This window comes from Monodelphis domestica, chromosome 1 (assembly GCF_027887165.1).
Source record: "Monodelphis domestica isolate mMonDom1 chromosome 1, mMonDom1.pri, whole genome shotgun sequence".
Lineage (NCBI taxonomy): Eukaryota > Metazoa > Chordata > Mammalia > Didelphimorphia > Didelphidae > Monodelphis > Monodelphis domestica.
The window spans coordinates 308,282,452-308,349,754 of NC_077227.1; the positions used below are offsets into that span (position 1 = coordinate 308,282,452).

The 67,303-nt window shown below is 37.6% G+C and overlaps 1 protein-coding gene across 3 annotated transcripts; it reads right to left on the reverse strand.

The window, feature by feature from the left end:
* Nucleotides 1-478: 478 nt before the first annotated feature.
* C1H5orf24 (chromosome 1 C5orf24 homolog) lies at nucleotides 479-32,267 on the reverse strand. Of its 3 annotated transcripts, XM_056811102.1 has the most exons (4): nucleotides 31,879-32,192; nucleotides 24,961-25,390; nucleotides 3,266-3,390; nucleotides 479-1,851 (listed from the first exon to the last, which is right to left on the reverse strand). In XM_056811102.1, the coding sequence occupies exons 2-4, from the start codon at nucleotides 25,385-25,387 to the stop codon at nucleotides 1,747-1,749; spliced, it is 657 nt and encodes a 218-aa protein (XP_056667080.1). In that variant the 5' UTR covers nucleotides 25,388-25,390; nucleotides 31,879-32,192; the 3' UTR covers nucleotides 479-1,746. The 3 variants fall into 3 exon arrangements, with proteins under 3 accessions (XP_056667080.1, XP_001365522.2, XP_007473435.1); XM_001365485.4 differs by lacking the exons at nucleotides 479-1,851; nucleotides 3,266-3,390 and adding an exon at nucleotides 20,707-23,042 and having other exon boundaries at nucleotides 31,879-32,267; XM_007473373.3 differs by lacking the exons at nucleotides 479-1,851; nucleotides 3,266-3,390 and having other exon boundaries at nucleotides 20,707-25,390; nucleotides 31,879-32,185.
* Between the last annotated feature and the right edge of the window lie 35,036 nt (nucleotides 32,268-67,303).

Consider the following 67,303-nt stretch of genomic DNA (forward strand, 5'->3'; position numbering starts at 1 on the left):
CAAAAAGGGCCGAGCCCTTCAAAAGCCTTTGCTTAAATATCTTCTCGATCTCGGCCCAGGTGAGATTACAAGGCATTCTGGGGAAGTGGAGCAAAGGCTCATGGGGATTGTAGTCCTGTATTCGAGTCTATTTTTTACACTTATGTGCTAAGAGCAAAGGATACAAAGACTAATGTGAAAGTTCCTGTACTCAAGGAGTTTCTTTAGATGGAAACTAGGAATGAGATAAAATATATATATTCCAAGATCAGGAAAGAAGCAATACAAAGGCCAAGAATCCCTAGATCAGTTCAGAAACAGACCCCCTATCTCTGGATCAAGATGAGAGAATCTTAGGGAAACTACCTTTAGAAAGTCCTTCATGGTGCTTAGAAGTCAGAAGAAAAACTAAAATAATCAAAATAATGGAGAGATTTAAGAAGTTTAGGATTCTTCACTCTGGAAAGAAATAAAGATAATGAAGGCAAAGTTTAAAAAACAATGAATAGAATACAGACTGATTTGCTTTAACAGAAGACCAAGATTTAGAATATACATCATAATCTTGACCAGAAAAAGTAACTTCATAAAACCTGACCGCCAAGAGGAGGTGCAGGATAAAAATACAAATGGATTAAAAAAGCATTTAAATAAATTCTATATAAGGGCTACAGAATCAGATATTATGTTCTACATCTAGACTTTGTATGTAGATATCATGTAAGGGCAACCATAATATCCTATAACATGTGAAGATAGGATTAACTCTCCCCTTGCCTATTTTTAAATCAACAAAAACTGAAAACACCCCTAGTTAACACTAAGTAGGGGAGGTCTGCAAGCCACTTACTAAAGTGGATGACAACTCCAGGAGCAACTGATCACCCCCTAAGCAGTGCTAAGCAAATTTAAAGACTTTAATTGACTTATAAAGTGGAGGAAGGGATAGGAAGGAACATGGAAAAAGGACTATAAAAGTCCTTAACTTCCTGTCCAAGGGGGTCTTGGGCCTGAATTTTTGGCTTAGAGGATCTTGGACTGGGACAGGTGCTTGGAGCTACGACTTGGTGACTTCTACCTGGGGCTCTGGCTCTTGAACTACTTCTGGTAAGACTGCTCCTGGATCTTCTCCTTTGGAGCTTCAGCTTAGGTAAGTGAGAAGTTGACTCTCCTTTCCTGGCTTCTGAAGAAGCCTTCCCTTCTTGGAGGAGGCCACGTGGGCCTTGTTTGATTCACCACTGAGTCCTCCAGCTGAGGAGTTAACAAGCTCTACCTGGGTTGAGTCCAGGACCGGAGCAACATATAGGGTGATAGGCTAAACTTCTCTACCCTCTTTTACATTTCTCTACTTTCACTCTTTTTACCTTTTTATAAATAAAACTATTAAAAGTCAATTTTACTTGAGCTAAAATATATGTATAATGAGAGCTTTTGAGCCAGAAGTATCAAGAATTTTATTCAAAACTCCAAAATTTAAATGTATTTTTCAGGATTTTGTTAATGCTACATATCCTCATGAATTACAGCATATTTTCATCTTTCCTCTTTTACATACTTTCCCTATACATGACTCAGTTCAAGAATCATTTTTTCCATACCTGAAAATCTTACCTCCTGTAGTGTCAAAGTGATTTAAGATTAATTAAAAATGGAGGACAGCCAGATGGCTCAGTGGACAGGGCACTGTCAGGAAGTCAGGAAGATCTGATTTCAGTTCCAAGCTTAGAAACTTAGTAGGTGTGTGACAGGGGGCAAGTCACTTAACCTCTACCATAATCCACTGGAGAAGGAAATGGCAAACCACTTCAGTATCTTTGCCAAGAAAACCCCATGGGCAGTATGATTCACCAGGTCACAAAGGGTCAGAAATGACTGAAGAACAGAAGAGAATAGAGATTGATTTATATTCTTCTGGAAAGATATTAAGAGCTCTCTCTGAGACTTGTGGTTACTCATACTTCCTTTTGTATTTTCCATTTCCCCTCTATATTCCCCTCTATATGTGTCCATTGTTAATTAGACAAATAGAGACTGCAATTAAAGAGCCTAGGATTGTTAGCATTTAATAAATGCTTTAAAAAAATACTGAAGCTGTCTTCGATATTTATAAACTTGGCCACCAGGAGGCAGAAGCACTTGCCAGGAAAGGTATTAGGCCATTAGGTAGATTTGAGCACAGATTTTTTCATTATTATCTGCAGCAATTTCTGAAAAATAGGTAGGAGATATGCTTTAATGTTGGCTAAAATGAAATCTATTATCTATTAAAATGTTATGTGCACCGAAGATTGTTATATACAATTTTAATATGATGTACATGGTGAATATAGAGAATGTGCAAGTACAAATACATTTTCTTTCATTTGTCCCCTTTGAAATGAGCTCTCTTTTTGAGCTTTAAAGGAAAAAAAAAATCCAATTTGAAAGTTAAGTCAGACTAAAGAAAAATTTATATTCATCTAATTCAGCAGATCACAATAATTTTGGTCTAAGAACTTGTTTCAAGTGTGTGAACCTTCTGTAATTTAATATGCTTTAATTTTAGATGTATTTATTAAATGATGACAATAAAATTGATCTTTTACCCAAAAGAGCTCCACATTAAAGCTTATATAATTATAATATAAAATGTTATTCTATCTATAGTTATGAAAAATCTACTAAATAATAAAACTAATTACAACATAATTACAAATATTTTATGTGGGACATGCCATGAGGATTTAAAGAAGTAATTCATCATATGCTTATTACTGTTATCTGCAATACTTAATAATAAAATTATTTTATGAATTTTGTTGACTTAAGTAAACTTAATGAAATAACTTCCAATTTCAAATGTTTAACATAATGTGAAAATCACATATACTTCATTTTAACTTTAGACTTTTTTATTTGAATAAAGGTTTGCAATATTTGATTTATCGTCAAACAGTCTTAAATCTTTCTTCAAATTTATTTTTGTATTTTGACATAAAACAAGAATAAAATGCAAATGCTCATCCATATGAATGTGAAATAGAAAAATGGAGAATTGACAATTTCTCTTACTGGAATTGAATATTTGTTTATTTTTAGCTACCTAATTAATCAATGAAAATAGCTACTCAACAATATAAAACATTTACTATATTACAATATAAAATTTATATGACAATATAAAATATTTACTATTTTATTAGCCAGTATAAAGGCTAATGACAAATACTATATTAAATGATCAATGAAATTAAGGTTAAGTTGTATACATTGCCTCATTTTAATAAATATTTATATATAAACTAACCTTTGGAAGGAAAGAAAAATCTTCTGAAGTGACTTTCTTCTCTTTTATCTCTGGCACACCAGCTATACTCTCAGAGAAACTAATGATCAACATCACCAGTGTTGCCAACCAATTCACGTGAAAATCTGCCAAATTTAAGCATAGTAGCATAAGTGAAGAATGAATTTTAAATAGATAAATAGCCTTAATAATGCAATGAGAGGCAATATAAGGTTTGTTTCTACAGAATATATTACTGATGGTCTGTGATGGCTTCAAGATGGCTTATAAAGCTCATGTCCAGTGACCACCATTTTCAAACAGACTAACATTTGTACTTCAAAAATTTAAACATTCATAACATCTTGAATACATGATTACACTGCTGATGAGAAACATGCTAACAGAGAGAAATGAGGGACTGGTTCAGTGTACAGAATGCAAATGAGGTTGTGTATACACATCTGATCAAATGATCAGTTAGAAATTGGTTAGTGCTCAAATGGTAAAACTTGTGGCAGTTTGGAAACAATTTGATGGCATAAAGAAACTATAAGAATATATTGTCAGAAGCACTCAGAATTTGATGTAATTGCTTCACAAGCACTAAGATCATTGTGGACATGATCTTAACAGCTTCTAATTGCTACAGAAACAAGCCTATAATGATTCAAACATGCACATGCTTGTTGTCAAGGAGGAAAAATATAATTGTAACATAATTGGTCAATTATTCATTGCTTAAGGTACCAATAAGTAATTTTTAGCACAGAGACCTTGGACTATCATCATAAACCCCCAAGGAATTCATGAACAAGTAAATGACAACTACTTGACCTAAATAAAAAGTTTCCCCTAATTTTGTCAATACTTCTGTTATAATGATGAAAGCTTCCTTTCCCTAGGTCAGGTATTTCATCCATATGAATATACCCTCCATTTATGCAGATTACAAGCCTTATTATCCACACCACAGTGAATGGTTTTCTTAGTAGTTATTGCCCGAAAAAATTAAAATCTACCATCCAAACTGGTGATACATTTATTAAAACTTAACTAAGCTAGTTGTACAATAAAACAAAGTCCATTGGTGGATTGTACTTGAAGCCTTTACCACTTGTTAGGACTTGCCAGAGCCTTTCATTCCTATGACATATCCTTTGAAGACCCAGAATGGTCTCCATAACATATCATCTTAAGGCATTGAAATAGTATGTTAGAAAAGAAGTTATGAAACATAAGTTAACTTTATTGCTATCCCCTTATCACATCTCTTTTGGGGGGTGGGGGAATTTTGATTTCATTAGTATAAGGAACAATGACAAAGCTCCCCCCCTCCCATCAGTGTAGGCTAACATATCCTATTCAATTTACTAGTCTTAAAGAGATGCCTAGAGTACTGACCAGGATCACAGCCAGTATATGTCAGTCAGGCCTTAAATACATATCATCTTGGCTTCAATACCAGACTTCTACGTACTATGCCGTGATGCCTTTTTCCTGCCACATATTAATGGTTTGTTGCGATAGATCATGATAAACCATGATTTCATAAGTATGAAATACTCCTTTACAGCATCATAAAATTAGGGAACTCAACTGAAACAAAAAGGAAACAGTTACAAAATTACAATAATTCATAATCATCCAAATATATTTGCTTTAGAAAAGAAGCATTCTGGAACAAATAGTAAAACAAAAAAAGATTTACAGGGGGGCAGCTGGGTAGCATCTGGGTGGCTCAGTCGATTGAGAGTCAGGCCTAGAGACGGGAGGTCCTGGGTTCAAATCTTCCCAGCTGTGTGACCCTGGGCAAGTCACTTGACCCCCATTGCCTAGCCCTTACTACTCTTCTGCTTTGTAGCCAATACAGAGTATTGATTCCAAGATGGAAGGTAAGGGTTAAAAAAAAAAAGATTTACAATAATGAGAAAAATTCATATTAGGAATTAGTGGGGCAGCATACATGCATGTGTGTTGTAACAAGGGAATCACTTTAAAAGACTGATATATATTAATTTAAGGTCGCCAAGGAATCAGCTATGTAATTCCTAAATGAAAAACTCAAGTCAGCCGTCAGCCTTTTTTGGAGTTTAATTACAATAGGAGTAAGAAAGGAATTAGAGATAGAGAGAGAGAGAAAGGGAGAGAAGGGAATAGGGCTTAAATACCCCTTCTGTTTAGGCTGGGCCAAAAGGCCCAAGCCCTTAGATAGCTGGGGCAAAGAAAAGAGATCAGTCCCTGTTACTCACATGTCCAAAATGGAGAAACAGTCTCAGGGGCCCCCACCTTCAGCTTCCTTCAGAGCAAGCCTTCTCCGAGCCCAGGAACCACACCGACCAAAACCTCAACCACCCCCAGTCTCCAGACCCTCCTATCTTTAAGGACACCATCCAAGTTGCCTCCCCTCAGTCCTCACATCTACCAATCACTCTTCATCAATTTCCCTGTCAATGGAGGCTCTCGCTTAACCCAGGACCGCCCAGAGGTTTCTGGCTTTTGCACATGTCTGTTGAAGGTCATATTTTTCAAATGATTAAATCTTTACTCCTTTGCTACAGCCCTTTCTAAATCCTGTTAACTTGAGTATGGTAGAGATTGGAATAATTAAATTTTGATCTAGGCTGCAGCCCTTACTCAATCCTATTAGGACTGAATAGGGTGGAGTATCTCCATTGTATCAATTCTAAAATCAATCAAGACTCAAAGAAATTCCTGTTCTATGCTTAAGCATAGGTCAAAGTCCTTTCCATTGTTCAGCAAAGGGTTTCTGTCCTAAAGTAATCTTAAGAAGGGAAGAGGAGGAACCTCCCATGCCAATGGGGTTCCCATTCCAATAGACTATCAGTAAGAAATTTTCCAAGTATGAAATATCCCAATGGTGAAATTTCCAACATTTATAAGTCTAAGGAATTTTGAGGTTTACAATCCCCCCTGATGATCATTGGGAGACTAGTCTCCCCATTGATCATTTAACATAATCATTTTGTAGTTCTAAATTCACTTCTAACTAAAGATATACACAATATTCAATTTTCTAGGAGAAATTAGAATAGTGAGAGAGGAAATAGAAAAGAAAAGAAAGCAAAACCAATGTTTGCTAGGCGCATTGACAGAAAGCCAAATTAGGGGCAGTCCCTTTTGGCATAAATGTTACAATAAATGTTCAGTCAAAAGTTCAGTCCAATCAATCACATCCAAAGTTCATTTTTGATCTTCTTGATGAAGTGTAGGTTTTTGGCATCTTTCTGCAACAGTTCATTCTCTGGATATAAAAGTTTCAAGGTTCTTTCTTGAAGATCTTTTCTCGAACAAAATCAAAATCTTTGAAATTTTTTATAACAGTAAAATCTTAAACAAAAGTCTTGGATTTTTATAAAAATACAATCTCAAACAAAAAAATTCAAAAATTCTTAGATTTTAAATTAAAATACAGTGTATAAAGATATATGTGTAAACATATATGTTCAGTGCAAATGGATGGTAATTTCTGAAGGAAGGCAATCTATAAACATATCTAGGGGAGGGGAGACTGGGAAAGGCTATCTACAGAAGGCAAGATTTGAAATTAATCTTGAAGCAAGCTGGGGAGGCTCAGAAAGGAAGGGGCATTCTGAGCATAAGGGACAATCAATAAAAAGGCATTCAAGAGAGGGAGTGGAGAATTTAAGGAACAGCACATAGGCCAATATGGCTAGAAGATAGAGTAACAGAGAAGAGAACAAAATGTAATAGACTGGAAAGACCAGAAGAAGCTATAAGGGCCAATGAAGAAGGAGATAGTGAGGGAGGCCTAATCAGGAAACTGCTCAGCCATGGAAGTTCAGAATATCCGTAAGCAGACATAAACATGTCAAGGTCCCAATAGCAGTATGTACCAGATAAGAACTTGGGGGCCAAGCAGACCCCCAGTGGAAAACATAAACATGTCAAGGTTCCAACAATAGTATGTACCAGATAAGGACTTAAGGGCCATACATGCTGGTGGGTAGTAGGTATATAAACCTCTGGATTCACGGGCTACAAGGGGAACTCTATACTGAGTCCCCTGGTATGTACCAGACTAATAAACGACCCTTTGCCTGATTGCATTGTCTATTGGTCTTCCGTGGTGGTGGGCGACAACCCGGACCCTAACAATAGTAGGAAGAAGGGGGAATTATGGGAGATGAGCAAAAAAGGAGAACTTGGGAAGCTTGCTCTACCAACAAGAGACTGAGATATGGAAGAAGAGTATAGCCAGGCCAAGGGTGATAATTTGAAAAAAAAAATGAGAAGTAGAAATCATAGTGAAGAAAAGTATTGAGTTGTAAGGCATAGAGATGAAATGATAAAAGATTATGATCAGATAAAGAAATTAAGAGTTCATGAACATGAGTGACATTTATGGCACAATCAATGATATGGCCATTTCTGTGGATAGCTAAGATGAAGTGATATATAAAAATAAAAGTTATAAATATGTAAAATGTAAAAACAGAACATGGGAATCAGCTGATAACTTTGAATAGAGTGAACTCAAAAGATAGGCTGCCGAATGGTCATAATAAGAGAATCTCCAAGTGGCAATGAGAAGAAAGGAGTATATTAACTCATGACTGGTGAATTAAGTCAAATAAACAAGCATTCACTAAGCACTTATTGACAAGACACTGTACTAAGCAATGAGAATAAAAATAAAGGTAAAAATAGTGATGACCCTCTAGTAGCTCAAAATCTAATGGAGAGAGAAACCTGAGGACAATGATATACAAATAAGATACAGAGGATAAACTGAAGATAATCTCAGAGAGAAGGAATTTAGAAAGGTTTAAGGAGGGCTAGGATTGGCTTCTTCCAAAAGTGGTATTTTAGTTGAGACCTGAAGCCAGAAGGAAGAGACAAGGAGTTCCAGACAATGAAAACTCACAGTGAGGAGATAGGGTGTCTTGTGTGAAAGAAACAAGGGAAGCCAGTGTTACCAGATCATAGTGTATTAGTAAGGGAGTGACATAAAAGAAGACTGTAAAGGTAGGAAGGGGGAAAATTATGAAACATTCTAAAAAGGCAAACAGTAAATTTTTATAATTGATCCTGGAGACAACAGATTCACTGGCGTGTACTGACTAGACACATGGTTAGACCTGCACTTTAGGAAGAGGACTTTGATAGCTGAGTGGAGAATGGGCTGAATCAGGAAGAGACTTGAGCAGGAAGTTATTGTAATGAATCAAGAATGAGTTAATAGTCTAAATACGCTAAGGGGTTAGTAATATCAGATGAGAAGAGAAATATGTGAGGGATGTTAGAAAAGTAGAAACTAAAGGACCTGGCAACTGATTCAATATGGAGGTGTGAAAATAAAGACGAGAAAGATGTTGAAGATGATACCTAGGTGACAAACTAGATGGCCTCAATGGTGATACCCTCAATAGTCATAGAAAAGTAAGGAAAGGGGAAAATTCAGGGGGAAAAAATAATAAGTTTAGTTTAAGACATTGAGTTTCAGATGTCTATGGGGCATCTAGCTCAAGATGTCACAAGACAGGGATCCAGGCTGACTAAACAGATCTAAAACTTATCTTCACAGCTGATAATCGAATCTTCAGAAGCTGATAAGATCACCAAATAAAATATAGATGAGAAAAGGGCTCATGACAGATCCTTGTGGGTCATCCATGATACCCAGGCACAGCCTGAATGAAGATCCAGCAAAGATACAGAGAGAAAAATCAGCCAGGAAAGAGAATGAGAGAACAGTGTCATGGAAACCTAAAGAAAAAGGCTGATAAAAGCTACAGAGGACAAGAAGGTTGAGATTGAAAAAAAAAGTAATTAATATTTGGTAATAAAGAGATCATTGGTTACTTTGAAGAAAACAGTTTCAATCAAATGGTGAAGTCAGAGCCTCACTGCAGAGAATTAAGAGAAAGGAAAGTTCAGGCACCAACTCTAGCTTTCTCAAGGAGCATATCCACCAAAAGGAAGGATCACACACTAGCTAGTAAGGATATACCCAATGAGGGTTTTTAAAGAAGGGAGAGATGCTGCAGGAAAGCAGCCTGTAGACAGGGAGGAATTGAAGATTAGTGAGAGTGGGAACAAAAATGGTAGGGGGGGAGGGGAGGGACCTGCTGGATTTAGGGGAAAAAAAGTGCAACCAGTACTTAAGTGACTAGGGATGTAGTGATATCAAAAGGAAGTCATATGTTCCAGAAGGAGGAAGGAGAATGTAAAAGGGTTTAAGATGAAAACAAGTTTGTTAATTATAAAGTAGGCAGTTCAGAGAGCATAGCATATAGGGAAGGCAGTTTTGGAGTGTGAAATTTAAAGGAAAAAACTAAAGAGTCTGCAAAAAGGCAGGCGGTAAAGAGGAACAGGACGTGTAGAGATCAACAATCATTCAGAATTACTGGGATAAGAAGAGTATGACAGAGTAGGAGTATGCTAACCATTGGAGAATGAGACCAGGTAGAATATCTTTAGTTTTATTGAGGGAGACAGACTGGGCAAGTTTCTTCCTGAGGTCCAAGTAGTGATGATGAATCCTGAGAGGTCACCTCACCACAGGAATGGGTGAAGGCATAGCCAAGGAGTCCACTCAAGAAATGTCAGTGCCTTGCACATAATTGGTTTTAAAATATTTGTTAAATGAAATGTTGACAAGTTGTTCACCTCTCATTATATCCTTTGGTAAATTTTAGGATATCTTTTATACCACAGATGAGTTAACTGATCTGGTAGAAATTCATTAAGATTCTGAAATACTTTGTATCTGTAATAACTATCAATGAAATATGTAGATTCTTTTATCAGTCTAAAATTTTTGTTGTATAAAATCACTGTTGTATTTCAGATGAGGAATCTAAGGCTGAACAATTTTCTTTAACATTTCTCCCCTCCCTGCACTCTACAATCCAGTCAAGTGGCATTCTTGCTGTTCCTCACACAGTGCATTTGATTTGCCATGCCTTTGCATTGGCTATCCAGCCCCAATCCCACCCTCCACTCCCCATGCCTAGACCTTACCTCCTCATCTTCACCTTTTGAAATCCATGACTTCCTCAAGCCTCAAATTAAATCATCACCTTCTGCATGAGGGCTCCCCTTCAGAAGTTATGTTTTGCATGTATTTTGTATATGCCTGTATGTGTATGTCTCTAACATTAGTAAGCTCCTTGAGGACAGTATCTATTTCTTTTGTCTTACATCCCCAGTACATAGCACAGAGCCTAGCACATGACTGGAAATAAATGATAAATAAATAAACATTAGCTAATTCATTCTAAGTTTTTGTAAGTTCTTGGTAGAACTGACTTTAGAATACAGGTATTTTGTAGTTTACAGTATATGTTATGTTGTGTAACCTATCAAACTTATTCCGTACTTAAGATAACAAGTTCAACAAATTCTATTATGATTTGAACATATCATTACCAATGCTTTAAACCCAATGCAATTTCCAATAATGAGGCACTCAAATACTGAGCAAATATATGGGTTTTTATACTATTTTTCTTTTTCTTCCTGATTATATTTTTGTTGAAAATGCTCCTATTAAAAGTGATAATTAAGGAACTATCTACTTGGGTGATCTTTACATGCTTTTATTAAAACTAAATCTACATTCTTAATGGCATTTGTATATCCAAACCAAAGAAACCATTTTAGTTACCAATCAAGGAAGGAAGGAAGGAAGGAAGGAAGGAAGGAAGGAAGGAAGGAAGGAAGGAAGGAAGTCATTACTTAGTAGCAGAGAAAAGAATGCAACCTTATGCTAAGAAAAAAGTTGGGTGCTATACCTAGTACATACTCAGTAAAAGTTTCATGTATGAAAAATTCTAGCTCTAAGAATGAATCTTAAAAATAATAAAGATAAACCAAATTATACTCAATAAAACACTGAAAGAATATACTCCTAAATTCAGGTCTCAAAAATGACATTAGTAAAATTTCTTACTGACTAGAAAATTATATTAAAATCAAATGTTTCTGACATCTCTATGAAAAATATAAGAACAAGCACTTTTGTAAATATTTTTTCAATAGCAAACATTCAATTGATACCAAAAAGTTAAGAGATATATTTATTATCTGTTGATTATTAAAAAGATTTCACAGCAAAATATGGCCTTAATTTGATGTCTCTATTCTAATAAGATAATGACTGTAGCTCCTAATGAGAAACTTCCTCTATAAATGCAGACTGGCACTTTCTGGGCAACTTAAGAGCCTTAAAGAGTTATCCAAAGCACTGAGAGCAAAAGTGATTTGCCCAGGATCATAAAGCCAGTGTGTTTTAGAGAGAAAATTGAAGCCAAATTTCCTGACCCCATGCCAGCTTTCTAAATACTATATCAAATTGTGGTATCTTATGCATAAAGTCAAAAGCATAGATGATACTTTGATAGAAGCAAAAGGAAAGAACTTTGTTCACCGATTCTGACCAAGCAATGTATAAAAACAAATGAATGTTTTCCAAATGTAATTCAGCAAAGTCATAGAAAATATCATGCAGAATCCTAGAGGGAGGATTCCCCATATGACAAATTCCTCCAGATGCTCCAGTCTGCAAATGATAATACTAAATGCATCAGACCCACATATGTTACAAGGACTCCTCTATGAAATATATAATCATTCAAGATAGGTCTGCCCTAATAATCTGTACAAGAAAAACTAAATGGATGATAGTGTTTGTCTATTGCCTAGACTAAGCTCTACTGCCTGATGGTCACTTCACTCACTAAATTAGTCCATCAGTGTCATTTACCTTGGACAAGGTTTATAGATAAACCTGGGCCCAAAATAAAAAAATAAAGTACAAGAATGCATTTAGGAGGGGGCAGCCAGGTAGCTCAGTGGATTGAAAGCCAGGCCTAGAGACGGGAGGTCCTAGGTTCAAATCTGGCCTCAGATACTTCCCAGCTGTGTGACCCTGGGCAAGTCACTTGACCCCCATTACTTAGCCCTTTATCAGTCTTCTACCTTGGAACCAATACACAGTATTGATTCCAAGATGGAAGGTATGGGTTAAAAAAAAAAAAAGAATGCATTTAGGAAACCACACTGCAATTAAAACCATTTCAAACATTTTTTTTTTAAATCTGGGGGTGGGGGGGAGAAGGGGGCAGCTGGGTGGCTCCGTGGATTGAGTCAGGCCTAGAGATGGGAGGTCCTGGGTTCAAATGTGGCCTCAGACATTTCTTAGCTTTGTGACCCTGGTCAAGTCACTTAACCCCCATTGTCTAGCCCTTACCACTCTTCTGCCTTAGAACTAATACCCAGCATTGATTCTAAGATGGAAGGTAAGGACTTTAAATAAATAAATAAAATAAAAAATAAAAATAAAAGATCTGTATTTTCCCAGGGATGCTATATGGCTGCTAATCACAGAACAAAATCTCCAAAGGGCAATGGAGAGGCTATATTCCCAGTGATTTCTTGTGCACAAGAAGAGGTATAAAAAAAGGTCTTCAGACTGAGTATAATGCATTTTCCACAACATACCACATTATGTTTTATAGAAAGGAGATATAATTGTCCTAGATGAGAGGGACCAAAAAAAGCTAAAAAGAGCACTATGCGAACAGTGAAATGAAGCCAGCTAGGTCTAGGTAAAGTCTATTTAAATGATATTACAGAGTTTAATTAGAAGACCGTAACAGAATCATATTTGTGTACCTGCAACACCTGCCTATAATTTCTGCCTCAACTTCTTCATGTCTTCAATGACATTAGGTTACCTATACCTATATACCTATACCTATACCAAGGATTATTGGGACTACATTTTCTGTACCAGACTTATGTCTCTTAATATTTCTTGATTATTTTATTAGTTTTACAAATCTATTTGGTGCTACTAAAAGAAATATCAAAGGTCTAGATATTTTCTTCCCTAAAAGTAATCATCTATTATGTTTTGAATGATAATACAAGTATAACCCAGATTAAATTGCTGGCCAACTCCAGCAAAGGAAGGAGAAAGACAATTTGGATCATATAACTTTGGAAAACTTATGTGGAAATGTGTTATTATATGTAATTGGTAAAAAAAAAATTAAAATTTTTAAAAAAGTAATCACCTGGAAAAGTATGGATTTTTTACTTGTTAAACACCTCAAATTCAAATAAAGGCACAGTATAGCATGCTCTTCCAAGTTGCCCCATTTGCTCTGAACCTTTGTGACGTATAGCAAAGAAGCTGTAGTCATCTATGAATAAATCATAATGAGCTATCTATCATCAGGCACTTTGCATCTGGCACAATACACCACCTGCATACTGAGGGCTAACAATGCCTTTAAATTATTATTATTCATTTTGTTATATGACAAAGAGGACACAAAAGCCATTAAGTAGTGGATAGCTCCCAGCTGGACTAAAAAGTCAACACCATAATTTATGAATGACTTCTTATTGGGTACTTCAGGACTCATAGAAAACACACATACTAACCAGTATTCCCTATAAGCTCCTGCTAAGAACCACTTAAGGACTCAGAAAGAGGTAGCTGGGCTTTTAACTTGATCTAGACTAAAACACTCAGATGACTTCAAAGAGAAAAAATACCAGAACAATTCTAAGACAATGATCCCTGGTATTTGCTAAGGCCTATGTATATTAATGCTTTTATTTTGATCAGCTCAGTTAGGTTCATAACTTGTATAAGCATGGAACAAAAATTGCCTAACTTTTAAAAATCTAAAGTCTAAATTTTTAAGAAGGCAACATAATCCTAACTGGGGAAAATGTCCTATATGAAGAATACAACTTAATTTTCAACTACGAGGCCTAAAGTCTGCTCTATGATAGTTTTAAAAAATTTTTAATTGTTAATCCAATCCCAAATTAATTTTTTTAATGACCTTCAAAAATTTTAAGTGGTCTATGATCTGATATTTAGTTGGGCATCTACAAAGAAATATCCCTCCTAAAAGTATAGAAAATAATTAATGTGCATCAAGGTCCTCTTCCTTCTTTGCTCTCTTGTGATCTCAGCTGTTGCAATGGGTTCAATTGTCTTGCCTATACAAATTTTTCTCAAATCCAGTCATGGGGCAGCTTGGTGGTTCAGGGGAGGCCTGGAGATGGGAGATCCTGGATTCAATGTGGCTTCAGACCCTTCCTGAGTAAGTCACTTAATCCCCACTGCCTAGCCCTTATCATTCTTCTGCCTTAGAACTGATACTTAGTATCCATTCTAAGATAGATGGCAAAGGTTAAAAAAAAAGTCCTCTCTGTCTTGAATTATACTATCTACTAGACATCTACAACTTTAAGGCCCTTTTAGCATCTAAAGCTCAGTTTCTTCCCAAAAGAATTTGCTATCTTTCACCCTGATACTCACTTCTCCTCCAAACCTATTTCAGTTAAGGACACCACCATCTTTTCCAGTCACCTATGTTCATAACTTCAATTTTCTTTGATTCTTCCTTTTTCTTCACACCATAGTCAATATTTATGTCTTATCAATTGTATCACATTTCACAGTACCCCATTCTCTTCTCTCAAACAGCTATCACCCTGGTTCAGGGGCTTCTCCTCCACTAACCTTTAAATTTAACACCCATAATCTGGCTCCAAGCTACCTATTGAGATTTTTTCTTTAGTCACCTTGTAAATGACAATTTATAATCAAATTGACTTACAATGTTCCTTCCAAATTCCCTGTCTGTACCATGCTGTCAGTCCTGAGGCTAGCTAGCATCTCCACTCGGACTCTGGCCCAGGAACACCCTGGGCTGAGAAGAGCTCCACTTCTCTTGCAGGGAACCAGAGCCTTCCTGCAGGGCCACCAATGCCAAACTTATTTGCAATTATACCCCACCTTTCCATCCCTGCGTGGAAAAGCGCAGAAGCATTTGTAGGCTTTTGATATTTCCATTTGTGTGTGTTTTCAACTCTTCGAGGATAATTGATTAGCATTCTGGAGTAGCCAATGAATAGAAAGTGTTAACATGGTCTTTGAATTTAACTCCAGTGTATGACTAAGGATGTGAGGATCTTCCAACATTAGAATGTAAACTCCCCAAGGAGATTCGATCTTGCTTGCTTGTTATTTGCATACCCCATATCTTAGTATAATATCTGACATGTAAGTATTTTCTAAACATTTTACCTATCTTCGCACAGGTGCCCCCTTATCTGAAATGCACTTTCTCCTTAACTCCCAACTTCATTTCTTAGGACTACCAAGATTCCTTCAAGATTAGGCTCCAGGGCCATCTCCAATTAAATTACTACAGGAGTTCTGATTCTGTCCTTGTATCCCCTACTGACTAGCATAGTGCTTTGCCCACGATTGTTGCTAACACTTTTTATTGAATTAACTTCAATTCAAAGGTTCAAAAATGAGCTACTGACCTGAGTTTGTTTGTTTTTGTAAAGACCATGTAGACAAAGCATTCATGAATGTAATGTTTTAGGACATAAAAAGTTTTAATTTATTACTGAAAATATTTCTATTTAGGAAGAATTGATCAATGGAAAAGAATAAAAGTATAAGCATTTATAAAGCCTCTATGTGCCAGACATTAAAAATACTAATTTGATCTTTACAACACTGTAAGGTGATGCTATTTGATGCTCCATTTGACTGATGAGGAAACTGAGACAGGCAGATTAGATGACATGTCCAAGGTCGAACAGATAGTATGAGATCATATTTGAACTGTGGTCTTCCCAGGCTCAGCACTCTATTTGGCCCACCAAGCTACTTCAGAAATATAATCAATTATACCCAAAGAAATGAAAACAACACAAAACAATGAAAATATTAACACAAAAATGCTCCCACACTTACTCTTATACCAAATTAAGAACTATGTAATAAATTGGGGTAACTAATCCAATACAGGTGATTTTATCCAAGAGGATTTACTAGTATTAACTGTCAGTTACTAGTATTAACTGACAAAATATTCTGGACCCATAAACGGTATCATTTTAAATCTAAATTGTTTTCATACCAGGTAAGATTTTATTATTGTATTTCATAGAACATACTAGAATCTTCATAGATTTTTCACCTGATGTTTATTTTAAAGCAAGGGGGCAGCTCAGTGATTTGAGTCAGGCCTCAAGATGGGAGGTCCTAAGTTCAAATCTGGTCTCAGATACTTCTTAGCTATATTGGGCAAGTCACTTAACCCCCATTGTCTAGCCCTTATCACTCTTCTGCCTTAGAACCAATACCCAGTATTTATTCTAAGATGGAAGATAAGGGTCTAAAAAAAAAAAAGCAGGGGCAAAATGCTTTTGAATCTTCACTTTACTAAAATGGTCTATGAATTAAAAGCCCTGCTATTAATTACAAAGAAAGCACCAGATCAGCACCTGACTTGGTTAAGTCCTAACTTGAAAATAGGCCTTAAAATTACAGTTGACTATACAAGATTATTATAATGCGTCATTTCCTCCAGTAGAACATGGCCTCCTTGAAGGAAGGGGTCATTTTTTTCCTTTGTATCCCTATCTTGTATCTATCTTGGTAGAGTATCTGGAGTATTAAGGGAATTTGATATATGCTTATTGATATATTCTGTAAAAGTTATAATTTTATAATAGCCAAAAACTCATGGATATTCTTAAAAAAACAAATTAACTTGCAACCATTTAGATTAGTATGTTTAGATCTAGAAAAGAGTTTAAAGATGGTCTAATCCAATTCACTCACTTTGCTTATGGCCAAAATCAAGAATGATTTGGGGAACTTGGAAAGTTTACCAATCTTGGGAGAATCTAAATTAGAGAAAAACCGCACCAGTAGCTCCATCTCTAGCAGTTATCTTTCTTGAAAGCATTTAAAATTTTCTCTCATAAATAGCATCATGTATACTGTTTACCACATTTGTGAATCATACTGGGAACCACAAGAGAATGTCTGTCACTAGTGGTAACATATTCTTTACCTATTATACGTGAATTTTAGTTTTACTCCACCCTGCTTAGTCTTTAGAATTCTAGCAACCAGGAATGTATACACCCCCACTTAAGGATTAAATGTGGAGGAAGGCCTATGACCCATGTGTGGTCATAGGTGTGCCAAGTGACAAATAAGAAACAACTGACTGGCCCCCTGGGCTGTCCTAAGCCAAATTTAAGACAATAAGTACATGTGAGACACAGGAAGTGATGTAAAGAACTGCCTTTATATTTTGTGTCACTTCCTATGAGAGGGACCTTTTGCAGACTTGGCTGTAGAACTCAAGTCTGGAAGAGCTCAGCATGAGACCTCAGACTGTTTTTCTTTTAGACAGTCATGTGGTAAGTGATAAGGCTGACTCCCCTTTTTCTTGGCTTTCTGGGTAGACCCCTTGGCCAAGGCCTCTGAACTCCTGCCTGGCTCAGACAGGCCGGAGCAGATTTTTTCCCCTTTTTTCTCTCTCTCATTCTTAATTTCTTCCTTCTATTGTAAATAAACCACCACAAAATTCCATTCTGACTTGAATATTTCACTGGGATTTAGAATTTAAATCCCTGGCGACCAAATAAAAATATATTCAGTCTCAACCCTAAATTTACCCTTTACATATACAAACTAATACTAAGGCCCTCAGTTCCCATCTTATGAAAACATTACACAAAGAAATGTATCCAACCTTGAGTTGGAATTCATCAGTTATTTAATACCATCATTACATTTCATTTGAGCATATCGTTCTTGCTGCTTTTCTGTGATTATAGACCACCATGGATCTAAATGTAAATACTTGTGCCAATTAAAAACCTAGAGTAAACCACTTGCCCAAAGATTTAAAATGTCATTTGAGTCCTAGTAGCTCACAGATATTCTTAATTTTTTAACATCATGGCATCTGAGGCTATGAAAGCCCCCCCCCCCCAAAAAAAGGTAGGTCTTACCAATGAAATACTAGCACCAACTTTCAAGTTCTCCAACCTAGAAAGCCATAATTTGTTAGGATTTGGGACAGAGTTTAGATCTTATCAGTTCAGAGTATTATCTCATATACTTGGTTTCTGGTATTGAAATTAACAAGCAAATACTGATTCTTACATGAAAAACAGAAATATTTGTCTTTAAAATACATATGAAGAGTATGCAACAGGAATGAGTCTATTGGCAACAAGAGTTCCATAAAATACTGAAATGCATAAATCTGTAGTATAAACAATTAAGTGCCCCCTCACAAACAGCATGTCCAATCAATCAAGCCCATAAACATACATAACTGAATTTGAATAGGATTTTCAAAGATATTTGTTTTTAAATAAATCTCTATAATTGAAGAGATTAATATGTAGTTCTGAAATTTACCTAACAGTGATTCATACATAATGATGCCTCAAATTTGCTGAAGAAATCTTTAAAATAATTGTTAAAATAAATGCAATTATGTGCAGATTTTTTTGATTCAACTTCAAACAGTATTTCCTATGTGAGATTTCTACTTATTGTAGCCTTCTCTCTTTCTAAAGGTAAGTATTCAATTATAAGGGAAGTTTTTTTTTTAATATTTTAAATATTTTGACAATTACAAGCCTTCAGTATGAATCTATCATACCCACTCATCACTTTTCTTCATTTTCTCTATGGACTACTTCCCTCCTGCCTTCCCACCCGTTTCCTCTATCCTCAAAAAAACCCTTACTTGATCTTTCCATACCCACTAACTATAACTATATAACTACCCACTAAAACTCCTTGAAAGGCTCAAGAGATGGCTTTCTCTCATTTCACTTTCTCCTTAATCCTTTATTTGACCTTATTATTCCAATAAAACTTGGGATCTCTCCCAAGTTACAATTTCTTTTAACTGCCAAATCCAATGGTCTTTTCTTATTACTATTCTCCAAGGTCTTTTGATATCCTTTGACACTGTTGATCACCGCCTAGTGGGTATTCTCTTTTTTATAGGTTATCAGAATACCACTCTCTCCTGGTTCTCCACCTATTTATCTCTCTCCTTTTTATTCTCCTTAGCTGGATCTTCACTCAGACCCTGCCCTCTAACTATGGAATCTGTCCCTCAAGGTTCTGTCCTAGGCCCTCTTCTATTTTCCTTCTATAATACTTCACTTGGTAATCTTATCAGTTCTCATGGATTTAATTATCATCTCTATGTTGGCAATTCTCAAAAGTCTCACATTTGCAACAGCCTTTCAAACATTTCAAAAAGCGATGTCCAGGAGACATCATAATGTCAGTAAATCTAACACCAAACTCACTATTTTCTCCCCCTAAAATCTCATAATGTCCTGCTAATAAGCAGGTTGGCCTGCCTCAAGTCTCTACCTTTTCCGATCCATCTTCCATTCAGCTGCCAATTATTTTTTAATAGTAAAAGTCTATCCATGTTAGCCCTCTACTCAATAAACTGCACCAGCTCCCTAACACCTCCAGAAGCAAACTGAAAATCCTGTTTGGCATTCCAAGTCTTTCATAACCTTATCCTCCCCACTCACCCAACCCCCTTTTCCAGTTGTGTCCCTGGCTATCCCCCATGCCTGGAATGCTTTCTCCCTCTTCATCAGTTGATATATCTAAAGGTTTTGTTTTCTTCAAGTTCCAGTTAAAATTCAGTCTTCCTCTGGAAGTTTTTCCCAATCCTTCTTAATTCTAGTGCCTTCCCTCTTTCTTTTTCCTTACTTTTTTACTTTTTCCTTAGTTTGTTAATACATATTTGTCTCTCCTATTAGTTTGTGAGTTCCTTAAAGGCAAGAACTGACTTCTGCCTCTTTGTATTCCTAACACTTAGCACAGTACCTGGTATATAGGGAACACTTAATAAATGTTTACTGATTGACAGTATAACATGAGGCCATTTATAAGAGACTGAGAGTCAGGCCTAGAGATGGGAGGTCCTAGGTTCAAATCTGACCTCAGACACTTCCCAGCTGTGTGACCCTGGGCAAATCACTTGACCCCCATTGCCTAGCCCTTACCACTCTTCTGCCTTGGAACCAATACACAGTATTGATTCCAAGACAGAAGGTAAGGGTTTAAAAAAATAAAATAAGCTTTTTGAAAAATGAAATCAGTTTGCTTTTAGTGAGAAGACATGGCATATACTTACAAGTTGGGTTTTTTTTAGTTACCAATACATAGAAGATATATCTGTTTTTACAGGAAACAGTAAGCAAAGTTTTAGGAGGTTTAAGAGGATCATTGATGTAAAAGCCCAAAAAGACCTACAGGCTAACTAGCCTAACCCCATCATTTTACAGATGAGAAAATTGAGGCAGGAAATTAAATGACTTGCTTAATATCAAATGGGTAGCATAAGCATCAGAGATAAAAACTGAAAAAGTCTCCTGAGCAAAATCTAAATCAAGGACAATTATCCAAAGGGTTAATACTTTTGTCTTCACTCTTGTATCATATACTTTGATCACTAATTCTTCTTTCAAAATATCCGTCTTATCCGCCTAGGATAAAATATTTTAATCACTGCAAATTACTTAAATAATTTGACATATTAAAATATCATTTAATGGAATAAAAGTATAAATATATCTTGTTTTAAGGTAATGACTTTATTAATAAATATACATCCATATGATGATGTAGATACAAATCATGAACACTACTCCATTCCTATACACATAATTGCACACGAGTAGCTCAAGTTCATGGACATAAAAACATACACAGTATCTATCAGACTTTTTACAGCAGAGGACAGTGTGCTGATATTAGTTAATTGGTAATTATTTCATCCGTAATTATCTGTGGGAAAAGCAAACTGTAAAAAATTAAAGAATCAAAGTGATCTGATTACAAAACAAATTTCAGTAATTCTACTATATCATTTAATTTTCAAAAGTGAAATTAATACTTGTAATCATAAGCTTATATAATCTACTTGCAAAAAAAGAAAAGAAAAAGATTCTGATACATCCTAGAGTTTATAAACATAGTTAAGCTATATTTAAAAATATATGTACTATGATAATATAAGAATATAGAGGGAACAAAACATGTCCAGAAATGAAAAATCTTTTGAATAAATGTTCTGAATTATTCAATTTTGCTGAAAAAGCGTGATAAAATTTTACTATACATCTATTAATAATGACGTACAGAGTTGCAGTTACTACTGTAAGCACCTGAATTATTTGTCTTTAAAGCTTTTTAATACGTAAAAGTAAAGTTCTCTTTTTAGATCATATTTTGAAGTTATCCTTAAAATGGGCTAATAACTCATCAACTGGATCCAAGCTTTGTTTTTGTTTTAAAGAAACTTAAAGATCATCAGATCCCATTTTAGAATGATTGTGGATATAATCAGCATTTGTTCATACAAAATACTCATCAAATTGAATAAAGTCTTTACCTTTAAAAAGAATAATGTAAAGAAGTGTTTTTTAATAGTCAATCTGAAAACTAATTTAAAAACTGAACCCAAAATACTAAATATCAGCCTTCTGTCAATGTCTTATTAGTTTTTTCTGCCAATATGCGGTACTAATATTTTTTAAATATCCAGTGCAAGACTTGAGAAAGTAATATCATCAGATCCTAAAGATTAATTAAGCAAAATTCATTTTGTTGGCAAATCATGGGCAATTAACATATTATTAGCTCCTTATTTAAGATACTAAAGCATTCATTTATTCATAAATAAGGCATAAAAATATATTGAAAAAGAGAAAAAACATAACAATTTACTTGTACTTTAGATCATATTCTGACCAACAGTGTTAATACAGAACAGTGAATCCTATTTTATGAAAAGCAGAGTTACATAGAATAAAATGAGCAATTCATGTTTTAAAAAACAATCATATTATGGGGGGAGGCCATTTTTTTCATCACTGACCATTCCAAGTATAGGCAGTTTTTAACATGCTATTTCAGTGTTTATCATGACAAAAGACAGTGTTACCAAAAAAGAAAGAAAAAATCCATGATGTACATGGTAGATTATATAGAAGCAAATAATATTTTAAACTTCATTTTCTTATACTTCTTTCTCTTCAGCATGGCACCAATAAACTGTTCAAAAGAAACTGGAATCAGGAGATGTTCAGCAGTGCACAAATCCAATTCTCTAGGCAGCCTTTCACATGAACTGCAAAAGTAGGGTTCTAATTTGTGTTGTCTATAACTGTTGTCATTGCCCCCTTTTTTCTTGATATCATTAATAAACACCATAATAAACATATCTTCTTTAGCTGATTTCATTGTTTCAATGTTTTGGAATACAAAGTCCATTATGCTAGTGTAACAATAATACATCTGTATTGCCTTCTGACACACAGTACAGCACCACTGTGTAGATGCACAAAGGGAAAAACAAAATCAAGCATGAAAAGAAATTGACAGGAAAGGAAGAAGTGGTAGAAAGGCAACATGCAACCAAATCCTTGCCAGTGGAATGTGTCATACCCACAATTAGATCATTCAATTAAATTGATGTTTTTCCAAAGTAATTAAAAATTTTCAAAACACTGCTAGGCATTATCAAGTGAAACAACTAAATGACAATTACATTGTGAGTGCTAATGATAATAAAAGCATATGTGTGTCAGAAGTTATATTGTTCTGAGTAAATAATTAAGAGTTTTACACTTTAAGTTTGTTAAGAAATAGAACATATGTCCAGATTCAAAACCTGGTTTAGTAGCAATTTAGCTGCCATTAGGTTACACAAATCAATCTATGTAGCCATCCAAAATTGTTCTATATGGTCTGTGCAATGCTAAGATTGTTGAGGTTCAATGTCTTAGCTGCCAGTGCACACATAGTCCCCACATATAATTCAACACCTCTTACTGTAAAGCACAGCATAAAGTCCAGCTCATAATGTGTTAGGCATCACTGGAACACCTGAAGGCTTGCTGCTTTTTCCTAATAAGAAAGGTATGAAATATAATATCCATTTCTTATGACATCATAACTGCAATCAGATTTTGTATTAAATAATAGCAAGCCCGAAAATCACAATTTATTCACTTTTAAAGTTCTAAAGCATTTCAAAAGCTTTCTGGTCCTGCAAAACCTACAACCATCATAAAGTCTCACAGACATTTGAAATTACATGTTCATTCTAAATGTAAACTAAATTTTTGTGGAAATTTTCTTTCAAACCCAAAGTTTGATATGTTTAACTCATCCTAGAGCTATTCAGAATAAAGTAAATATATATATAGGTAACAGATGTTGTTTTCAAAATTGGGGAATAAAGGTTATTTTTCCCCTTCTCCATATATACATTTATATATACACTGTGCATGTATATATATATACACACATATATATACACACATACATACACACACACACACACATACAGATAGATAAAACTTTTCCATATGTAGTTTCGTTTTTAAAACAAACAGCTGAAAATGAAACATTTCTTTTGGATGACAAAGTGGTCTCAATGGAGCCAGAAAGGTATTTCGCATTTAAACAGCCAACATACTTTTCCATCTTTCATGCATAGATGCAATCCCTATATTTTTTTAATATCTGAATTTGAACAGTACAGTGAATTGCACTATTTATTCTAGCTTGCTATTATGAATTATTAAAACACATGTCCTTTGGTAGATATAACTTAATAACAGTATAAATGCTACTGTACTGGGATAAACTATTCTCAGAAAATCTAGAAAAAATCATTCTGAAAAATTTTGCAACACTAATAGAAAACAAATTTAATGTGTAAACATATGAATTCTTTAAAATCTGTTAGCAATTGCCATCTATGCACACAAAAGGCAAAATACAGAGGCTGTAGTTATATGCAGACTTTTAAGAATACTTCTTTTTATATTACATTAAATATTCTATTCTTAGAATGAATTGTATCATGTTAAAAACTTACTATGAAGTTACTTATAAAATAGTTTTTTTTAATATTATTTGTAGTGTTTGGTATACATGCTCATAGGCAATTTAACAATGTACAGCAGATTCCAGTAAGAGTTCTGCTGAATGACCTGCCATCACTGAAAGGCAAATACTAAAGAAAACTTTTGGAACATCAGTTAAATTAGTTAATGCTATAGTTCAATAAATAAGAAACTGCCTGAAATAAGTATTCTTTAAAAATTTTTTTCCCCAAATTTCCAAATATCGACAAACATATAAGGCCTATGCAATTGCAAGAGTAGACAGCTGTATGCTTCCAACTTTCATAGAAACAAATGTTACAAAACAAAATTTTTATCTTAAATAGTATGAAATCATTAATTTATTTTGCTTTATCAGTTATAATTCCTCTAGATGGGACCTTTATTATGTTGCAGGCTTATTTCATGAGCCAACAGGCATAACAGTTTCCTGCTTATTTCAACTCCTTAGTGCATAACTATCCATTTTAAATGGTTCAACAGTAGGAGTGAAACATGAGACATAGGCATCACTCTCTATGGGAAAAAACACAAACAGTTCAGTTAAGAGTACTCTTAATCCTATGTACAAACACTGAAACATACTCATGCCCTTTCAGTATTTACTTGGTTACATCTGTCAACATGTGGCAGTCTTCTAACCCAAAACAAAAACCAACAAATTTGGAAAGCCCAAGTCATAAATCAAGTATGTCATAACCAAACCAACATTAAGACTTTGGTACCCTTTCAGTCCTCATTTAAAACCATGATCTCACTTTTCTGCCTCTTTTACTCATTGGGCTGTTTGGCCTTGCTGCTTGTTTCCCCAATTCCATGAATTCCTCGGCTATGTACCATTGGATATGGAAAAGCAGCACTGCCACAACTATAACCTAGATTTGCAAGTCGTGATAGAGCTTTAATGCTACCTGGAGGTCTCCCTGGGCTGACTTTGTATCCTGCAGCTTTAGTGGTACCCAGAGGTCTGCCTGGACTTGTCTTAAATCCAGCTGCTTTGGTGGTTCCAAGGGGTCGCCCTGTGCTGGTTCGGTATCCTGCTGATTTGGTGGTCCCCGAGGGCCTGCCACGTTTACCAGATCGACTGAGGTTTTTCTTTTTCTTTAGTTCATCTTTCGTCTCTATGCTTCTGCCACTTGTAGCCTGCAAATGTGTTTCATTTAGTGGGTCTTGCCTCTGGCAAGCAATTGGTTTGTGGCTGACTGTGTGGCTGTATTTGCTTTGTTGAGAGGAATATAAGTCAAATTGATCTGCAGCTCTCATATTGTCTTCATTGAGGCAGGAAGCCTTGCCAGGCCCACAGAAAGCAGTATTACCGCTGGCAACAGGATGCATCATTTTCTACCCAAAATAAAAGGATATGAATAGGTATAAATATACATAAATATATATTCATGTGACAGCATTCAATTAAAAAAACTGTTTCTGTTATAATTATTATTTAGGCCATCTAAAACTAGGCCATCAGGCAGAATACAGAACACTTTAGTAAATAAATATCTTTGTCAACAGATTTACAAAAACAAAGGAAGTAATAACAACATGGTGAGTTAGGTAATACTCCACACAAGATAATTATAATATAGGATCTATCATGGCAGTAATTCTAGTTAAATATACGGCCTAACTAAAAAAAAGAAATCTAGATAAGAAAAAGATCTAGTAATCTTGTATATTGGTCCTCTTCTTTTTTAATTATTAAAAACAGAAAAGGATTTTAATAACAAAAACTGTTAGAAAAATTGAAAGCAGAATCATGATAATAATCCTGGACTATCTCCTTTTGCTCTTTTATTGTATTTCTCCCAAGTACTTTTTGTATTTCTACCAGACTACAGATCCTGCATAATAAAAGCTTCTTCATCATTATGATTTATTATTTATACAGAGTCATAAATGTGCCTGGCACTTTACAATAGATGAGATGTACCAAACAAAGAACACACTCCCATGACCCAAGAAACTCTGTCTCATCTAAAAGTAAACATCTATTCAAATAGGATGCAATTTCAAAGAAAGAATTAAGGTTTCTATTCCATAAAACAGGTTCATTCATTCACACAAACAACTGAGATGTGAAGCACACACTGCTGGTATAATGTTAATAATATGTCTTCTTTGATGGTATAGCTGTATTCCTGGTGGTAAACTTGACAAAATGGTTGAATTCACAACAGTACTTGCTCCCATCCATAAATACAACTCTTTCCTCATAGTGGCATTCTGTCTTATTAACAGATAAAAATCTGCATTTTGTATTTATGGCACCATCCTTATTATCCAACCCAATCTTCTGAAGAACTAAGTTGTGTTTAAAAAAAAAAAGTCCTAACTATTAAGATAAACAGGAAATAAGGGTTTTAGGAACTAAAGCAACTTGTTGCAATGTATAAAAATCAAGACATGGGCTCTGGTTCAGATTTAAATTAAAAAGTCAAAATGTAGGCAAGGATAAATCTCCAAATTCCTATAGAATGCTTGCCTGCAAAGATAAATATCATTTCTATGCAGTTTTCCATAAGTGTCCATGGGAGTTACTGCTACAGAATAGCAATAATAATAAATGTATGCCAAAATCAAAATAAACTCATTTCAAATAGATTACAAAAGGAAAGGGCAAAAAGCAACTGAGATGTCAAAAGTGTTATATTATTTAACAAAATTAATTGGATTATTAAGTGAAATCGCTGATCTTTAAAGTATTAAAGTATTTATTTAAAGTATTTATTAAGAATTGAAAGGTTAAATCTTTCAGAGGCAAAATTACTGCTGTCTATATAATCTTACTTATAAGAGTAAATGTCTGTTGGCAAAAAGAATTGTTTATGGCTGTTTCCTAAAACGAGACAGAAGTCCTACAGATAAGAATTGTGAACAGTACTAGACTCCAATAAATTAAAAATAAATAATCCTATTAATTTCCAAAGGGAATAAAGAAAACTAGGTTGTCTTCTATCCCATATCAAATTTCCACTATACAGATGGTAAAAAAGGGGCCCTATAAAGGTGAGTTACAAATACAGACCAAAAAATTCAATTTGAAACGGGCTTTCCTGTTAAATTCTGTTCTGTCATTCCCATTCTCTACCATAAAATAAAAAATAAAAAAATTTGTTTCAACCCTTAATGGTTCTTCTACTCCCTGTTTCCCTTACCAATAGTGTGTTAAAAACTAACCTCTGCAGACCTGATCTCCACCACCTAATTTTCTCTTAATTCAAAGTGAGGGAAGAGCTTAGAGCAAGACATAGGCAAGAGTAGCATATGTAATGTGTTGCAATCTATATTGTTGAAAGAGACATCCAAACCAATGATACTAGGGTTCCATATTCAAGTGTGAACTGAAAAAATCTTGTATTTGGAGGTTCCGTTCTACATATAAGAAGTGTCATAAAATATACCAAGTACTATATAAGATAGGTGAACTGCTCATTTGGTAAAAGAAAAAGATTGCATGTAATTAGCCATAAAATGTAGAAAAACTAAAATCCATGTCTTCTTCCATGTTAACTATATTCTTTATGGAATATCCATGAAAGAACATGGAAAAGAATCACACATCATCACATAATTAGACAGTCTGGATGGAAAGAATGTTGAGATACTAGATCTACCATAGTCTACACATGATTTTTATGGCCTATTACAGCACTCAGAAAATACAAGAGTCCCAACTTACTTTTTTATTCAAGGTCACCAGGAGCCTAGAATTCTGCATCCTTCTACCTCCCAAATAATAGTAGCCACTTTATCATTAAATAATTTTTAGTTGTTTTTAATTAAACAATTAGTCCGTTAAAATAAAAACTACACCCAATTCAAATGAATATATCAATTTTCTCTAAGTGTTTTGTTTTGTTTTATGTATGTGTGTTTTTTTAAACCATTTTTTAAACCGTGGCCTTCTGTCTTAGAACTAGAATACTACTTGTATTTGCTCCTAGGCAGAAGAGTGGTAAAGGCTAGACAACTGGGGTTAAGTAACTCATCCAATATCACACAGCTAGGAAATGTCTGAGGCCAGATTTGAAGCCAGGTCCTTCCAACTTCAGGTATGGCTATCCACTGAGCCACCTATGTGCCCCTTCAAATATTTGTTTTTAGTGAAGTGAGGGACTAACAGAACTAGTGACTTCATTATCATTGCAAGAAATTTCTAGTGTAGAAGCTTCCATCATCAAAACAGACAAGTCACCTAACACAATGGGGTTGTGCCTGGGGTAATTGGGAGTTAAAGAAACTTGCCTAATCACACATATAGTATGTATCTGAGGCATGCCTTGAACCATTTCCTAATTCCAAGGCCTGCCCTCTGACCAGAAGTAAACAGTATTTATTTTATTTTGTATAAGAAGGAAAAATATGTCCTCTACCTGGAATAAAATTAAACAGTAGGAGAGACAACTACTTTTCTATGCATTGTGAGGTTTCTGGAATGAACTTTGAAATCTAGCTGGCTCATTTTGCAGAGAAAACTGACTCAAAAATAGCTCACTAGCTAACTGTGCATAACCTGGGCAATTATTACAATACTTTGTTTTTAAATACTCAATAAATATTGACAAAATGAACCTGGAACTGTCCGGTTTGCTCTGACAATTACTATTTTAAAAGTAGTATGTATTATGAAGACATCAAACTTCATTATGAAGTTCTTTGTTCTTTTTATTTTTTAAAACCTATAACTTCTGTTTTAGAATCTATACTAATTATGAGTTCCAAAGCAGAAGGTAAGGGCTAAGCAACTGAGGTTAAGTGACTTTCCCAGGATCAGTGCTAGGAAGTATCTGAAGCCAGATTTGAGCCCTTGATCTGGCTCTCTATCCAATGAGCCACCTAAGCTGCTTCCAGAATCTCTTCTTTCTGAAATTCACTTCAGATGGAGGACTTTACATACTGGAAGTTTCCTCCACCACCCTGGACCCCCAGCCTTTCCCCTGAAACTTCAATTTAGGGAGGGCATCCAGGCCAACCATGTCTCATTCCTCTCCAGTCATACAACAGACTACAGCACAACTGACTCAAACATTCCTCTATTATACCCCCAAGTCAAGCGACTGTTAAGTGTCATTGTCCCCTCTCCCTTTCAGATTTTTTTAATGTGTTGTCTTCTCCCACTAGAATATAAGCTCTGGAGCTAAACAAATTGTGTTACTTAAATATTACTGTGTTATAAAAAATGAAGTGATGAATAGAGAAGCATGAGAAGATCTATAACGAACTGATGCAGAGTGAAATAAGCAGTCAAAAAATGCTCCCACAACATTCTAAACACAGTAATTACAACAGTATAAAGAGATTGAATGGAGAAAACATTCCCTTTGTGGAAGTGGGAGGTCCCTAGGTGTTACACATGCACATGTTTTCAGACTTCTTCAATGTATCAATCAGCTGTACTCATTTATATATTTCCTCTACAAAAATTTAATCACATTGGCTGGCTCTTGAGGAGCAGGAAGAGGGACACTTGGGATAAAATGATGATTATAAGAAATATAAAATAACAAGAATGTAAGCTCTAGGAAGGCAAGGGCTTTTGTATTTGTGTTCACAAAGCTTAGCATATAACCTATTATACAGTAAGTGCTTATAAATGCTAAATGACCGACTTCAGGTTAGAAACAATCATGATCAGATTCTTTTCTGCAAAGCTAGCAAATATTAAATATTGAGACCTCTAAAGAGAGAGGAGGGAAGGGAAAGGAACAAGTATTTACTAAGCTCTTACTATATATGCTGGCACTGTGCTAAGCACTTTACAATTATTATTACTTCATTTGATCCTGACAACAACCTTGGCAGGTAGGTGCTATTATAACCCCCAATTTAGAGTTATGAAAATGAAAAATATAAGAGGTTAAGTGACTTGCCCAGGATTACACAGCTAGTAAGTCTCAAGATAATGAATCTGATTCCAGGCCCAGTGTCCCCCAATTACATCCAGGAGTTTGGGCCTATAATTATCATCTGTGTAGAAAATTCTACCAGAAGTGATGAAAATATTACTGTGGAAATGAGGAACAACAACTATTCTTTATAGTTTTAGCATTTTGCCTGAGACACTGAAGTTAAGCAACTTGTATCAAAGGTCATAAACCAAGCTTTTATACAGAAGCAGGGCTTAAATCCACTAGGAGTCTTGGGCACTCATCTACTAAATCATTTCCCCCTCACATAGATGTTTGAATAGATTACATAGTGAGATGTCTACAGTACAATTCCAGTCAAAATAGTGCCTACTTTCCCACTGGTTCTTTTGAGATTTGCTCGCTTGGTCCAGATTTTTGTGGGATTTGGGCGATTTTGTTCTGACTCTCCTTGATCCCATTTAGGGTTTTCTTGACAAAGATACTGGAGTGGTTTGGGGGTTTAAACTAAGGGGACACAAATATAAGCAAGAGAGCCAGGCCCTACACTAAAGGAGCTTACATTCTAACTGGAGACCACAAAAAAAAAAAAGTGGTTGCAAATGGGGAGAAGAGGGAAAAGGAAAAAAAAGAACTATTCGATACAAGCTTGGCAGCAATACAGTCTAATATATATTTCCTTTATGGTATGAAATAATTTTGATTTTAGAAGGATATAGTTTGATAGCCATAATGCTGGAAACTAAAGGCAAGGTCAATACAAAAGGGGAAGGGGTTACAAAAAAATGGTGTAATAAAGGTGACAGAATTCAACTGGAATATTCTATTCTACTCCTATTAATTCTAATTATATTAGTCTTTGAATTACACAAAAAGACCGTTCCCTTTTATAGTGAGAGATCCTCTTTCACTTTCGTAAACAGTCCAGCATGTCAAATATCCTAATTATTGACAACATAAAAATTGCAAACTCTTTAGAAACTTTATAGAACACCCACAAAACCTTCTATAACAATTGAAAATCCAACTACCCAACTTTGAATTCCTTTGTAAGACCCAGATACTACACCCCAGAAAAGATCTCACAACTTTTAAAACTGACTTTTCCATCACCAAACTATCCGCCATCAAAGGCGAGTCTTTCAGGTCTGCCCTACCCCCCCACCCCCAAAGCCTCCAGCCCAATACTAAACAAAAGCCACTTCTGAACCCTAGAGTAAACCACTGGAAAGTTATGATAGGACAGAAAATAAATTACGGTCTTTTTGTTTTTCTGGATATTTGACTATTTGTGCCCGTAAGCTCTTAAGGAAGGGTTCTTTCTTATTTGACATGCAACTTTAAAAAATTAGCTCTTGGGCCTAGGAACCCCCAGCAATAGCATATATTAAGATTAACAAATTAGAGCAAAACGGTCGCCAAAGCTGAGTGGAAATATATTTTTTAAAAGGCAATGTTATTTTGCTTGTTATTTTTAGAGCCTACTTATTAACGGTATTTATCGACTTCTTTAAACAGCTTGCAAACTGGAATCAAGACCCTATTGGGATGGCCAATACTTTATAAGCTGTTACGGTTTGCCAAAATCTTCTGATTTTAAAGGGAAAGGGGGAAAATTTTGGAATTTATCTTTAAGAAAAAAACAAACAAACAAATAAATGTTGTACCACCCAACTCTTTCCCAATCTGGGGGATTTCGCCGAACTGCTGAGGTTCGAAACCCCGAGGAAGTAGGGTGCCCCTCACCCCAGGCCCCCGGGCGAGGCTGCAGCCCTCCTGGGTCCTTCCAGGCGGCTTAATCTCCATCTTGCAAACCAGGGATCTCCGTCCCCAGACCCGGTCGCGCGCCAGGCGCCCACAGCCCCGCCAGACAGAGGACACGCCACCCCCCTCCCCCGCCCCTTCTTTCCCGCGAGGAAAATCCGCGCCCGACTTTGACAGGCCCCACGTCTACAAACCTACCACGGTAACTTGTCTCCCAGCCCCTCAGACCTTCCAGGTGCCTCCCATGCGGCTGGTTGGACGCGAGACAGAGAAAGACCCCCCTTTCCACACGGCCTGTGACACTCCCCGCCTTCCCCCCAGGAGGAGGCAATCACCCCGCAGGTGGCGACCGAGCCTCGACAAGGAGCCCAGCCTCCGGGTCCTCAGGAATAGAGGGACAGAGAAGAGCAGAAGAAGCTAGCCAGAAAAGAGACAGCGAGCGACCAGAGCCAGGAACCGTGGGGCGGCGGCGTGCGCGTACTCCATGTCGTCGCACGCGCGCACGCGAACGGGACGCAGACTTCCCACTTTCCCCGCCCACCGGATTCTCCAGCGCCCCCCCCATTAGCAGACCTCCTTCCGCGCACGCGCGTGAAATTGGAGCAGGGTGACAGTTGGCCGAAGGGGGATGGGAAGACTCCGGGGGTAAAGAGAAAGGCGGAGCTTGGTGCTTCTGCGCTCCAATTAAGGGTCGAGGTGAAGTTGGGCGTGGTTTTAGCCAGGGGCTCTGGTAAGGGAGAAACCTTTATGAAAAGTGTATTCCAGTGCAAGTGTGCTACTAATAGGCTGCTTTTGAACGGATGTTTATACTGACCACTTTGTACTAGGAGAACAATGATGATCAAGTATGAAACACTTAGCTTCTCTGATCAATACAATGCTCTAAGATAATTCCAGAGGACCCAGGATGAAAAATGCTCTTCACCTCAGAGAGCAAACAGACAAACACTTGAGTGCGGATTAAAGCACACGTTTTTTTAACTTTTTTAGTTTTTTTTTTGCAACATGACTAATATGGAAATATTTTGCATGTATAATGTATAATTGATTTATTGCTTTTCTTCTCAATGAGTGGAGGAGAGGCTAGAGAGAGAAGAAATGAGATCAAAAGTTTTTTAAATGGATGTTTAAAATAAGTTTTTAAAATATATTGACTGATGGGTAGCATACCAGTGAAGTGGGGCACTTCACAAAGTCAGTCCAAACACCCAGAATTTCAATTATTGGAACCATGATTTATTAATAAAGAACAAATAAAGAATATACCAGCTGGGATAGACTTCCCTAGTGGAAGCTGCTCTGGAATAACATTAGGAAACAGTTTATATAGGGTTACAGGATACAAAGTTATTTCCTTTCACATATCTGACAATAAAACAAACCTTAACACAGGAATGTGAGGCCAGTGATGGGGGGGACAATCCTCAGATTTATTGGGGGTTGTTATTGAGGGGTTGTTTATTTCACATGCACTTAGTCACTTAGCCCTAGTCCACCATATGTTATCTTGCTTCCATCCTGACCTTTTTAATATTCCTGAAATTCCTTTTGTCTCCTGCCCCTTTCTAATTCTCATCCCCCAAGCTAAGTAGAGACTGGTCTGCTGTCTGCATAAACAGCTGGACCTCCCAGGGGAGGGAAGCCAGGTCTGTTCCCTAAAAAATGCTGGCAGGGATTTATCTGATTTATCTATTTCAATTTTACTATCCTCCCCTTTTGGGACAACTTCACCAGGTCTGGATAGAGTGTTGCTGGGTTCAAATTTGAACCCAGAGACTTCCTAGCTATGTAACCTTAGGCTATTCATTCAACTCCAAATGCTGCACCCTTCTCACTCTGCTTTGGAATGGATATTGATTTCAAAAGAAAAGGTAAAGATTATGTGTGTGTGGACATATGTTTATGCATAAATTCATTTATTCATGTGTTGCCATTTTATGGTTGCAAAGGCCTTTTTGAGGCTCACAACTCAAGGTGGAACTGGATGTTTTACTGAAGGTAAAAGAGAAGTGACTTTTCCAGGATCCGTGAGTAGGCAGAGCTCCTTTGATAAGAAAAAATAATTTTACAAAAAAGGATTAATGTACTCTTGATTAGAGAAAAACAAATTAAAATAACTTTGATGTACCACCTCATACCTAACAGATTGGCCAATATGACAGTAAAGGAAAGTGAAAAATGTAGGAGAAGATATTACCCAAAAAATGCATTGTTGGTGGAATTGTGAACTGATCCAGCCATATTGGAAAGCAATCTTACCCAAAGGACTATAAAACAATACATACCATTTGATCTAGTAATGCATACTAGGTATGTACCCCAAAAAGATATTTTAAAACAATGGAAAGGATCTATTTGTACAAAAATATTTATAGCCAACCATCTTTTTGTGGTGGCAAAGAATTGGAAATTGGAGGAATGTCCATCAAGTAGGGAATGGCTGAGCTAATTGTGGTATATGTTGGTAATGGATATTATTGGTCTATAATAAATGATAAACTGTATGATTTCAGAAGAAGCCGAAAAGATATACATGAACCGATGCAGGGTGAAATAAGCAGAACTGGGAGAACATTGCACATGGTAACAGCAATATTGTACAATGATCAACTGTAAAAGACTTCGATCCAGGATGATTCTGACAGACTTATGAAAAAGAATGCTATCCACACCCAGAGAAAAAATTGTTGGAGTTAGATGCAGTTCAAAGCACAGTATCTTGCACATTTTTTATTTATAATTTTATTTTGGAATTTTGGCTTTATATGAGTAGGCTTTTATAATAATGACTCTAATATGGAGGTGTGTTAATACATGGATAATCCAGATCAAATCGCTTACCATCTCCAAGAGAGGGGAAGGAAAGGGAAGGAGGGAGACTATTTGAATCTTATAATTTCGGAAAACCCATGTTGAAAATTGTTATTATGTGTAATTGGAAAAATAAAATATCTTTGAATTTTAAAAAACATTGTTTTTAAGGAATAATGAACTGGAGGAATTCCATGTGAACCTCCAGGAATTGATGCAGAGTGAAAGGAGCAAAACCAGGAGAACATTATACACAGACACTGATACATTGTGGCACAATCAAACATAATAGACTTCTCTACTAGCAGCAATGCAATGATCCAGGACAATTTTGAGGGACTTATGAGAAAGAACACTATCCACATCCAGAGAAAGAACTGTGGGAATAGAAACACAGAAGAAAAACAACTGCTTGATCACATAGGTAGATGGGAATATGACTGGGGATATAGACTCTAAATGATCACTCTAGTGCACATATCAATAATATGGAAATAGGTCTTGATCAGTGACACATGTAAAACCCAGTGGAATTGCTCACTGGCTCCCAGAGGGTGGTAGAAGAAGGGGAGGGAAAGAATATGAATCATGTAACCATGGAAATATATCCTTAATTAATTAAATGAATTTTTAAAAAAACAAAAGTATTATTGTTTTTATGGATTCATGCCTTTAATTAAAGACAAGGATAGTTCTACCTTTTGTCTTTGTATACCCCTTGCCTAACATCAAGTAGTCCCAGTAGGGCTTGATTGACTGATTTTGGCTGCTAGATGAGATCTAAGAGGAGGTGTGGTGCAAAAAGTCTTGGACTCGGATCATGCTTTTGACCCAATAGCTGCAAGTCAATGAACCACTCTGAACCTCAGTTCCATCAATTTTTTGAAAATTGTTTTGGGGGAGGCAGAGTCAAGATGGCAACTTAGCAAGCAGCAAAAGTTCAGACCTCGTGGAAGACCCTTCCTTACCGATACAGACTAAATGCTCCTAGGGCACCGAAATTCAATCTGAACAACAGGACAGAAGCGGGGAACCCTCCTTTTGGACTCAAATCAAAAGGTACGCCCCCCCAAAAGCCGGAATCCAAGAATACTCAGGGCTAAGGGGAAGGCAGAGCAAAGGTCCCAGGACCTCTCCCCCACAACCCAGAGGGCTGAGCCCCCAGCAGTAGTGGGAACCTCTGAGCGGGCAAAGGTGCTGGTTTGCAGGGTCTACCTTGTGAGCAGGGGGAGCATCCAGCTGGGACAGCCGGGAGGAAGCCAGGGAGAAATGGGCTGTGGCTGGGTCCCTCCATTGGGCTCCAGTCTCACCATTGCCTTGGGGCACATCCAGACTAATCCAGTTAAATCTAATCCCATCAGAACTCCTCAGAGTTTAGGGAGGCGGGCAAAGGCACTTGCGGACAGCGGAGAAGCAGCTGGGGAGAACTGGAGAGAGCCTGGGCGGCCCAGCCTTCCAGAGCCTCAGAGCTTCATACCACATACAGCCCAGCCCAGTTGAACTCAATCCAATCAAAAGCCTCCAGAGGACAGGGAAGCTAACATTCCTCCCCTAGAGACTGTACCAAGAGATCTGACAAAACTCCAAGAGGGGAGACTGACAGCCCCAAAACCAAAAAAAAAAATGAGAGGAGCAAGAGCACAGCCAAATACGGGGAGCAAAGAAGGGGTAAACTCAACAACAAAGCAAACAACAGAAAAAGAAGAAAGGAATTACAATAGACAGCTTCTGCACAGGTAATGAGCAAAGAGCGAATGAAACAGAGGGGAAGGACCCAGCAAAGGAAAAATCAGAAATCCCAGCGAATTGGATACAGGCTTTGGAAGATCTCAAAATGCAATTCAAAACACAATTAAGAGAGGCTGAAGACAATTGGGAAAAGAACTTAAAAACTAAGATAAGTCATCTGGAAACAGAAAATAGTGTCTTGAAAGCCAAAATCAACCAGCTGGAAAATGAGGCAAAGGAGATGAAAGATGAGGCAAAGCAGATGAAAGATGAAGTGAAGAAGATGAAAAATGACCTCCAAAGAAAATCCAACCAAAAGGAAAAGGATGACCAAAAAACTAAGGATGAAATCCAGTCTTTAAGAACCAGAATACAACAACTTGAATCGAGCAACCTCACAAGGCAGTAAGACACTATAAAACAAAACCAAAAGAATGAAAAAATTGAGGAAAAAATGAAGCATCTCATTCACAAAACAGAGGATTTAGAAAATCGTTCAAGGAGAGACAATTTAAGAATTATTGGCCTACCAGAAGACCATGACAAAAGAAAATACCTGGACATTATATTACAGGAAATTATTAATGAAAACTGCCCTGAAATCCTTGAACAAGAGGGGAAAGTGGAGATTGATAGAATCCACAGATCACCTCCTGTACTTAATCCCCAACTGACAACACCCAGGAATGTTATAGCCAAATTCAAGAACTATCAGACCAAAGAAAAGATATTACAAGCTATCAAGAAGAAGTCATTCAGATACCAAGGAACCACAGTGAGGATAACTCAGGATCTGGCTGCATCTACACTGAAAAAAAGAAAGGCATGGAATACGATATTCTGGAAAGCAAGGGAACTAGGTCTACAACCAAGAATCAACTACCCAGCAAAACTGACTATATTCTTACAGGGGAAAGTATGGTCATTTAACAAAATAGAAGAATTTCAAGAATTCATAAAGAAAAGACCAGACCTGAACAGCAAATTTGATGTCCAAGCACAGAACTCAAGAGAATCATCAAAAGGTAATTAAAAAAGAGGGGGAAAAAGAAAAACAAAAAAAAATTTTTTTAAGAGACTCAATAAGTTAAAATTATATGTATCCCTATAAGAAAAGTGGTCATTGGTAACTTAAAAACTGTTGTTATTACCTGGGCAGCAAAAAGAAATATACTTAGAGGGAACGGCAACAAACTGTATAGGATGAAAGGACAAGACATAAATAGGTATATAAATATATGCATGCAAAAATACATACACATAAGTATGCATATATATATAAATAGAGCTTAAAATAGGTTAATATTAAAAGAAATGGGAAAAGAAACAAATGGGGGTAAATTTATATGTCATAAAGAAGCTCATGGTGGGATGGGGGAGAACATCAATACACTGGAAGGGTAAAGAGGTCAGAGACAGGAAATACTCATTTACATGCTTTGAAAGTGACTCAAAGAGGGAAAAACAATCCAATCCAATGGGGGCAGAGAATAGATTTGTACCCTATAGGGGAGTAGAAGGGTAACAAACGGTCTGGTGGGGAGGGAAGCAGTACAAGAGAAGGAGGGAGCAGGAGGTTAATTTTAGAAAGACTATAGGGAAAATAAGGGGGGGATAAATAGGGAGGGGGTAGAAAGGGAAGTAAAATAAGGGTGGGAACAAGGGGGACTGTTCAAAAGCAAACATTGGTGTAGAAGGAAATAGTGAAAGAAGAAAAGGCAGGTAAAGGAGCAGAAATCAAAATGCTGGGAAATACACAGCTAGTAATCATAACTCTGAATGTGAATGGAATGAACTCACCCATAAAACACAAGCAAATAGCAGAGTGGATTAGAGTCCAAAACCCTACCATATGCTGTCTACAAGAAACACATATGAGAAAGGTAGATACACATAGGGTGAAAGTAAGAGGGTGGAGCCAAATCTATTGGGCATCAATTGACAAAAAGAAAGCAGGAGTTGCAATTATGATATCCGACAAAGCCAAAGTAAATATAAATCTAATTAAAAGAGATAGGGAAGGTAATTACATCCTGATAAAAGGCAGTATAGACAGTGAGGAAATATCTGTACTCAACATGTATGCACCAAATGGCATAGCATCCAAATTTCTAAAGGAGAAACTAGAGGAACTCAAGGACGAAATAGATAGAAAAACTATACTAGTTGGAGACCTGAACCTTCCTCTATCCGAACTAGATAAATCAAACCAAAAAATAAATAAGAAAGAGGTAAGAGAAGTGAATGAAATCTTAGAAAAATTAGAGTTAGTAGACATGTGGAGAAAAATAAATAGGGACAAAAAGGAATATACCTTCTTTTCTGAAGCACATGGTACATTCACAAAAATTGACCATGTATTAGGGCATAAAAACATTGCAAACAAGTGCAAAAGAGCAGAAATAATAAATGCAACTTTCTCAGATCACAATGCAATGAAAATAATAATCAGTAAGGGAACATGGAGAGGTAAATCGAAAATTAATTGGAAATTAAACAATACAATTCTCCAAAACCAGTTAGTTAAAGAACAAATCATAGAAACAATTAATAACTTCATTGAAGAAAATGACAATGATGAGACATCTTTTCAAAACCTATGGGATGCAACCAAAGCAGTACTCAGGGGGAAATTTATATCCTTGAGTTCATATATTAACAAATTAAGAAGGGCAGAGGTCAATGAATTGGGCATGCAAATTAAAAAATTAGAAAGTGAACAAATTAAAAATCCTCAGATGAAGACTAAATTAGAGATCCTAAAATTCAAAGGAGAAATTAATAAAATTGAAAGTCAAAGAACTATTGATTTAATAAATAAGACTAGAAGCTGGTACTTTGAAAAAACAAATAAAATAGACAAAGTACTAGTCAGTCTAATTTTAAAAATGAAAGAAATAAACCAAATTGACAGTATCCAAGATGAAAAAGGAGACCTCACCTCTAATGAAGAGGAAATTAAGGCAATCATTAAAAACTCCTATGCCCAATTATATGGCAATAAATATGGCAATCTTGGTGATACAGATGAATACTTACAAAAATATAAATTGCCTAGACTAAAAGAGGAAGAAATAAATTACCTTAACAACCCCATTTCAGAAAAAGAAATTGAACAAGCCATCAAAGAACTCCCTAAGAAAAAATCCCCAGGTCCAGATGGATTCACAAATGAATTCTATCAAACATTCAAAGAACAACTAATCCCAATATTAAACAAACTATTTGACAGAATAGGCCAAGAAGGAGTTCTACCAAATTCATTCTATGACACAAACATGGTACTGATCCCAAAGCCAGGCAGGTCAAAAACAGAGAAAAAGAAAACTATAGACAAATCTCCCTAATGAATATAGACGCAAAATTCCTAAATAGGATACTAGCAAAAAGACTCCAGCAAGTCATCACAAGGGTCATCCACTATGACCAGGCAGGATTCATATCAGGAATGCAAGGATGGTTCAATATTAGGAAAACCATCCACATAACTGACCATATTAACAAGCAAACTGACAAAAATCACATGATTATCTCAATAGATGCAGAGAAAGCCTTTGATAAAATACAACACCCATTCCTATTGAAAACACTAGAAAGTATAGGAATAGAAGGGCCTTTCCTAAAAATAATAAACAGTATATATCTAAAACCATCAGCTAATATCATCTGCAATGGGGATAAACTAGAAGCCTTTCCAATAAGATCAGGAGTAAAACAAGGATGCCCATTATCACCTCTATTATTTAACATTGTACTAGAAACACTAGTAGTAGCAATTAGAGAAGAAAAAGAAATTGAAAGTATTAAAATTGGCAATGAGGAGACCATATCACTCTTTGCAGATGATATGATGGTTTACTTAAGGAATCCTAGAGAATCAACCAAAAAGTTACTAGAAATAATCAACAACTTTAGCAAAGTTGCAGGATACAAAATAAACCCGCATAAGTCATCAGCATTCCTTTATATCTCCAACCCAGTTTAGCAGCAAGAATTAGAAAGAGAAATTCCATTTAAAATCACCCTAAACAAAATAAAATACTTAGGAATCTATCTGCCAGGACAAACACAGGAACTATATGAACACAACTACAAAACACTCTCCACAGAATTAAAACTAGATCTAAACAATTGGAAAAACACTGATTGCTCATGGGTGGGACAAGCTAACATAATAAAAATGACAATCCTACCCAAATTAATTTACTTATTTAGTGCCATACCCATTGAACTACCAAAAAACTTCATTACTGAATTAGAAAAAACCATAACAAACTTCATTTGGAAGAACAAAAGATCAAGGATATCCAGGGAAATCATGAAAAAAAATGCAAAGGAAAGAGGACTTACAGTCCCAGATCTCAAACTCTACTATAAAGCAGTGGTTATCAAAACAATTTGGTACTGGCTAAGAGACAGAAAAGAGGATCAGTGAAATAGACTTGGGGTAAATGATCTCAGCAAGACAGTTTATGACAAACCCAAAGACCCCAGCTTTTGGGACAAAAATCCATTATTTGATAAAAACTGCTGGGAAAATTGGAAGACAGTGTGGGAGAGATTAGGTTTGGATCAACACCTCACACCCTACACCAAGATAAATTCAGAATGGGTGATTGACTTGAACATAAAGAAGGAAACTATAAGTAACTTAGGTGAACACAGAATAGTATACCTGTTAGACCTTTGGGAAGGGAAAGATTTTAAAACCAAGCAAGACTTAGAAAGAGTCACAAAATGTAAAATAAATAATTTTGACTACATCAAATTAAAAAGTTTTTGTACAAACAAAACCAATGTAACTAAAATCAGAAGGGTAGCAACAAATTGGGAAACAATCTTCATAAAAACCTCTGACAAAGGTCCAATTACTCAAATTTACAAAGAGCTAAATCAATTGTACAAAAAATCAAGCCATTCTCCAATTGATAAATGGGCAAGGGACATGAACAGGCAGTTCTCAGCCAAAGAAATCAAAACTATTAATAAGCACATGAAAAAGTGTTCTACATCTCTTATAATCAGAGAGATCCAAATCAAAACAACTCTGAGGTATCACCTCACACCTAGCAGATTGGCTAACATAACAGCTATGGAAAGTAATGAATGCTGGAGGGGATGTGACAAAGTAGGGACACTAATTCATTGCTGGTGGAGTTGTGAATTAATCCAACCATTCTGGAGGGCAATTTGGAATTATGCCCAAAGGGTAATAAAAGACTGTCTGCCCTTTGATCCAGCCATAGCAGTACTGGACTTGTACCCCAAAGAGATAATAAGGAAAAAGACTTGTACAAGAATATTCATAGCTGCACTCTTTGTGGTGGCCAAAAATTGGAAAATGAGGGGATGCCCTTCAATTGGGGAATGGCTGAACAAATTGTGGTATATGTTGGTGATGGAGTACTATTGTGCTAAAAGGAATAATAAAGTGGAGGAATTCCATGGAGACTGGAACAAACTCCAGGAAGTGATGCAGAGTGAGAGGAGCAGAACCAGGAAAACATTGTACACAGAGACTGATACATTGTGGTACAATCAAAATTAATGGACTTCTCTATTAGTGGCAATGCAGTGTCCCTGAACAATCTGCAGGGATCTAAAAAACACTATCCACAAGCAGAAGATAAACTGTGGGAGTAAAAATACCGATGAAAAGCAACTGCTTGACTACAGGGGTGGAGGGGATATGACTGAGGAGAGACTCTAAATGAACACTCTAATGCAAATACGAAGAACATGGAAATGGGTTTGAATCAAGAACACATGTGGAATTGCGCGTCAGCTGTGGGAGAGGTGGTGGGAGGGGGGGAGAGAAGAAAAGAAAATGATCTTTGTTTCCAATGAATAATGTTTGGAAATGACCAAATAAAAATTTTAAAAAAAATCTCTATCAGATTGCTTACTGTTTCATGGAGGGGAAGGGGAGAAGAGGAAGAAAAGGAGAGAATTTGGAACTCAAAATATTTTTTAAAGAATGCTAAAAATTGCCTTCACATATAATGGGGGCAGGGGGACATCTCCAAGATGGCAGCTTACTTGCATGGAAAGCTGAAATAACTCTGACATCCTTCCAACCAATCTTTAAAAAGCACCTCAAAACAACAGGAGTCAAAAACCAACAGTAAGACAGAGTGAGGGAGCTTTCCATCTGAACACAACTTGAAAGGTAGGCAGAAAAAGTCAATTTTCACAGAAGAAGGAAGAACCAGAAGTAAAACTGCACACTGTAATGGGGAAAGGATAGATATGGGATAAGATTTAAGAGAAGTGGAAGGCTGTCTTTAAGGCACAAACTAAGCACTCAAGGGAAAGAATTTTAGCAGGCAGAAGGCAAAGGAGGAACAGTTTGGAAGTGACAACTGCTTGAGAGTAGTGACTTCCTATCAGATGTTAAGAGCTTCCTGTCTGGGAATGGTGGAGGAAAGGTGAGCTTATCCGAGCACATCTACCTCACCTGACTGTGGAAAAGGAGTATACCCCTAATTCATCTTTTGAGGTACTCTATTTGATTTGGAAAGATCTAGAAAAGGATTTGACTGTACCTGCTGTGCTTTTCAGAAGGTTTTATCTAAAAAATTCTGTCATATTGGCTTTGAGATTTTATCTCAGGGGTCAGACCCTCTAGGGTGAACTTAGCAGTTGGAGTTCACTCATAAGGGTTTTTGGAGACAGCTTTTGGGAAATATATCAATCCAACTACAGAAGGTGATGACTTAGTCAGTTTTGGGGACATCTAGATAGAAACAGGGAGCTAAGTTAGCCAGAAGACCAGAAGACTCCCTCTCCGAGGGACATAGAGGATTGTGGGAAATTTCTTAGATCCCTTAGAGTTAGGGACCCCTTGTTCTGATCCTCAGTTTGTATTCCCTATTAATATAAAAGAGAATTTTTTAATATCAATTATCTCCAAGGAGATTGCACAACTGGCCCAGTAAAAGAAAGTGATTCAGTTTCACTCTCACTAACCGGAGGTTAAAATATCCAGCTGGATATGCAGGGGGATCCCTGAGTGGATCTACCACTATCCACATCTGTGGGTCTCCCCTTATATTCTTTTTTTAACACAGAGGAGTGCTTGCTGAATACCCATTTCTGTACTGCACCAGGTTCCAAGTCTGGGCATAAGCCAGCTTTGTTATCCCAGGACTCTGCCTTCATTACCAAAAACAGAGCACCTCAGACCCACCCCCTTAAAATCATAGACCCTGGCCCCAGCTCCAGTGAGGCCCAGAAGTCTGTAGCACTTGGCCCTTTCAAGCCTGCATTGTGGTGAAGCCCTTAGTCCCAGGGCAAAATATCTCAGAGTGTTGAGATCTGCAAACCATTAGCAGAGGAGATGGAAAGAGCAGCTTTCAAAACTTTCAGAACACAGGAAAAATAAGGGGAAAAAAGACTGGAAAAATGAGCAAACAGCAAAAGAAATACCCAACTATAGAAAATTTCTATGGCGACAAAGAGCAAAGCACAGAATCAAAAGGAGATGGTGAGATCCAAGTAACCACATACAGAAATGCAAAGAAAAATGGGAATTGGTCTAGGTGGCTAGGTGGCTCAGTGTATTGAGAGCCAGACCCAGAGATGGGAGGGTCTGGGTTCAAATCTGGACTCAAAACACTTCCTAATTGTGTGACCCTAGGTGAGTCATTTAACCCCCATTGCCAGGCCCTTACTGCTTTTCTGCTTGATAACCAATACACAATATTGATTCTAAGCTGGAAAGTAAGGGTTAAAAAAAGAAATGAAAATAATGCAAAAAGAAAATAGCTTAAAAGGCAAAACTGATCAACTGGGAAAAGTGGCAAAAAAAAAATCCAATGAAGAAAAGAGTTCTATGAAAAGCAGAATGAACCAAATGGAAAAGGAAGTCATGAAGGACATTCATTCTTCAAAAATTAGAATTGGGCAAATACAAGTTAATGACTTCCTGAGGCATTAAGAAACAATAAAAAAGAATCAAAAGAATGAAAAAATAGAAGAAAATATGAAATATTTCCTTGAAAAAATAACTGACCTGGAAAATAGACCCAGTAGAGGCAATTTAAGAATTATTAGACTACCTGTAAATCATGATTAAAAAAAATAAAAGCCTAGACATCATATTACAAGAAATTATCCAATTTGCCTTGATATTCTTGAACAAGAGGATAAAATAGAAATTGAAAGAATATATAATGTTAGAGCCAAGTTCAAGAGCTCTCAGGGCAAGGAGAAAACATAGCAGCCAGAAAGAAACAATTCAAATATCATGGAACCCCAGTCAGGATTATACAGACTCTGGTAACTTCCACATTGAAGGACCAGGAGGCTTGGAATATGCTATTCCAGAAGGCAAGAGAACTGGATTTATAAACAAAAATAGCCTACCCATCAAAACTGACTATATTCTTTCAGGGTGTGTGGGAGGAATTGTACATTATTCCTCAGCATACATTAATTAGTATTAGTAATCATTAATTGGCAATTCCTATAGAAAAATTAATGAGAGAGGTGCCCTTTAGAAGGGAGACACCAATCTCTCCTTATGAAAAGTTGAGAAATCCCCTCTTCAAGCAGCTTTAAAAACTTTTAACATACTCTTTTCTAATGTTGCTAAAAGAACCACACACACACACACACACACACACACACACACACACACACACACACACACACATCTTTTGTTCTCATGGAAAGAATATTAGTGTCCTACTTCCCATGGAAAATATCTTAAAATTTACAAGTTATAATCTTGACTGTGTCTTAAAAAAATAAAAGAGAAGGAAAGGGAATGTACTCCTGACTAAGGAAGTCTTGGACCCTGAGGTATGGAGAGAGGAAAAGAGAGGAGAACCTCCTTTCCACAAAGCGGGGTTCAGGGGAGACAGCAGATGTGAAATGGGTTGGCTCAGAGAGAAGAGAGGGAGTATTGAAGATTTCCCCCCTTCTGCCTCCCCTCCTTAGCTAAAGCTGCTCTCCCCAATTCGCTCTTGTCCCTCTTGTACCCCCTGCACTACTTGAGACCAAAAAGGTCTCCCCTTGATCCTTTCACTCACACTCAGCTTGGGAAACAGATAACTTTTAATGTTAACACAATCAGGTAATACAAAAAGAATAACAGGCAGGGAAGAATGGGAAAAGGAAAATGGGGAAAAGGTGTCCCTGTCTCTATCTAAACCCTTTTCCTCCCTCCTCGAGTTTGGGGGGAACTCAGGCCTTGGCAGCCTGAGCCCCCTGAGAGAAAGTCAGGTTGACTCACCCCTGGGCAACAGGAGCTGAGGTAAAGTCTGCTCAGGTTTCTCTTCAGAAAGTCCCTTCAATTGGAACGTGTTGAGGGGAAAGATTTCCAGTCAACAGCAGGGAAAATGGGTAGCCCTCAGGAGAAAGTCTTTATCTACCTTCTCTCTTCGACATCTCAAGATGGATAGACCCTCACTGCTCTCCTCACCAGAGTCTTCTCTCCTCAGGAACTCGCTCCCTCGGCCCCTCCCCCATCTAGGTGATCAATTTCACATACTCTTCAGTCTGTGTAAAGGGTGAGATTATGGTTGAAACTGAAAAAAAAAATCTAAATTTAAGTGGTTGCCACGGGAAATCCCAAGTAATAAAATACCCAAGTCAGTTGCCAAATTTTATGGTGATTTAACTGATATAGTAGAGAAGATTAAGAAGAAGGAAGAAGAAGGAGTAGGTTATTTCTCTCCCTCTCTTCCCCGCCCCCCCCCACCTGATACTAATCAGGATCAGGAGATAAGAGAGTAAGGATTTGGAGTTTGAAGGAGGAAGGAATCAGCCTGACTTCCAAAGGAGCTCCGCTAAGATGCCCAAACCTGAAATCATCTCCAGGGCAAAACTCACCAGCCAACACTCCAAGATGTTGGAATGCTTAGCACGCTGCCAGCCAGTTGTCTCTCCAGGGAAAGAGCAAGAGGCAGAAAATGAGGTGCCTCATATGGACGTTTTTATATCACTTTTCTGTGTCTCATCTGTACCAATGAGGACTTAGCTTTACTTAGGACAGCCCAGAGGTCTGTCCTTTTTTTTGTACGTGTCTATTGAAGGCCATCTCCTCATATAATTAAATCTTGAGTTTGATGCAGACCTTAAAAATCTTGTTAAACTGAGTAGGGTGGAGAATGTAGAGTCTCCAAGACCTGATTCTGTTATTCCAAGTATCTCTATTGTTACTTATCAGGAAATAGCTAAATCACATCTTCTAAAGAATGGTCTGATTAGGGTGGAATAGTTTTAAAATTCACATCTGGCCATTTTTCTCTAGTGCCAGCCTCTATCACAACTGTGAGTTCTAAATGTTTCAGCCTGAAGTCCTTGGACATGTCTAAATTCTGAAATTGCAAACTTAAGGAAAACTCTCATGGGCTTGGAAGCACTTGGAAAACTTAAGGAGGATAGAACAAGATAAAGAAATATAGCATACAAAAGCATTATGTTACACATGGGTGATGGGTGACAAGAGAAGTATTATGTTAAATTCCTATAAATTCTGAATTCGTGTGAATAGTAAAACTGTTACTGGGAGAATATTCCAAATTCCAAGATGTTGGAACGCTTAGCTCTCTGGCCCAATCTCTTTTTTCCAAAATGTTCTATGACTAGAAATTTTCATGCTTGGAATATTGATGTAATTTTCTATAATATTATAAAAATTTTTATATTCTGAACTTAAACACTAAAAAAATAGCCTTTCCCTAGAAAAAGCAGAACACAAAAGATTGCATATGAAATTATTACTTTAGATTTCATATCACTTGCTTTTTTAATAAATGTTCACACTAAGAAAAAATGTTCATACTAATTCCATAAATTTCATTTTGTTTCCATCTGTAATTTTTTTTAGGTTTTCAGTGACCCTCCCCTTCTCCATTAAAGACTAAGGGAAAACAAACAAACAAACCTTGTAACATAAGCAAAGTCAAGAAAAAGAAAACCATAAAATGGTCATGTCCATTCTTCACCTTGAGACCATCAGCTCTCTGACAAGAGTGGGATAATATGCTTCATTATATTTAGGAGACTTTATTGGTGGTTGCATTGATCAGCATTCTTAAGACTTTAAGAGTTAATTATCAAGTGGAACTTTGCTCAGTGGTACTGTACTGCTTGTGATATCAGAAGTAGGAAACCAATCTTTCTAATATAAGACCCCTGGGCCTTTCTGGTTTCATTGCTCCCTAATAGTTGAGTGTGGGTTGTTGTAAATGTTCTGACCTTTGCCCTGAAAATGATAGAAGAAAAATGGTGTGTTTATACACAGAATAAATAAGGTGATAGGAAGAAAAAAAAATTTTATTCTTGATGAATTCTAATCACTCAGACCAGATAAATTACATCTTTGGGTATTGAAAATCAATTATTTTTGCTATAATAGGATTTTCTTTTTACAATCTGTTGACAACTTTTTATAATCTTTTGAGTTTGTTTTATTTCTTTTCTTATGAAATCCTTAGCTTCTTTTTGATTTTTTCTGATTTTCATGGAATTTGTTGATTGGGCAAGGTTTTATACTTCTTATATGAACCTGGGGTGCTGGGGTGCTCAGGGAGGGGTAGTATCTCTGATATGGAGGGCTTGTCATGCCCTCCTAGGGCAGCTCTCCAGCCTCTGACCCTCACCTGACACCCAGTTCTTACTTGTGGCTCCTAGTAGCTGCTAGCATGCAGCAGTGGCCACACCCCGGGCAACGGCTAAACCTTGTGAGGGTAGCCATCGGGTCGACGACCCCTGGTGAACTAGGGCTTTGCTCACCCAGAATGTGAAGACTATTTCGGCAGAACAGACGGAAGAAACCAACAAGAAGGTTCAACGGCTGAGATGGTGATACAGCAAGGCACTGTGGAGTGCTTAGGGTGTGTTGGAGCACAAAGGACAACACAGCCATCCAATGCAGCTGAGGAAGTCTCCAGGCGTAATGACTTTTCATGCCAATGGACCCAGGCTTCCAACGCCGAGAGAGTGGGACTGTCTCTGTGCATTGACTTTTCCACTTAAATCTTCATGCACAAGTGTCTTTGTGCACAAAAACGCACAAAGACAATTGTCATCCTCGGTTACTGAGAGACTACTACTACTACTATATGAACCTACATAATATGGTTCATTTCCCCATATTATAAAAAGTTATAAAAGGATTATAAAAATCCTTATTTAGCCTCATGATTGGGGGTAGCACAGTGGTTTGAATGTTGGGTCTGGAGTCAGGAAGACTCATCTTCCTGAGTTCAAATCAGACCTTAGACACTTACTAGATGTGTGACCCTGGGCAAAGTACATGACCCTCTTTGCTTCAGTTTCCTCATCTATAAAATGAGCTGGAGAAGGAAATGGTAAGCCACTGTAGTCTCTTTGCAAAGAAAACACCTAATGGTGTCACAAACAGTTGGATAGGACTGAAAAATAACTGAATGAACAACAGTCTCATGATTGTTCACCCATATTTACCTTTTTTTGTTTGTTTGTTTGTTTCTCTTGACTCCAGTGTTTGTGATTCAAAGTTTCTACTCAGTTCTGGTTTTTTCATCAAGAAGGCTTGGAATCCTTTATTTCATTATTCATTTTTTCCCTTGTATGATTATACAGTTTTACAAGGTAAGTTATTGTTGGTTTCAAGTCTATATTTTTTGTCTCCTGGAATATTGTTTTCCAAGTTTTCTACTCCTTTAAGATACTAGCTGCTGTAAACATTAAATTTAATAATTGGACTTAAATTATATGAAATAATGTGGTTGCCAAAATTATTATATCTCAAGTCAGAAGTTTATTTACCAAAATAGAGGAGAAACAATAAAGTAGAGAAATGTGAAAGAGGTTAAAGAAAATACCCATACTAGTCTTCAGCCAGGAGAGTTGGCCACGCAGCCTCCTCCAAGATAGAAGTTAGTCTCTTAGGAAACTAGGAAGGGACTTAACCTTTTCACTCACCCAACAAAGTAGTCCAGGAGTAAGAGTTGAAGTCACAATACATACCACAGTCTCCAATGAAGTTTCCTCCCAAGATTATCTCCAGAAGACATTCTCCTCTCCACTCCACAAGACTTAACTTCAGGAGACTGCCCCAGCCAAAGGATTTTGTGGCTTTTATGATGATTTCCTATCCCTGCCCCTCTTTACAGGGGCCAATCACAGTTTCCAAAATGTCCAGCACTGCCTGGGGGCAGTGCCTGTGGGATTGACTTCTCACCTCTAAAGGTGTTAAATCTCCTAGAATTCACACATTTCTGAGTTGTCACCCAGTTTAGCACTGGTTTGCAAACCTCCCCCCACTAAAGGTTAAGTAGGGGTATCTTCCTTTTGGAAGTGTAAACTCCTATTGTAAGAGTTTGTGGACTTCCCTTATTTTAGGGTTAGTATGGATGTATTCAGGTTTTTTTCTTGATTGATTCAAAAGTAAACAAAGGAGAGTTAATCCTATCCTCATAATCTAGTGAGGTATTAAGTAGGGTACTTAAGGAATTGGTAACCAAAGTTTTAACTCCAATGAGGCAAAGAGAATAAAGGATTCCCTTTTCACAAGTGTAAACTCAGAATAGACAAAGAGAACCAAGAATTTCCTTTCACACTGCTAAAGTGTGTGTGATCCTGACTGACTCCTTGATACTTTAATTCTTTCTTTCTGATTAGCATTTCTTCCTGAATAGTATTTTTTCTTTGATTTAGAAAATCCATATTTTGGCTATAATGTTCCTAGGCGTTTGCACTTTTGAGAGATTTCTTTAAGGAGAGGACCAGTAGATTTTGTTTTCACTCTGTCTCTGATTCTAAGTGATACAAGGATTTAAAAAAATAACCCTTACCTTCTGTCTTAGAATCAATACTAATTATGAGTTCCAAGTCAGAAAAGTGGTAAGGGCTAGGCAACTGGAGTTAAGTGACTTGCCTACGGTCACACAGTGAAGAAGTATCTGAGGCCAAATTTGAAATCAAGACTTCTTGTCTCTAGACTTGGCTCTCTATCCACTGAGATACCCAATTGTCCCAAGATATGGGCAATTTATTTTATGATTTTTTTAAAATTTGATTTCTTGGGTCTTTTTATTATCAAGGAATTCAGTTAGTCCAATGATTCTTAGATTTTTTTTCTCCTCAATCTGTTTTTAAGATATATTTTGTATTATATACCTTGTAGGGTTTTTTTTCTATTTTTTAAATAATTTGACTTAAATATTTCTTGTCTCATGGAATTGATGTAAGCATGAGAAAATTAGGGTCTAATCCAAAGAACTGACACCTCAGACTGAATAAGCTTACATAGTAATAGAATAGCTAGTAAAAGAAGAAGCAAGTAAGTAAGTGAGATAAGGTAAGGATGTGAGGCAAATAGAGATTTTTAGGAATGTGGGTCATTTGTTTGAACAGTAGGTCATTGCCCTGTCATTTCCAAGGAACTGATGTCACTCTACCCTTGGTTCACTTTGGTTTGTGTAGCTTTACCCATGATTCTCTTTTGGGAGTGGGGGGCTTGGGAACAAATCACAATGTAAAATGAGATGTTAATGACATGTTAAACACCCCAGTCAAATTTTGTTTTGTTTTGTTTTTTCTTCTCCAAAGACGCTAAGGAAGTGTGGAAAGGAAACTAGAAATAAGTTCTGAACATTCTGCCACTGTGTTGGAACAAGCAACAGTGGGAATATCAAGAGAGAAGAAATTGTCAAGCCTGACAGTTGGTGGGAGAAGGGGCAACTGGGAGTGGCAGTTGGATCTTGTGACTACCACTTCCTTCCTGCCGGCTTCACTTCCTTCCTGATGTTGGAGGTGGGAGGAGTGTTGGCTTCCCAGTCTGGATTCGGAGTGCCTCTTCTCAGTTAAGTCCGAAGACAAAGGCCCAATCAGCTCTGAAAGTTAGAACTTTCCTTGGTTGCTTGCTGTCTACTGCTAAGTTTCTGAATTTGACAAAGCTAACACAGACATAGTGTAGATGGGCATGGGAGAAACCCTCCACCAGCCTGTGAGGCCGGGCCTCAGCTCCAAGCTGAGAAAGGCTCCAACCTTATTTAGGGACATCCCTCCTCCCTCTTTCCTGATACTTCTTCAATCCAAACTAGTTATTAAACTTTATCTTATTTGAATTCGCAGTCAGATAAGTAGACTATCTTTTCTGGGGCATAAAAGGAGCTGAACATTAGTTCAGTCATTTAACAACAAACAGTCCTTATTGGACCCCTGCTGCTTCCTCTCAGCAGGGGGCATCTCTCTCCTTTGCCTCACCAGCAGCAATATTCCCTCTCTCCCTTAAACTCCTCCATACCCTACAAACCTTCCATATCTCCCTGTTCTTCATATCCCCTATTTTCCCAATTCCCCCATATTTTCCCAATAAATATTACAGAAGGCAATGATTGTGGAAATTGAGCATTGTTTGAACCTAGTCCTGTGTAACTGGGAAACTGCAGGGACCCCTAAACAAGGACCTAGGTTATATATGTGTTTTCTCATATTGTATATTTAAGCAATACAGATTTCTTATCTGAAAGATGACTCCATACTAATCAATTAGTTATTGTTTCCATGTTCTTTTGATTGCTTATAGGTATTTGGCAGCAGTTTTGGGACATTTCAACCCACATTAGAATCATTAAGTTCTATTTGGTCTATTCTAATTTTAAGGAAGTTTGTTACTTGTCAAGGTGTTGTATCTCTTATACCAAGCAATTAAATTCCCTTTCCAAATATTTCTTCCAAAGCATTCATTTCTTTTTCAATATTTCCCCTAGTGTTCTCATTTATTTTCTAATTATTTCCTCTAGCACTCCCATTTCCTTGGCAAAATTATTTTTAGCTTTTAAAAAAGAATTGCTTTTTCTCTTCAAAAATTTATATTTGAACTTTGCCCAAAATGTATTTTTCTTGAAGATTTTGCTTTTAGATATTTTGGATTGTATCTTGAGCATCCCTGTCACTCTAATAGTTTTTCATATTGGAATTCTTTTTATATGCTTATTATTCCAGCCTTACTTTCTTATTTCAGATCATACTAAGGCTCTGAGCACTTCTGGAGAGAATGGCCCAGCCAATCTTTTGTCCTGATGCTGCTTTCTTGGAATACTCTAAGAAATTGTGTTCTTTCTCAGGCTCAGAGAAAGCCGATTAAGAACTTGTAAGCTTTCAAGATGTTGAAAGCAGGCTGGTACATGGTAAAGTCTCAACTCTTTAAGTTCCTGATCTAGGTTTGTGTCAGACCAATACAACTGTGATACTACCCTTGGATAGAGGTCTGTCTATCATATTGCTGCTGGACTCAGTCTCTGTCTACCAACTGAAAAGTTCCCCTGAGGGCTTCAGAATAGGTCAGGGGCTGGCTCTGAGATCCCACTCCATTACTGGAGACAGAGTCACAAAGCAGCTGCCTCCCTCTGTAGTTGGTTCAAGCTAAATACCCATCTTAACACTTATGACTGTTCCATTCTTTAAGCCTCTGATCTGTGGTGAAGTTCGTCTCAGTCTGCCCTGTATGTCACCTGGAACTGGATAGAAAGCAACAAAGCTATCAATTGCTCTCTGTTCCTGCTCCCTGTACAAGGTTAAATCTCTGCTGGATCTGGCATGTTTTCTTGCCCTGGTGCAAAACCTCAGGCAGGTCTTTATTCAGTCAAGAATAAGAAGGATCCTTGAAGCATGTTTCTTTCTAGTCTGTTCTCAGGGTCTATGGACTTTTTGGTCTTTATAACAACCTGGGATGAAAAATAATTCACTAATTTTTTTTCTTACATTTCCTAATCAAGATGAGCATTTTCTGGATGTTTGTAGATTTTTGCTGGGAAAAGCTCAGCTATACAACTTCTTTCAGCTCCTATATTTCGGCTGGTCACCTATCATATGGAACTTCTACAAAAACTGGGACATAGAGGTATTGCAAAGAATTCTAAAAAGGCAAGAGTAACAAACACATTTGTTACATACAACAGTGAAATATATAGGAGTAATTATTAGTTCAGGGAAAACAAACAAAAGATACAGAAATAAATGTTGACCTAACAATGAATTCCTAAATAATGATTAGGTCAAAGAACAAATCATAGAAACAATAATTATGTGGAAAAACTGATGAGGAAACAATATACTAAAATTTCTGAGAAGCAACTAAGATAATCTTCAAATGAAAAATTATATCCCTAAAAAACCATACCTTAACAAAATAGAAAAGGAGAGGATGAATGAACAAATATTCATTTTTAAAAATTAGAAAGCCAACAAATAAACTCAAAACAAGCACAAAAGAGGAAATATTGAAAATTGGAGAAATATATAAACTGGAAACTAGGAAGATTATAGAAATTATAAGCATAACTAAAAGCTGGCTCTTTGAAAAGTTTAACAAAATCTTTAGCAACCATATTAAAAAGAAAATGGCAGGAAATAAGATTAACAAATTAGCAAATAAACAAGGTAAAATTATGACAAAAACAAAAGAAATAAAAATAATTATTGGAACCCACACCACAAAAAACCTATTGCTAGCAAAACTGAGAACATAAAGTAAATATAGGAATATCTTCAAAATATAAATAAAGCTGTAAGGAATTAAACTTAAGAACTTGACTGAATATATGAGAATTCTAAATTAATATTATGGTCACCATTTAGAAAAATAATTAATTTAGGTAAAACATATCTGTTAGTAGCTCTTAATAATTTAATATAATATAAATACAGCAAAAGAGAGAAATGTAAGAGGGAAGTAGAAAATATTTCCTAGCTAAATATCGTATAATTACTGATACAAAGAAATTCAGCTCAACTCCAACAAAAGCTCCCTCACGTCCCAATCTCCACGTGGAAGTCCAATAACTTCTTCAATATGGATCTCAGCAGTGTAAGCCTCTTCCTTCAGTTCCAGTCCAAGATCCTCCAAGTTCCAGATACAGGCCAAAGAGGACCTCCCAAAGACTATTCCCAGAAGACTGCTTGCAGAAGACTCTCTCCAGCCAAAGAAGTTCAGGCTTTTATAGTGACTTCTTGACCCTTCCCCTCTTCACAGGGGCAAATCACAGTTTCGAAATTATCTAGCGCTGCCCAGGATGCCAATGTCTCTTGGGTTCACACAGCTCATCCTCTGAAGGTATAAACTCTTATGAAAAGGATTCACAAGTTCCTGACTGCTAGAGTTTCTGAGGGTATGAACTCTTTAAGTAAGTGACTTGTGAATTCTCTTACTTGATTAACAAAGTTAACAAAGGTTAACAAAGTGTTAAGTAGGAATATTTTTCAGTTTTTGGTAGATTAAATTAAAAGTTGCTGATTGATAGGCAAAGAAAGTTTGATTCACACTTCACAAAGCTCATAAATAATCTGAATTCAGAAAAGGAAATAGAACTAGCTGTAAAGAAACTACCAAGGTGGGTGGGAGTGGGGAACAACTCCTGGTCACTACCCAAATTATTCTCACAAAATTAAAAAAGAAAGCATTCTATCAGATTCCTTTATGACATAAATATTGTCCTAATACCTAATCCAGAGAAGGATGAAATAAAGGAGGAGAATTGTAGATCAATATCATTCATGAATATAGATTCAAAAGTCATAAATAAAATTCTTTCCAACAAACTTCAGAAATTCATCCAAGAAATCATTCATTATAACCAACTTGGAATCAAGGAAGTTGGAAGCATTCAACCTTAGGAAAACAACCAACATAATGAATAATATTAAATTAAAATAATCAAAAACTATATGTTCATCTCATTAGATGCAAAAAAAAAGGTTTTTGGCAATGTAAAGCACTCATTTATGCTAAAAATGAATAAATAAAACAATAGCAACAACAACAAGAAAGCTCTACAAAAGTAGGGACATAAAGGAACCTTTTGTAATATCATAAAAAGTATACCTGAAAGGAAAAACAAGCATCATATGCAATAGGCACACTAGCAACTTTCTAAAAATTTAATTGAAACTATCAATAATTTTAGCAAAGCAGCAGGCTATAAAATAAACCTACATAAATCATTGCATAAATATCGAATGAAAGTCTCCAAGCCCTAAAGAATTAGGTTTATTGTTAAAGGGCCAACAAAGCCAGACTTCTGGTCAAGACCAAAAGACCTTTCTATATACCCCAAAGAATTAGACAACTTTTGTACAAGTACAAAAATAATCCAAGTCAGTGATTAAAAATAGAGAGATGTGGATTGGTTGAAGAATTAAAGAAATACTTCTCATTGGTAGAAGTCACTTGATAGTGACTTAGAAGTCACTTGATGAAAAAGGGGGGAGTTGGGGAGCCTGGAGTAGTGATACAAATGGGCAAGTGAGGGAGCAGCAGAGCCTGGACTCGTGACACAAAAATAAGAGTGGGTGGTACCAGGCTTAGAACCCAGGGTCAGGCCTAGTGATGTAAGACCATAATTATTGCTGAGGGTATATGATATAGCAACTTTGAAGGGTGGGGCTGACACTAAAGCCTATGGTAAAGCAGTTATTTATGTAATTCAAAACCTTAATGCTTATACTAGAATAATCACAAAAAGCCTACTAAAATCATAACTTGTGCTATCTTAGAATTACAATTATGATTATGTCAAGACTACTGCTAACATTAAAATCTAATCCTCACATAAGGGGATAGGAATTTCACATTCACACTTCCCCTGTATTCTTGGTATTCCTATTCCCAAGGGTCCTTTTAAACCACATGCTCTGGAGAAGGTTAAAACATGTTACTTTTAGTATTACTAACCAATCTGTCAAATGTCCCAAATGGACTAGAATATCTGATATCAGTGGCATTTGCCTAGCTTGCCTGTGAAGGTAATGATGTCTATATTATGTTTTCAAATTCAGAGTATTGCAAAATACTTAATTTATCCTTAATGCCAATGCTTTCCTTTTATTGATTATCTCTAATTTATCCGGTATAGATTTTGTTTGTATAGTTGTTTTTATATTGTCTTCTCCACTAGACTATGAGCTCCTTAGGAGGAGGAATCTTTTGTCATTTTTTTTTTTGGTATCCACAGCATTTAGCACAGTGCCTGACACATAGCAGACATTTAATAAATGCTTATTGACTTGATTGGCTGATTGACATCTGGTTCATCTTGGGTTCTTGTCTTTGGAGCTGATTTACAGAAAACTGCTTCATTGGTAGTAATTCTGCAGTCAGACTTGTGTTTATAAAATGGCTTGTGTTTATACTCTCAATTAAATGGCACAACTCCCTAAAAAAAAATAAAAGAAAAAAAAGGAGCTTACCCACATCCAATCTGGTGTGGTTCCCATTGTGCTTTCACACTGAAAACCAGGACACCACACAACATAAAAACACGATCAAATACTCATATTTAAAAGTTAAATAAGGCAACTGTATTTTTTTAAGTTAAAAAAATTAAGTGGAAATAAAGCTGCAGCAGGGTTACACATAGGCTATTTTTTTTTCAGCTCTTTTACTACTGGAGTAGCACCCCCATTAAAAAATACAATCACATCCCTCTCCAATTGTCTATTTAAAACTTAACTCTCATTACTATAAGTTGCAGACGTGGCAGCCACCAACTGCCATGGTCAAGCTGCTGCTATGAGATGACCACCACCTTTCTTAACTTATCTTATCCCAGAGAGTTTCCAAATACCATCTATTGCCCATAAATGAAAAACCTCCAGCTTCCTGTCCCAAACTGGGAAGAGCTACAAATCCCAGGGTTCTGTGTCCAGCCAGCCCCTTGTTGGAAACTGCTATAGTATAGTGGTAGTCTCTCGATTACCAAGAATGACAATTTCTTTGTGCATTATCATCTATTGATGTACCCTCATGTGACTTTGAAGTCCAAAGACTGAGGCGCAAAGGTTGTGGCACATGGGGCATGGGATGCCAGTTCTTATGGGAGGTGTGGTTGTGGCCTGGTGTCAGCATTCACGCGAAGCAGCAAGACGTCGACGTCGCTCATCTTCAAAGGTGGCGGTGGCATGGTTAATGTGGGTTCGCCAGCTGCTTCTGACAGAGGCAGCAAGTTCTAGTTGCTTTGGTGTAATGCCAGCCCACTTCAAGTTTGACTTTAGCTGATCTTTGAATCTTTTCTTTGGTCGGCCTTGTTTCCTGAGTCCAGCTGACAGTTCACCATAGAATAGCTGTCTTGGTATTCGCTGTGGGTCCATGCGGATGACGTGTCCAGACCATCGTAGCTGGGTTTTGAGGACCATGACTTCAATCCTGGTGGAGTTGGCTCTGTCGAGGACTTCCTGGTTGGTGATACGGTCCTGCCATCGGATCATCATGATTGACCGGAGGGAGCGTTGGTGGAATTGCTCCAGCTGTTTCATGTGCTTCCGGTACAGTGTCCATGTCTCGCAACCGTACAGGAGTGAGCTGAGGACCACTGCGTTATACACTTTGAGCTTCGTCGCAGTGCTTACACCTCTGTGTTGGAGGACTTTGCAGCACAGCCACCCAAGTGCCTGGCTAGCCTTTTGGATCCTGGAATTAATCTTGTGGTCTAGGGACCCGTTGTTGGCAATGGTGCTGCCCAGGTACTTGAAAGTGTTGACATTAGAAAGCTGCGTGCCGTCGATTGTAATGCACGGCTGGTTTTTGGCCTCCCTGGTGCAGGTTGGAACAGCACCTCTGTTTTGCTGAGGCTGATAGTCAGACCAAACAGTTTTGTTGCTGTAGAGAACCTGTCCACAATGGTTTGGAGATGATTTTCTTGGTGGGCCATGAGAGCACAGTCATCTGTAAAGAGAGCTTCTAGGATGAGTCTCTCTGTTGTCTTTGTTTTTGCAGTTAGGCGGCGAAGGTCAAATAGTGAGCCATCCAATCGATATTTGATGTAGACGCCCAGGTCTAGATCCATCACAGCATGCCGTAATACTTGGGTGAAGTATAGGTTGAATAGCACAGGAGCAAGGACGCAGCCTTGTTTCATGCCATTGGAGATGTTGAAGCGGTTGAAAGTCTCTCCACCAGATAGGACTTCCCCTGTCATGTCGACATGAAAGAGCTGAATCAGTTTGATGAATTTTGCTGGGCAACCAAGCTTGCTAAGGATTACCCACAATGCGTCCTTGTTCACTGTGTCGAACACCTTTGTCAGGTCTATGAAGTCAATGTAGAGACTCAGGTTCTGCTCAAGGCATTTTTCCTGCATTTGCCTCACCGTGAAGACCATGTCGATGGTGCTGCGATCTGGTTGGAAGCCACATTGTGATTCAGGCAGGTTCTGCTCCAAAACAAATGACAGGAGTCTGTTGAGTATAACAGGAGCAAGAATCTTTCCAGCAGTGAACAGTAGTAAGATGCCTCTGTAGTTGTCACAGGCTGCTCGTGAGCCTTTGTTCTTGTATAGGGCTACGATGGAGGCATCTCTGATTTCTGGGGGCATGTCTTCCTCTTCCCATATGCTGGTCAGCACTATGTGGAATGCCTGGAGCACCTTTCCATTTAAGGCCTTGTACACCTCGGTTGGGATCCCGTCTTTATTGGGTTCCTTGCCTGCACTCATTTGTTGAATAGCTTTTTGGACTTCCTCTATTGAAGGAGGGGCGTCAAGTTGTTCAATGGTGCGGTTTTGGGGGATCTGGTCAAGGGTGCTTTAGTCTACTGAAGTAGGTAGGTTGAGAAGCTGGCTGAAGTGTTCTTTCCACCTGTTGCTGAGGCCTTTTTTATCTTTTATAAGAGTGCTACTGTAAGAGGATAGCAAGGGAGTGGTGGTGGGTTTTAATGGCTCATAGACAGTCTTGAGGGCACTGAAAAATTGTTTGTAGTTTTTTGTATCAGCAAAGCGCTGGATTTCTTCTGCCTTTTTTTCCCACCATCGGTCTTGCATCTTCCTGATCTCACACTGTGCCGTGGCTTGGAGAGACTTGAATCTGTCCTTTTTAGGAGCAGAGTTTGGGTTATTTTGCCACTCCATAAAGGCTTTGTTCTTTTTGCTCAATAGGTCTTCAATAGCAGTGTTGTTCTCCTCGAACCAGTCCTGGTGGTTGTTTGGGGCCTAGGACTGCCTTTGATGTTTCCTTCACTGCATCTCTGACCTAGTTCCATTTCTCGGTTGAGCTTCCAGTGAGTGGTCCCTTGGCAGACAGCTTGTCGTCCAGGCAGGACTGGAATGTTTGCAAATAAGATGGATCACTAAGACAACTCACATTGTAAAATGTGCAAACTGTCTGGGCGCATTTTGGATGGCGAGGTGCAATGAGCACTTGAAGAGTTGCTCTAACCAATCGGTGGTCTGTCCAGCATTCAGCTCCTCTCATGGCTTTGGTGATCTTTACATCCTGGATGTCTCGCCGGCGTACAATGATGTAGTCAATGAGATGCCACTGTTTTGATCGTGGGTGCATCCACATTGTTTTATATTTGTTCGCCATTCTGAACACAGTGTTTGTGATGGTGAGTTCGAACTCTGAGCATTTGCTGAGTAGTAGTAGGTCATTGTTGTTCATTTTGCCCACACCGCGTTTGCCGAGCACTCCTTTCCATCTTTCATGGTCCTGGCCAACGCGGGTGTTGAAGTCTCCCAGTAGTATCAGCTTGTCATTTGTGGGTACTGAGTGCAGGACGGCACTCAGGTCAGAGTAGAACTGCTTGATGGTCTCCTCTGTGCTGGTCAGTGTAGGGGCATATGCGCTGATGATTGTGGCATACCAGTCTTTGCTGAGAGGCAAACGGATCTTCATGAGCCTCTCGCTGATGCCCTCAGGCAAGTCTGGCAGCTGTTTGAGCAAACTGGTCTTGATAGCCAGGCCAACACCGTGGATTCTGTCTTCATTTGAGGCTCTACCTTTCCAGAAGAAGGTGTATCCAGTGGTGGGTTCGCTGAGTGATCCCTCTTCTGGTAGGCGTGTTTCGCTTAAGGCTGCGATGTCGATGTTATATCGTGCCAGTTCTTTACCTATTAGAGCTGTTCTTCTCTCAGGTCTTGGGGTATTCTCTCTGTCAAGTAATGTCCTGATGTTCCATGCTCCTAGTAGGAGTTTCTTTGTATTTTTTATTTGATTTCAACTGCTTAAAGGGATGATCCGCCAGCCGCGGTGTGCTGACCGGGTGTTTGTAGGGCAGGCAATGTTTGGGACAATGTTTCTCGTCCCCTCCCTTGATTAGGGTGAGCAGTGCTGTCCTAGAGAGGGCTGCTCAGTCGCCCAGGATGCTGCCGAACGTCCCTGCTGCCCACAGGGCCGAGTGACCACTGGTCCGTGGGCCGCCTACATGCAGGATCATGACTACAACTGCCAGTGGTCACCTCCACCTGTTGCATTGCCACTCCCCCATCGCTGCAGGTCTTGAAGAGGGTAGACGGGGTTAGGATAGATGAGTGTGCACAATGATACTTGTGCGTGAAAGAGATTTAAGTGGAAAAGTCGATGCACAGAGACAGTCCCACTCTCTCGGCGTTGGAAGCCTGGGTCCAGTGGTACGAAAAGTCGTTACACCTGGAGACTTCCTCAGCTGCATTGGATGGCCGTGTTGTCTTTTGTGCTCCAACACGCCCTAAGCACTCCACAATGCTTTTCTGTGTCACCATCTCAGCCGTTGAAACTTCTTATTGGTTTCTTCCGTCTGTTCCGCCAAAGCAGTCTTCACATTCTGGGTGAGCAAAGCCCTGGTTCACCAGGGGTCGACGACCCGATGGCTACCCTCACAAGGTTTAGCCGGCCTGTCGAAGCCGTTGCCCAGGGTAGGGTCGCTGCCACGTGCTAGCAGCTACTAGGAGCTACAAGTGAGAGCTGGGTGTCAGGTGAGGGTCAGAGGCTGGAGAGCTGCCCTAGGAGGGCATGACAAGCCCTCCATATGGCAGCAATCTCTAAAACAGGGATTATTAACTTGAAGTTCATGGACCAATGGACAGATTTCAGGGGATTTGTGAGCTTTGATGAGAAAAAAAAATTATATCTTTGTTTTCACTAACATAAGTGAAATTTAACATTTCTTTCCACTGTGACTGTAAGTAACAAATCAAAGTAATACTGGCAATACTTGTAACTTTGACACCAATAGAAAGGATAGATTTTTCATATTGTAATTATAATTATTGCAGATATCTCATAATATTTGTGCTCACCCCTATTTCAAAATTACTCTAGTAGGAGGCAACAAGGTGGCTCAGTAGACTGATAGCCAGGATTTGAGATGGGAGCTCCTAGGTTCAAATTTGGCCTCAGATACTTCCTGGTTGTGTGACCTTGGGAAATGTAAGAATTAAATAATATTTCTACCCAGATATATATTTTATAAAGTTTATTGGAAAGGGTAGACAACTATTCCTCTAAGTAACCTGATCACATGGTACTTAGCCTGTATGTCTCTTCTCTCCTTCTCCTCCTCACCTGCCTGTTCTGTTCTCTTCTCAGATCTCCCAATTCTCTCTCTATTCTCCCTTGATTCTCCCCAAATCTTGACTTTTATTGATGTACAGAATGTTGACCAACGCAACTGTGGTATGTCAGGAATGTTTGATAGACAGGTAAAGCTCCTCAGGAGGGGGAGGGGATAAACTTCCTTGACACAATCTCCCCTGTTATCCTTTGGGAGACACATCTCCCCAATAGATTGTTTATATATAACTATATTATAACTCTAAATACCTTCTAGCTAAAAGTACATACAATATTGCAGATTTCTAAAGAGGGAGTTACAATAGTAAGAGATGGGAGTAAAATACAAAAACTGATTGATAGACGCATTGACAAAATGCAAACTAGGGGGCAGTCCCCTTTGGCATAAGAGTTTACATTCAGAATAAGTATGTTCAACCCCCTTCAATTCAGTTCTTTATATCCCAAAGTTCATTCTGGATCTTTTGATGCAGTGCATGGCTTCTTCAGGCATCTTTACAGCACCTTCTCCAAAAGGATTCAGTTTCTTGATTTTGGGGTTTTGGCAAGTTTCTTTTCCTGAAATTTCTCCAAAAATTTTTAAATCTTGGATTTTAGGATAATTACACAATCCCCCTTGAGAAGGGTGTTGACCAACACCAGAATCACACTGGAAGGATCTATGAAAATGAACACTATCCACATTCAGTGGAAAAACTGTGGGAGTAAAAACACCGAAGAAAAACAACTACTTGATTACATGGGTCGAGGGGGATATGATTGGGGATATAGACCTTAAATCAAAATCCTAGTGCAAACATCAATAGCATGGAAATAGGTTCTGATCAAGGACCATGTAATACCCAGTGGAATTGAATGTCGGCTATGAGAAGGGAGGGAGGGGAGGGAGGAATTGAATATGATTTTTGTAACCAAGGAATAATGTTTGAAATTGACCAAATTTTTAAAAAATAAATAAAATAAATAAAAAACAGTAGTACAACAGCAAATACAGATTCTAAAAAATACCCAAATCCCCCAAATTATAAGAGCTCATTTAATGATAACTGCAAACAAACCCACTATCATTAGGATTTACATGACTTGCTGTGTGACATGTAAAAAACCTTTGAGATCATTTTTGATATGTGACAAATATAAGAATATTTGTCACAAGTTCTGCAGATGTAGCCAATCTTTCAATGTCGGCAAAGATATTTTTTTAACAAAGTCTATTATTACTATCATTCCAAAATTTGGTGGGAGAGAAAACCCAGAAAAACCTTTGTACAGTTGATGAAGAATTACAAAATATAATAAATGCATTTTGAAGCTACTAGGTTTCACAGGAAAATCTTTCCCACCTACTGGATGAGATTATTGGGCACCTCCTTCCCTCTTGGTATGAAACTGTAACAGTGTAACAGAACTGTCTCTAATATGTCCCACCCATTTTCACATGGAGCCAAGGACTAAAAGGCAAAAATCACTTCAGATATATCATCCATTACATTTACAATAACTGCAGAGATAGGGAAATATAACAAAGTCAATGCACTCTACTTAAACTACAACTAGACCCTTACCTCTTATTGCAAGCAACTAAGAGACAGGCAAGTAAATGATTAGTCAGAGGTAGGGATGCTCCCAGATATCTAAAAATCACTTCTGAAGACTCATTAAAATCAATTTAAATTATTAAACAAGTAAATTCCCCAAACTTGTATACAGGTTGAAACCAATGTGATGGAAGTCATCCATCATCTTTGTGACAATTAACAAAGGCAAAAAAAAAAAGAACAAAATGCTATTTATGTACTTTTACAATGATATTCCTCTATAGTACAATCATTGTCATAGGGGAGGTACAAATAAAGACAATTTAACAGAATATTTAAATTTTGATAGCTTATAAATCGGTTAACATTAAATTAAATCTTGTATTTAGAATTGAGTTACAGAGATTTCTTCATTCTGGGAAGGGGAACAAACTGCAACACTTAACATCAATAAGGCAATGAGGTCTGAAAAGGCTTAAAAATTCACTTCCAGACTCTTTGAGGTTCTTTCCCCTCCCAAGTACCATTATTCATCACAATTTCTTTGTCCACACCTCTGGGATCCCCCATCTTGAAGGGAGTTCCCACACTGAGTACAGGTGTTCTGGTATGAGTTTTGATTTGTCTCATTTGAATAACTATTCCTACTACCAATATTACTATTCCTGAAGTTTCTATTCCTATTTTCCTGATTTCTCTTCTTACAATTCATGATTATAAGACCAACCTTTCCACAAAAGTAACATGTTAGTGCTTGTTTTTTTACCTTTCCAACTGATTCAGTTCATTCTTTTTTTCCTTCTTCAATGTCTCTACTAAAGTAGAATTCTCCTTATCCTTATCACCCTGTTTAGAAATCAATTCCTTTATTTCTTTCCTTAATGCTTCCACTAAATCAGTGTTCTCCTTCTCCTTTTCCTTATGTCCCTCAAAAGCTTAAACTGCCACTCTTTTCAATTCTTCAAGGTCCATAGTAAGTCAATTTGGACAGCTAGTCATAAAATAATTCCTAACTACCTTAAAACGGTTTTTCACAAATTGTATTCTGATTTGTCTAAGGTCCCATTCTCTATCCAGATCAAGCTCAATATATCTTTCTCCCAGCTCAATATGTCTATCCATAAATTGGGCGGGATTCTCACTATCTTCTTGCTTAAGATTTTCAAATTTAGTCCATGTGCCAGGCCTATCAGAACAGGCTCTCATAGCTTTTATCAATGTATTTCTAGCCTGGCATAGTTGTAAGTAATCTTGCTCTGAATTTGGGTCCATTTTGGGATCTTCAGTTGGCCAGTTCCCTCTCCTTGGGCCTGATTAACAAGAGAAAGAATCTTATTCCTTTCCCTTTCTGTTAGCAAGACCTGGAGAAAATCTTCTACATAAAGCCATGTGGGATTACATGTGTGAAAAATGCTTTCAAACTTATTTATCACCACCACAGGCTCAGCTTCATATGAAGGTGTTTTTCTTTGGACCTCTCAATGTCCTGTGGAGAAATAAGTGTATGATGTTTAATGTTTACTAAGTCTCCACATCTGTTATATGTAAGGACAACTCTTAGAGGGAAAAGACCTTTATTTGAATCATCTGTGTCAAATGCTGTTTGGCCTGTGTTCTAGAGTTTAATGGAGTGGGTTGTAGTGAGGCTAGATGGGATAGGGGCTGGGGTGGCAGAACAAAAAGATCGAGAGGAATGGGGGAGGGGCTGGGGGCAGAGTGGAGAGGAAGTGGGGTGGGACCATGTATGGGGTGGAGAGGAGTAGGATGGGTGAGGTCTAAAGGGGTCACAGTAAGGTGGGTAGGAAGGAGGGTATGGAAAAGTATTAAAGTAGGAATGGTATGGGTGGGGATATGGGAGATAGGTGGGCACTGGGTAGTTAGTGTAGAAAGGTAGATTGGGGGAAAAGGGATGGGAGGAGTAGGGGATGAGTGAGATTTGACAGGGAATGGAGCTGAGGAATTCAAGCCCTAGTTTGGGTCAGTATGAGGAGAAACCTCCTCATAGGCCAGGTGGGATGATTTCACTGAAGCAGTTAAGCTAGCATGGTTTGGTTCCAAAGAAAGAAAGGTTTCCTCACTGGAGGGAATGGTCAATCTATCAACTCTCTCTCAAGATAGTTGGTTTCCTTTGTAAACCTATGTATTTTATTTGAAACATTTAAAAACATTATTCAGAGTTGTCCAAGAATTTCAGTTAACTTCCAAAGGGGTCCATGACCCCAAAAAAGAACTGTAATCTCATCACACAGTATTTTATAGTTTCATCATTTGATGGACAACTCTCTCTCCTCACAAATAATCACTTCTAGTGATGAGCCTCTCCAATTTAGCTAGTCTGATCCTTGTGTAAGTTGTGTGTACATGTGTGTGCATGTGTTTTTTCCCACATAGGTTATGCATATATAGGTGTTCAAGGAAGACCAGCACCTCTGGTGTTAGGGCTTCCCGAGCCCTTATCAGATCTGCTCATCTGCCTGGTGTACACTTGGCACCCAACTCTCAACTGTGGCTACAAGAACCCATAGCATAATCAGTAGCCATTACCCAGTAAAACACATTCAAAAGTTGGGGGGGGGGGTTTCTACCTCAAGCACATAAAGAATCCCTTGGTGGAATGGGCAGATGAGAGCAGTTTGTTCCAGTGGTCATGAGGGTGGCTGAATCAGGCATTATAGAACACATAGAGTGTGCTCAGACATTGAAGACACCAAAGCCATCACTGGTCATCCTGCCTTTTGTCTTCTCACTAGACTTTGATGACTCTGGAAGAAAGAGTGAGACTAAAGACTTTGTGCAACTATGCCTCACTTAAATTCAATTCTTGCACAAGTCAGAACATCACCTTGTGATCATGGGTTCTTTTTAAAAATGAAGGAAAAACAATAACATCTAGATGTGGCTCACAAGGAGGTATAAGGAGATATCACCTTTGCGTTTAAAGTAAACTCCCCCCAGCCCCACCATGTCACTCATGTGACATCACTTGGAGACCAAATACCAGCAAGTAAATTGAGATAGATGGGCAAATGGAAAAAAAGGGAAGATAAGAACCAAGGAAACAGAAAGTAATGACAGTCAAAAAATATCTCAAGACATAATGCTTGGAAATGATCAAATAAAATATTAAAAAAAAATATCTCAAGACAGCCGAGTGATTCCACAGGCAGTGCCCCTCCCTGGGCAGCTCAGGCAAATTAAGAAACTATGGTTGGTTCCTGAGATAGGACATATGAGAGTTAGTGGGTAGAGAAAAAGGTTTATAAATCAAGGCAAGTAGGAAGTGAGGGTCTTGGGCTTGAGTATGGAGGAGCAGACTGGATGCCATGGAAGAGAGTGCCATAATGGCAGCCATCAATTAGAAAAGCTAAGTACCTCTCTACCTCTCTCCTACTTTTCTCTCTCCTCCCTACTACTTTTTATTTAATGAAGTTATTAAGCTACAACCAGTCTCATAATTTTTAATTTGTCTGCTTTTCCTCAGAGGTGCTGGTCTTCCTTGAACATCTATCTGTAGAAAACACACACCCTCCCCTCCCCCCCATATGTCCAGTTACCTATTGCCCAATGGCTCTGAAGATGGCTGAAGCAGGCACTGTGGAGCACTCAGAGCTTGGTGAGACATCGAAGAAAACAAGGTCATCCACTGCATCCTGGGTCACAACCACTTGTCTTTTGTCCTATTACTGGTTTTGGATGACTCTGGACAAAGGAGTGAGGCTGAAGACTTTGTGTAACTCTGGTCCTCACTTATACAGATTGGCATGTATATGTGCATGTGTGTATGGAAATATATACACATGGACATGTGTATGTCTAAAAAGACCCAGAGTTGGGAGAATGAGTGTTCAGTGCCAGGAAAAGCAAGTAGGCTAATTTTGCTGAATTGTAAAATAAGTGAAGAGTATTGTATCTTGTAGGAAAATACTCTGAGGTCAGATATTTATATCAAGGAGAAAGGGTGAAGAAGGGTGGATGGGCATCTCAAGATTTAGGGTACTTGAGGTTACAGAGAACCTTCTCCCCTAAAAAAACCTTCAGGGTCCCCTCACCCTTATAAAGATTATCTGACTGCATTTATTTAACTAAAGATGAATTTAATAACAAGTTCAAATTGGGAAGGTAGAGGGAATAGGGATTTGCTCTATACTTTGCCACAGATTGGGTTTGAGTCTCCCTCAGCTTTTGAACTGAGGCCAGGCCTCACAGGCTTGTGGAGAGTTTCTTTTATTCTTGTCTATGCTATATCTATGCTAGATTTCTTAAGTTCAAAATCTTAGCAGTAG

What these genes read in the sequence shown, in the direction of transcription:
- C1H5orf24 (XM_056811102.1), bottom strand. Translation starts at nt 25,387, where the DNA reads ATGATGCATCCTGTTGCCAGCGGTAATACTGCTTTCTGTGGGCCTGGC. An exon ending in CAGCCCAGGGAGACCTCCAG is followed by an intron (nt 3,391 to 24,960) that starts GTAGCATTAAAG and finishes TAAATTTGGCAG; the next exon opens with ATTTTCACGTGAATTGGTTG. An exon ending in ATTTTTCTTTCCTTCCAAAG is followed by an intron (nt 1,852 to 3,265) that starts GTTAGTTTATAT and finishes TCTGTTCTTCAG; the next exon opens with TCATTTCTGACCCTTTGTGA.